Source organism: Oryx dammah, unplaced genomic scaffold (genome assembly GCF_014754425.2).
Source record: "Oryx dammah isolate SB20612 unplaced genomic scaffold, SCBI_Odam_1.1 HiC_scaffold_15, whole genome shotgun sequence".
Taxonomy (NCBI): Eukaryota; Metazoa; Chordata; class Mammalia; order Artiodactyla; family Bovidae; genus Oryx; species Oryx dammah.
This window is the reverse complement of record NW_024070199.1, coordinates 1,508,426-1,580,310: the sequence shown is the minus strand read 5'-3', so window position 1 is coordinate 1,580,310 and position 71,885 is coordinate 1,508,426. Positions and strand designations below refer to the sequence as shown.

The 71,885-nt window shown below is 45.7% G+C and overlaps 1 protein-coding gene across 1 annotated transcript; it reads left to right on the top strand.

The window, feature by feature from the left end:
- Positions 1-12,459: 12,459 nt before the first annotated feature.
- LOC120874836 (protocadherin Fat 3-like) lies at positions 12,460-60,271 on the top strand. Its single transcript, XM_040256533.1, has 7 exons — positions 12,460-12,681; positions 16,157-16,955; positions 30,283-30,417; positions 32,239-32,396; positions 42,768-43,236; positions 59,288-59,315; positions 59,578-60,271. The coding sequence occupies exons 1-7, from the start codon at positions 12,478-12,480 to the stop codon at positions 60,269-60,271; spliced, it is 2,487 nt and encodes an 828-aa protein (XP_040112467.1). The 5' UTR covers positions 12,460-12,477.
- The last annotated feature ends 11,614 nt before the right edge of the window (positions 60,272-71,885 follow it).

Sequence of the window (71,885 nt, the reverse complement as noted above, 5' to 3'; positions counted from 1 at the left end):
CGTATTCGAGAGGAGAGACTACCTGGTGTTGGTGCCTGAGGACACCTCCCCTGGCACCCAAGTCCTCGCTGTGTTTGCCACCAGCAAAGATATAGGCACAAATGCTGAGATTACCTATCTCATCCGGTCTGGAAATGAGCAGGGGAAATTTAGGATCAATCCAAAGACAGGTGGGTAAACAGCAACCTACTTAGAATGCAAGGCTTTGCCATACCCTGCTTCTCCTCCTAGCCCTCTGTAATCAATCGCCCTTCTTAGAGGACCAACAAATCTAGCACGACCTACACCCAGACTCCAGAGTGCCCTCGGATGCTCTGTTCTAAGGATGAAGTGAGGTTTCTCAGTCATGTCCAACTCTGCAACCCCATGAACCTGTCAGGCTCCTCTGTCCATGGGATTCTCCAGGCAAGAATACTGGAGTGGGTTGCCATTTCCCTCGCCAGGGGCTAGAATCAAACACAGTGGCCATTCCAGCCAGCTAGGTGCTGAGTTGAGAAGGTCTCAAGGTGACCACGCTGATCACTCTTTAACATCTGCCTTGAGAGGTGACCGGAGACCCACAGCCTGAGTGCAGACAGGCCAAGTGGAAGCAGATCTCCAGGAGCACCTCACACAGAGAGACATACAGCCCAGGTTAACACAACAAGCCAACAGGAAAGAGAATACCCAATCAAACCCTTAGGCTCCATCTGCAAATACTATCTCCCCATCTTGAACCACACTACTCCTCCTGAGCTTTCCTATCTGAAAAATCCTAGAGTAAATCTACGGGCCAAGGATTTGCCCCCGTGAGCCCACAACATGGAGCTGAAATTTGGCAGGGGGCATCCTTAGAAATTCCCTCGTAAGGAGCCTGCCTACAACGCAGGAGACCCGGGTTCGATTCCTGGGTACAACCCACTCCAGTGTTCTTGCCTGGAACATCCCATGAATGGAGGAAGCTGGTCCATGGGGTCGCAAAGAGTTGAGCATGACTGAGCCAATAACATGTTCACTTTCACTCCTCCTGGCCGGAGCACTTCCATTTCTCACCACACCCTTTACAAACTCGGGTGTGATACAGCATCCCCTGGGGAAAAAGATGTCTAGAGAGAAACCAAAAGAACAAAAATAGAACCCAGGGCTTTCTTTTCCTGAGGGAGTTAATATGCATTAAGGCTACTTTCAGTAAATGAAGATGGTAATTCAGAAAAAAATTTGGCTGATCTTTGAAAAGTAAACATGCTCATCCTTGTATTTTCATAGTGTTTATATCAGTGTTCTCCAAGCTCTTTCTTGACTACTCTCATTTGTTTACCTCTCCCCCATGAATGAGCAAGGCAGTCCCTTATTCACAGAGAAGAAAAGTGAGTCTCTGACATCTTCTGGCCATTGGACATAATCCCCTTGTCACTCAAGGAATATGCGCTTCTTGAGCCAGAGGGTAAAGAAGGTCCATTTTCTGTTGGATAATCCAGTAAATATGAACAAAAAACTATCATAATTAACACTGTCATCTAACATGGCAAATATGCCAGACTCCTGTTATTTACTGATTCCTGCTAGTTATCTCCCCCTTTTTCCATATGAGAAAATCAGCTTCAGAGAGGTTAAATAATTCCTCCAGTGAGAGTAAGTGGGGATGGGAGTGGGGAATCCAGGATTTGAATTCAGAGCTTCCTGACTCTGGGATACATTCTCTAACCTCTGTATAACACAGCTATGCCGTGAGAGTGAAAAATTGGAGGAGATATAGTCCTCACCCTTAGAATGGGAGGGTGGAAACTAATGAAAGGATTGCAGTAGCTGCTTCTCCCAGCAGTAACCCTGCTTATTAAGGTCATTACTTCAAATTAAAATGTATGGGAGTTTTCTTCATTTAAATATGTGTTAGCCTTAGCTTGTCTAGTTATGGCCATTGTATATGAATACCATGAGGAAGTGGTTAAGTACCGTTTAAATATGGCTCTGGAAAACGAGACTGGGATGTAAAATAAAGCACTAGAGGTGGTGATTGCTAAGAAAACTTAATTATGGCAAGAAAGAGGCCCTCGTTATGGGTATGACTTCTGCTTCTCATCTTACGTAGAGGCAGCCTGAGCTGCTAGAGACGCTGCCTGTCTGGAAAGAGAACGAACAAAATGTATTCACCTTGACCTCAGTGAATGTTTTCCAGGTGAGAGTGTTAGTTGTTCAGCCGTGTCCAGCTCTGTGACCTCATGGACTGTAGCCCACCAAGCTCCCCTGTCCATGGGATTCTCCAGGTGAGAATATCGGAGAGGGTAGCCGTTCCTTTCTCCAGGGGATCTTCCCTACCCAGGGGTTGAACCTGGGTCTCCCGCATTGCAGGCGCGTTCTTTACCATCTGACTCACCAGGGAAATGCCCTTGAGAACTTTCCTGCAAATGGCAGAGTGATCAACTACCAACTGCTGAACTCGGGACTAGGTTGCCCACCAGAAAGGACTAGGATGGGTGGGAAAGAGAACTCAGGGAGCCCGTTGTGGGGGTCCCACCCAGCTAGCTGCTTTCACCTTTTTTATCTGCTTAAATAACTCTATAGCATGAGTGTTGGGCTTCCCTGATAGCTCAGTTGGTAAAGAATCCACCTGCAGTGCAAGAGACCCCAGTTCGATTCCTGGGTTGGGAAGATCAACTGGAGAAGGGATAGGCTACCCACTCCAGTATTCTTGGGCTTCTCCTGTGGCTCTGCTGGTAAAGAATCTGCCTGCAATGCAGGAGACCTGGGTTGGGAAGATCCCCTGGAGAAGGGAAAAGCTACCCACTCCAGTATTCTTGGGATTCCCTTGTGGCTCAGCTGGGAAAGAATCCGCCTGCAAGGTGGGAGACCTGGGTTGGGAAGATCCCCTGGAGAAGGGAAAGGCTACACACTCCAGTATTCTGGCCTGGAGAATTCCATGGACTATATGGACCGTGGGATCACAGAGTCTGACACGACTAAGTGACTTTCACGTTCACTTTCATGAGTGTTAGCTCTTCTCTGTAGTTGTGGACACTAAACTCACACTTATTTTGGTTACTGATTCCCAGGTGTTTCCTTCTCCAGCATGTTATAGTATCCTCAACTTTCTTTGTCCTCTTTGTGACCTAAAAGTTTTAGATAAGCACTTTGTAAGTAGGTAAGCACCTTTCACAAGTTTTTACTAACTGGTCCTTCCCATGTGGTGCTACTGGTAAAGAACCTGCCTGTGAATGTAGGAGATAGAGAGACACAGGTTCAGTCCCTGGGTGGGGAAGATCCCCTGGAGGAGGAAATGGCAACCCACTCCAGGATTCTTTCCTGGGGAACCCCATGGACAGAGGAGCCTGCTGGGTTACAGTCCCTAGTGTCGTACAGAGTCGGACACGACAGAAGTGACTTAGCAGGCACACACGCACACTAACTGATGAGGGCTGAGGTCACAGAATCACACTGACGCTTCTTGGCTCAGTCTCAGTCTGCCTGGGTCTTCTGGAGGAATCCTGGGGAGACACTTCCGGGGTCCGCTTGCTCCCACCCCTCTTCCCGTAAGGGTGAATAATGCCAGAGATTTCCAGCTGCTTGAGGGGTTCTGACACTGTTGCAGAAATAAACAAAGACTCGATTTCTTCAGTGTTGTGTCTGGTGGGCAGCTGTGTTTTAACGGACAGCATTAATCAGACTCTGGGGTGCTTTCAGCAGGCATTAAGTAAACAAATTCCTGAATATCTCAGAGTCTTGGCTGGAGACGATATCACAGATATTACCATGATTGTGGAGCTGCTGACCAGAGTGTTTCTTTTTTTCCTAATTAAATCTAAAACTCCCCATTTTTCTTCGAAGGGGGTATTTCTGTATCCGAGGCCCTGGATTATGAATCGTGCAGAAAGTTTTACCTGGTGGTGGAAGCGAGAGATGGCGGGACGCCCACCCTGAGCGCTGTGACCACTGTCGGCATCAACCTCACGGACGTGAATGACAACCCACCCGAGTTCAGCCAGGACGTGTACAGTGCTGTCATAAGTGAAGACGCCTTGGTCGGGGACTCAGTCATTTTGGTAGGTGCCAGCGGGAGGGCTAGGTATTTCGGAGGAATGATCTTCAAGAGGGTGAAAAAGTGAGCAAAGCCCATCTCGGATTCTCTTCACACTTTCTCCTTTCAGGCTCCCTTTGGTCCCCAAGAACTCTACTCAGACACCAGTCTTTCAGCTGCTCTTCCCTCATTTTGTCTTGTTAGAGAGGGTCTGATAAGTTCATTTATAGCAAGGGGTAGGTGATCTTTAACCACTTTCCTCCCAGGAGTGGATGTTTTTCAAGGAAACAAAACAGACCATGGAATTAATTCCTAATAGCTGCTATTAGTTTGTAACTTAGATGACAGGTCTAAGGACAGAACAAAATTATTTCCACCTCCCCCACACCAAACACACACACATACATACACACACACACACACACAGTAAGGCAGCTACAAATAGGATCAAGCTTAAGATCAATTGGCCACTCTTAGAGGAGCTCTTTCTGGAAGGAACTTTTTCTAATAGCAGTAAAAACGTGTTAGGAGAACACAGGTTCTCTTAGATATGGAAGTTACATCGAGAAACAGGGAGCCCTGTCCTCAGCACCCTCACCATCCCTAGGCTGGAGGGGTGCCTTCCTGGCCCCTGCAGCACCAGGTTGGGGATGTTCCTTCTTTACAAATCCCGGGTAGACCCCGCAGGCCCTCTCTCCTGGGGCCTGGAACTATATGAGACTATTTCTGTACATACAAATGCCAGATCAGCAACGCAGAGCAGGAGATGGTGGGTCTGCATGTTAGCCGTGTGGAAAAGGAAATTCTCTTGGACTTCCTTAACATGGAAGTGCATAAGTTTACAAAACATCCAACTCAGTGGCAGAGATCATTGTTTTGCAGAATTGGGAAAGAATTACCAAAGTTTGGGGTCCGTCTTAACTGGCTCAAGGCCTGAAGGAAATCAGGCCTAAGGAGCATCAGACTGCATTCAGATGAAAATGAAGAGAAATTAAATAACAGTTCCAGGAATGATGCTTTCCTTCTTAGGCTAACCCAGAATCTCTCCCCCTGGGGCCTGATTGCTGGCACTGGTGCGCAATGCACCTAGGAAACCTGTCAGAGCAGTGCCCATTTGTATAGACCTGGACGCTAAGAATAAACCTTTTCTCAGTCTCCCCTGTCATATCTTGGTTTTGTTTGTGTCCTGTGAAGCTAATAGCAGAAGATGCAGACAGCCAGCCCAATGGACAGATTCGTTTTTCCATTGTGAATGGAGATCGGGATAATGAATTTGCTGTGGATCCTGTCTTGGGACTTGTGAAAGTTAAGAAGAAATTGGACCGGGAACGGGTAAGCTAATTCAGGCCTGCTCCCTTCACATCCACAACCCCCTCCCCCTTCACTGAAATCACGCATGGATTCTGTGAGTATCAGTAGGGAGGTTCTCCATTCTAAATGGGCTTCCCAGGTGGCTCAGTGGTAAAGAATCTACCTGTCAATGCAGGAGCTGTAGAGACACGATTTTGATACCTGGGTTGGGACGATCCCCTGGAGAAGGAAACGGCAGCCCACTCCAGTATTCTTGCCTGGGAAATCCCATGGACAGAGGAGCCTGGTGGGCTACACAGGACACAGGACTGCTACAGTCCATGGGGTGGCAAACAGTTGGACGGAGCTGAGCAACTGTGCATGTGAGCATTCTCCATTCTAAATAATGGGAGTAAATAGAAATGGGCTGAAATGCAGCAGGGAATATTTGCATTAAAACCTTTGAAAGAACTTGCTGCCAATAGACACTGATGGTTTCTTATTCAGGGAGGTTTTAAAGAAAAAGAAAAAGTGTATATTTCTGAATGGTTTGAATTTCTGTCCTTCCAAAGCAAGAAGGCAGAAAAGTACATTCAACATTGGGATCCTGTGGTCCTGATTTCATGAGCAGCATTGGCCCTAAGTGAACAGACACAAAAGGACTACCTGAAGGTATCTAGGTCAGAAAGAATGATCCAGAAGATTCCTCTGTCAAGGTGAAACCAAGTTTCTAAATGTTGTTTTTTTTGACCAAAAATGTGTCTTCAAAGTGAAGTTAAAATAAGGAAAAAGATGCCATAGACATGATGCTTAGAAATAGAAAGATCTCACTGTGTGATAGAGCCCCATAAGGTACTCCCGAAGTATCAAAACTGATACATGAGACAGATCAGTGGTGACAACCGTCGTGATTTAAACAAAGGCCAAGAGCCATGCTTCTAAACAGGGGCGATGTACCTCCAGGGGGCATCTGGCAATATTTGGAGACATTTTTGTTTCTGACAAATGGTCAGAGGCAATATTGACTTCTAGTGGGTAGACAACAGGGGTTCCGCTAAATGTTCTACAATGCACAGATCATCCCCTGGCAACAAAGAATGATCTGGCTCCAAACGCCAGCTGGTGCCCAGGTTGAGAAACCTGGTCCAAAGACTCAAAGCGAAGACAGCTCATCTTTAGCAGAGCAGAGCAAGCCCACAGCACCTCTGTGTGGGCCGAGAAGGAAGCAGGCACCGTGGTCTTTACTGTGGACCCTTTGTGCTTTGGTAGGTGTCTGGATACTCCCTGCTCATCCAGGCAGTAGACAGCGGCATGCCTCCGATGTCCTCAACTGCCACTGTCAACATTGATATCTCCGATGTGAATGACAACAGCCCAGTCTTTACACCTGCTAATGCTACTGCTGTGATTCAGGTAAGCAAATCTGGCCTGCCAGGCACCTGTGCTGTTGCACTCAGCCTCCATCCTCTGCTGTGGTTTCTTTGTCATGGCTTACTCTTATTTCTGCCTAATATCAACTCATCGCATCATTTGGTCCCTAAGTCGTGTCCAACTCTTTGTGACCCCATGGAGTGCAGTGTGCCAGGCTTTCCTGTCCTTCACCATCTCCCAGAGTTTGCTCAAATTCATATCCATTGAGTCAGTGACGCAATCCAACCATCTCATCCTCTGTCATCCTGTTCTCCTCCTGCCTTCAATCTTTTCCAGCATCAGAGTCTTTCCCAGAGTCGACTCTTCACACCTGGTGGCCAAAGTATTGGAGTTTCAGCTTCAGCATCAGTCCTTCCAATGAATATGCAGGGTTGATATCCGTTAGTATTGACTGGTTTGACCTCCTTTCTGTCCAAGGAACTCTCAAGAATTTCTTCAGAGCCACAGTTTGAAAGCATCAGTTCTCCAGCACTCAACCTTCTTTATAGCCCAACTCTCAGATCCACACATGACTACTGGAAAAACCATAGCTTTATGCAAACCTTTATCAGCAGAGTGATTTTAGAGCCCAAGAAAATCAAGTCTCTCACTGTTTCAATTATTTACCCGTCTATTTGCCGTGAAGTGATAGGACCAGATGCCATGATCTTAGGTTTCTTAATGTTGAGGGTTTTTTTTTAATTTATTTATTTTAATTGGAGGCTAATTACTTTACAATATTGTGGTGGTTTTTGCCATACATTGACATGAATCAGCCATGGGTGTACATGTGCCCCTATCCTGAACCCCTCCTCCCACTTCCCTCCCCATCCCGTCCCTCAGGGTCATCCCAGTGCACCAGCCCTGAGCTCCCTGTCTCATGCATAGAACCTGGACTGGCAATCTGTTTCACATTTGATATTATACATGTTTCAATGCTACTCTCTCAAAGGATCCCACCCTCGCCCTCTCCCACAGAGTCCAAAAGTCTGTCCTTTACATCTGTGTCTCTTTTGCTGTCTTGCATACAGGGTCATTGTTACCGTCTTTCTAAATTCCATATATATGCGTTAATATACTGTATTGATAGTTTTCTTTCTGATTTACTTTGCTCTGTATACTAGGCTCCAGTTTCTTCCACCTCATTAGAACTGATTCAAATGCATTCTTTTTAATAGCTGAGTAATATTCCATTGTGTACATGTACCACAGCTTTCTTATCCATTCATCTGCCAATGGACATCTAGGTTGCTTCCATAGCCTAGCTATTGTAAACAGTGCTGCGATGAACATTGGGATCCACGTGTCTCTTTCAGTTCTGGTTTCTTCAGTGTGTATGCCCAGAAGTGGGATTGCTCGGTTGTATGGGAGGTCTGTTTCCAGTTTTTTATGGAATCTCCACACTGTTCTCCATAGTGGCTGTACTAGTTTGCATTCCCACCAACAGTGTAAGAAGGTTCCCTTTTATTCACACCCTCACCAGCATTTATTGTTTGTAGACTTTTTGATAGCAGCCATTCTGACCAGCGTGAGATGGTACCTCATTGTGGTTTTGACTTGCATTTCTCTGATAATGAGTGATGTTGAGCATCTTTTCATGTGTTTGTTAGCCATCTGTATGTCTTCTTTGGAGAAATGTCTGTTTAGTTCTTTGCCCCATCTTTTGATTGGGTCATTTATTTTTCTGGAATTGAGCCGCAGGAACTGATATTATTTTCTCCCATTATGAAGGCTGTCTTTTCACCTTGCTTAGAGTTCCCTTCATTGTGCAAAAGCTTTTAAGTTTAATTAGGTCGCATTTGTTTATTTTTGCTTTTATTTCCATTACTCTGGGAGGTGGGGCATAGAGGATCTTTCTGTGATTTATGTCAGAGAGTGTTTTGCCTATGTTTTCCTCTAGGAGTTTTATAGTTTCTGGACTTATATTTAGGTCTTTAAACCATTTTGAGTTTATCTTTGTGTATGGTGTTAGAAAGTGTTCTAGTTTCATTCTTTTACATGCAGCTGTCCAGTTTTCCCAGCACCATTTATTGAATAGGCTGTCTTTGCCCTATTGCATATTCTTGCCTCCTTTATAAAAAATAAGGTACCTGTAGGTGCATGGCTTTATTTCTAGGCTTTCTATTTTGTTCCATTGGTTGGTGATTCTGTCTTTGTGCCAGTACCATACTGTCTTAACGATTGTAGCTCTGTAGTATAGTCTGAAGTCAGGTAGGTTGATTCCTCCAGTTCCATTCTTCTTTCTCAAGATTGCTTTGGCTATTCAATGTTTTTTTGTATTTCCATACAAATTATGGAATTATTTGTTCTAGTTCTATGAAAAATACCGTTGGTAGCTTGTTAGGGATTGTATTGAATCTATAGATTGCTTTGGGTAGTATACTCATTTTTACTATATTGATTCTTCCAATCCATGAACATGGTATATTTCTCCATCTATTTGTGTCATCTTTGATTTCTTTCATCAGTGTTTTATAGTTCTCTATATATAGGTCTTTTGTTTCTTTAGGTAGATTTGTTCCTAAGTATTTTATTCTTTTCATTGCAATGGTGAATGGAATTGTTTCCTTAATTTCTCTTTCTGTTTTCTCATTGTTACTTTATAGGAATGCAAGAGATTTCTGTGTGTTAATTTTATATCCTGCAACTTTACTATATTCATTGATTAGCTCAATGAATTTTCTGGCAGTGTCTTTAGGGTTTTCTATGTAAAGGATCATGTCATCTGCAAACAGTGAGAGTTTTATTTCTTCTTTTCCAATCTGGATTCCTTTGATTTCTTTTTCTTCTCTGATTGCTGTGGCTAAAACTTCCAAAACTATGTTGAATAGTAGTGATGAGAGTGGGCACCCTTGTCTTGTTCCTGACTTTAGGGGAAATGCTTTCAATTTTTCCCCATTGAGGATAATGTTTGCTGTGGGTTTATCATATATAGCTTTTATTATGTTGAGGTATGTTCCTTCTATGGCTGGGATGTTGAGTTTTAAGCCAGCTTTGTCACTGTCCTCTTTCACCTTCATCAAAAGGCTCTTTAGTTCCTCTTCAATTTCTGCCATTAGGGTAGTATCATCTGCATATCTGAGGTTGTTGGTATTTCTCCCAGCTGATATGAAAAAAACCTGATTCTTTCACTGCAACTGATTAATAAACATTGATAAGAAAAATTTCACCATTGAGGTTCTCTCAAGTGTCAAGTGCTTTCTGTACATCTGTCCCCATTGGGGCCCAGCCCCTGGTTTAGAGTGAAGGAGGTTAGGATCTGGGAGGTTCAGTAGCTCACCCAAGGTCAGGCAGCTGTAAAGTGCTGGAGTCAGCATTTGAATTCAGTTCTGTCTTCAGAAGAGAGTATTCTCTGCCCACAATGATGGGCTGCCTTTAAGCACTTTGTGCTGTTCTAGCAGGGAAGGGCGATTGATAGGAGCCATCTCGTTTGTCAAAGAGGGATTGGCCATCAGACTAGAACTGCTCCTCATTAAAATCAGTCTTCCATAAGCAGTTTGTTTAGCACTTTAAGCCCACCTGCTCTCTAAAATTAGACTGCAGGAGACAGTGACTTCCTTCTCGTATTCTGCTCTCAGAGAGAACAACTTTTCATCCTACCTTCTTATTTTTATTCAAAAGATATCTCATGAATACAAGTCCTAAGCACTGAGCTACTTCCATTTCCTAGCATTTCTAGAAGCTGGAAGCCCGACTTCAGGAGGATCAGGAAACCCAGTCCAGGAATACTGTCAGCATGGAGGATTTATAGGAGACAGGGATGGACAGATGTGTACTGGGATGGCTGCAGATATTCTAGGAAATCAGCCTCAGAATCACCCCCATGGGTTCCCAGGGCTTTGTGGGTAGAAGGGGAAATGAGAGTGAGTCAGGTCTCGAAAGACCCCCTTTGGAGCAACATTCAAGACTTTGAGTCTGGCCGTCCATAGCACCCCCCCACCCACTCCCCCGCCCTGCCCCACTGGGCCCCCCAGGATCAGGCTGAGCATCTCTGCTCCCTTGTCAGCGCTTCCTCAGGAGAACCAGACCCCTTCCCTGGGGGTGTTTGTTTTTCCTCTCCTCTCTGATGCCTTTTCCAGTAGCTGTGCGTGCCTGCCCCTCCGTGACTCCACAGAGCTCGCCCCGGCTGACACCCTCCCCTCACCCCAGTGCCCTGTCCCCTCGATGGTTTGGCTCCCCCCTCCACCTCCATCCCCTCGGAGTCGCTGTCTCCCCCTCCCCTGCTCCACGCTAGCCCCACGCAAAATGGGCTCTGCCACAGCAACCTGTGCTTTTATGACACGATCGATCAGCCTGATGGCCTGTCCTCACCTGCGCTCCAGGAAGTCAGCCAGGGAGGAAGAGAGACTCAGCTCTTGAGCAGTGACCATGGCTCCTGTCTGCAGCGTGGCCCTCTGTGCTGTATTTCACCCTCCTTCCTCACTTGCGACCCCTCGGGCACACATCCTCTCTCCCTCTCTCTTCTGCAGAGGAAATGGCTTTTAGAGAGAGAGCAAACAAATCCATAAATCTGTTTGGTGTGGTGCTGAAGCTGCTGTTGGTATGCACCGGTAAATCTGTGCATGGCTGGGCGTTTCCACGACTGATCCCAGAGAGAGCCGGTGTCTGGTTCCCGGTGACCCAAAGGCCACTTGAGAGGAGAAGCAAATGAGAGGTCTCTGAGGTTCTCCTTGCCTCATTCTCTTGCAAAAAAAATAATGCTCCTCCCATTGTTCACCCCAGAATAATTTTCTTTTTCTAACACATGGTTCTTATAAGACAAATTCAGCACCTAAAACATAAGTACACCCTCCCTGTGGGTGACTCCTATCATGCAGGGTGTCACTGTCTCCATCTCTGTGACCCAGATTCAGTTAATCCAAAGTCAATCTCATCAGAAGGCCTGAACTAATGAAGCTGACTCCAGGCCTGCTCTCTGGTAATGCTGAAGTCCAGACAGGGCGGAGCAAGGAAACCGGTGCCCAAGCCACTGAGGAATTTAATTTTGTGTTTTCAGAGGACAACCTTGGACCCAAGAAGGAGTGACTAAGAGTCTCTGTGTTTCCATGTGAGATAGAAGGCAGAGTTTCTGCAATATAACATTGGCATAAGGACATCTGGGCTTCCTAAACTTCTGATGAAGTTGTAGATGTCTTTTCTCTTCATTCTCTGATTGAGGAATATCCCATCCCCTTTCTCTTCCCTCGAGAAACAGAGGAACTATGTTCTGATGGGTGAGATTTAAAGCCCTATCTTCCACCCAACACATGCCTTTGTATTTCTACCAGGAAGTTGCCAGTATGTCTCCCTAAAAGTCCAGTATCGTGACACTGTGTCACTGTGTTGGACCTCAGCGTAATCATGTTGTGACAAGCGTGAGGAAGGATTTTCCATCCCAAAAGGTTGATGTTTTCTTGGCCCCAGAGGATTTCTGATGCCATCGTGAAGGCTGATGAGCACCATGGATTTCCAGAGCCATCTGGGTGAACTCAGGGCAATTCCGGCCTTTCAAGGACAGATGGAGCCAGGCAGCATCCTTGGAACCTACAAAGCAGTTCAAGGCCAAGTCTTCGTGTTCTCACCTGCAGCTCATTGTCTCACGGGGCAGTCTGGGGAGGCAGCCAATGATGGGATGATGCTTACAGACACCAGCATTTTTCAGAAGACGAGATAATATCACAGGGAATCCCTTCCATTAAAAGCTCTGTTTTCTAGCCCAGCACTCTCAGCCGGTAATGATGGGTTGTTGTTTTTTTTTTAATGTGCAAAGAGGTGTAATTTTATCTTCCCTTTTAATATACTGTCTTATGCAGGAAAATAAGCCAGTAGGCACCAGTGTTCTGCAGCTCATGGTGACAGACAAAGACTCCTTTCACAATGGGCCTCCCTTCTCCTTCTCTATTTTGTCGGGAAATGAAGAGGAGGCATTCGTGTTGGACTCGGATGGGATCCTGAGGTCAGCCGTGGTCTTCCAGCACACGGAGTCTCCAGAGTACGTGCTGTGTGTCCAGGTATGGCCTCATCCTCTATCTGTTGCAGGCCAGCTTTCTCTCCTACTACAGGCTCTGCCCCTTGGTTGTTGTTGTTGTTTTTTTTTTTTTTTCTGTTGAGCAAGTCAACATAATTCATTACCGTGTAGTAGTGTTCCCCTTTTAATCTCAAATTCAATTTCACACCAATAAAAATGGCCTCTGTGTGTGAAATTGAACAGGAAGGAAAGGAAGCATCATTGTTGAAAAGGGGCTTTCCTGTAGGGTGTGCTAGACTGATGGTCTCTGACTTAAATCTGTATTCTGAACACTCCATATGAGCCCCAAAGACAACTCACTGGTCAAGATTTACCACTTGGGGGTGGTTGTCATTTAGTTGCTAAGTCATGTCCCACTCATTGCAACCCTATGGACTATATAGCCTGCCAGGCTCCTCTGTCTATGGGATTTTCCAGGCAATCATACAGGAGTGGGTTGCCATTTCCTTCTCCATTACTTCTTGGTACTGAGAAGTATTTCCTGGATCACCCCAATTGGGAAATGACCAATCTTGGTCCTGGTGTGATGAAGCTATCAATTTTTCATATTAATATTTTCATAGTAATATTTCGTGGCCTTTGCTTTTTAAGAGACCTCAGCTTGAGCTTCCCAGTTGGCACTAGTGGTAAAGAACCTGCCTGCCAGAGCAGGGGACGTAAGAGACATGGGTTGATCCCTGGGTTGGGAAGATCCCCTGGAGGAGGGCATGGCAACCCACTCCAGTGTTCTTGCCTGGAGAATCCTATGGACAGAGGGGCCTGGAGGGCTACAGTCCATAGGATAACAGAGTTGGACACGACTGAAGAGACTTGGCACACCACACTTCTTGGTAAGTTTCCCCAGAGATGGGAAATAGGAACAGGGACTCGGGTGGCAGTGGCCTCCCAACATTTCACCTTCCTCAAGGTCATGATGTCGAATGAAGGGAGACCAAGAGGCAGAAGTGGCAGTTACAGGAAGGGCGTGAACAGAAGCAGGAAACGAGAGAGCGCCAAAAAGCCTCTGGTTGCAAATTTTGCCAATCCCAAGACATGGGTCCCATCAGTGAGACTGAGTGCCTGTTTTTTAAGCACAGTTGGCACAGAGAGCAACCTATTATTAATAGTGGCAATGATGAGAATAGTCTTTATATAGAGTTTAATTGTGTACCTTATCTCTTTGGATAAGTTATGGCTTACCCTACCCCATGAAACCTTTCAAATTAATGACTTTTGGCTCGAAGCACATTGATAAACTCTTCAATTGCTACCCACTCCTCCAACAATATTATGTGAATGACTTTATACCACAGTTAGAGGTCCTCAAGGGCAAGGAGAGAGTTTTAGTACCTTCTCAAAGAAGCTACTGGGGCTTCCCAGCTGGCACTAATGGTAAAGAACCTGCCTGCCAGTGCAGGAGATGTAAGAGACTTGTGTTCCATCCCCTCATAGGGCAGATCCCCTGGAGGAGGAAATGACAATCCACTCCAAGATTCTTACCTGGAAAATCCCATGGACCGAGGAGCCTAGAGAGCTACAGTCCATGGGGTCACAGAGTTGGATGTGACTGAGGGACTTGAGTGCCACACAGAAGCCAGTACAGTTCTTTGCCTACCTCCTCTGGCTGTTAGAGAGCATATTTCACATCTCAGACTTTGTAAACACCATGGAGACCAGAAGCAGGAGGAGAAAGCTCCTGGTCCCTTATATTAAACTTACCACCAAGGCCCACGTTCTGTCTCCAAAATGTCTCAGCGTGCATCAGGTATATACCCTTTGCAATCTCCCCCCTTTATTCTAAATTGTCCCATACTGAGACTATTGCAAAACCTCCTGGGTGTTCGATTCTTTCTGATCTATCTCTGTACCCTTTCCAGGCTAATTATTCCACTTTGATTATCTCATTCCACTAAACCAGAGGTCAACAGACTATAACCCCTGAACCACATCCTGTCTTCAACCTGTTTTTATAAATAAAGTTTTATGGGAACTCAGCCTCTCCAGTTCATTTACATATGCTCTGGGCTGCCTTCCTGTTGGAAGTTGAGTAGTTGATACAGATCATATAACCCCAAAACGTAAAGTATTTCTTGTCTCACCCTTTACAGAATATGGGTGCTAACTCCTAAACTAAAAACGTCTGAGCTCCCTATTGCCAGAAACCTTGTGAATTCTGGCTTGTTCAGATGCTGAATTTTAGGGTTTTTAGGCAGACATGACTGTCCAGTTCTTCTTAGCCCACAGGCCCATGGGTCTGTTACCTTACATCCAGTGGCTTCTTGCCTTTCTGGCCTCTGATCTTTGAGTGGGCAACCTCTGACCCATGGGGTCTGAACTCATTGTTGTCCTCCAAGGCTCTACACAGTTTGACTTCAAGTTCAGTCCCGTTTGCTAAACTGATCTCCCCCTAAGTGAATTTTCCATTCTAGCATCTCTGGCTCATATAGTCCATTTTAAAAAGCATGTGGTTATGGAAATGATAAAGATAACAACAATCACAGTAACTCTCATGCACCAAGTACTTCTGTGGGTCAGGTCTGTGCTGAGTATGTTGCAATCATGTGAGCCGTAATCCTCACAGTACAAGAATCCTGTGAGGTAGATAGGACTATTTCACTCCAGTAATATACAAAACCTGAAGCTCGAAGAAGTGACTTGTTCCAGGCCAGACACATAGCAAGAGGCAGAGCAAAGATTTGAACTCGGGTCCATGTGATGACCAAGCTCCTGCTTTCACGCTGCCTTCCACATACAAGGACATACCTCCTGAGGTATCACCTGGCCGCCCCCATCCTGAGATGCCCACCCTGGGGCCCCAGCCACTGAGAATCTGCCCTTCTCAGAAGTCTTCCAGCACTGACCACCTTCACATTGTATATGACAGGTCCTCAGTTACTATCTGTCAGGGTGGTGGTTCTGTCAGTCCTTACAGATAGAAGGAAGACAAAATGGCTTTTTTCAGGCTTTTCTCATTGTACCACCTTTTATTCTAAGCCTCGATATTGTGTCCTTCTCACTTGAAATAACATTGTTTCTTAAATGTACAGAAAAATGCTGTCTGGTCCCATGCAAAGCAAAGAAGCCAGAGACAACCAAGATCTCTCTTCTAAGTGGGAATGCCACTTTATGAGGCTCCCCTGTGGCTTCTGTCCAAAATTAAAACACAGCCAGCCTCTTGGGGGCACTGTGGATCTCACAGCACCCTGCGTCCTCCATCTCAGTTCACCCCCACTGGCTTTATTATGTTGACACATTTTATTCTCATAACAGAGTGCACTTACGGGCACCAAAAGTGATAAATCACTCCTCTTACTTATATGTACATGCTCCAGTTTTGTAAAATAATGACAAGGGATGGAAGGAGCAGCAATGTGGTTAAAGGAGCAGACACTTTCTATCTTTGTTTAGTTGCTTTTAAAAAAATTATCGTGGGCTTTTACCTTACTTCCTCATCTTCCCTCCCTGCTGGGTGATTTTAGGCGAAAGACTCTGGCAAGCCTCAGCAAGTGTCTCACTCCTACGTCCGAGTGCGGGTCATTGAGGAGAGTATCCACAAGCCCACAGCCATCCCCCTGGAGATTTTCATTGTCACCATGGAGGACGACTTTCCTGGTGGGGTCATCGGGAAGATCCACGCCACAGATCAGGACGTGTATGACGTCCTCACATTTGCGCTGAAATCGGAGCAGAAGAGCTTGTTCAAGGTGAACAGTCATGATGGGAAGATCATCGCCCTGGGGGGCTTGGACAGCGGCAAGTATGTCCTGAACGTGTCGGTGAGCGATGGCCGCTTCCAGGTGCCCATTGACGTGGTCGTGCACGTGGAGCAGCTAGTGCAGGAGATGCTGCAGAACACCGTCACCATCCGCTTCGAGAACGTGTCCCCCGAGGACTTTGTGGGGCTCCACATGCATGGGTTCCGGCGCACCCTGCGCAACGCGGTCCTGACCCAGAAGCAGGACAGCCTGCACATCATTAGCATCCAGCCCGTGGCAGGCACCGGTGAGCTGGACATGCTGTTCGCGGTGGAGACGCACAGCAGCGAGTTCTACAAGCCGGCCTACCTCATCCAGAAGCTGTCCAACGCCAGGAGACACCTGGAGAACGCCATGCGCATCTCGGCCATCCTGGAGAAGAACTGCTCTGGACTGGACTGTCAGGAGCAGCACTGCGAGCAGGGCTTGTCGCTGGACTCGCACGCGCTCATGACCTACAGCACGGCCCGCATCAGCTTCGTGTGCCCGCGTTTCTACCGGAACGTGCGCTGCACCTGCGATGGTGAGTGCGGTTTGGAGTGTCCCCTCCGCTGCCTAGGCTGTGTGAGGCGGCTTGGGTTACCATCCCCGCACACACCTCTTAGTTCATTCACTCACTGGACCACCCACGATGTGCCTTCTCACCATGAGAGATGCCGGGGCTGCAGGGTGATCAAGACAGGCTCAGCCCCGCTCCGGTAGAGCATGGAGTTTATGGGCATCCAGACATACAAGGGGGCGGGCATCGTCCCTGCATTGAGCATGCTTAGGGGACCCAATCAAGGGGAAAGTTTTCCTGAAGGGACTGTTCTCTAGGTTGAGATGAAAGGTAAGCACGAATTAGTCTTTCTCTGTCTGACTTACTTTGCTTAGTATGATGGTTTCTAGGTCTGTCTGTGTTCTGCAGATGGCATTATTTCAGTTTTTATGCCTGAGTAATTTTCCATTATATACACACACACCCCATATCTTCTTTATCCATTCATCTGTTAATCATAGATTGCTTCTATGTCTTACCTACTGTAAATAGTGCTGCTGTGAACACTGTATGTATTTTTTTTTCAAATTAGAGTTTTTACCTTTTCCAGATGTATGCCCAGAAGTGGAATTACTGGATCCTATGGTGGCTGTTTTTAGTTTTAGATTTTTAGATTCTTCAGATTCTGTTTTCAGATTCTTTGCAGAATCTCCATACTGTTCTCCATTGTGGCTGTATCATATGTCATATGATATCATTTGTATGTGGAATCTAAAAAAATGACAGAAGTGAACTTACAAAACAGAAATAGACTCACAGACATAGGAAACAAACTTATGGTTACAAAAGGGGAAAGGCAGCGGAGATAAATCAGGAGTTTGGGATGAACAGATACACACTGCTGCATATAAAACAGATAAACAACAAAAGATCTACTGTGTAGCACAGGGAATTGTATTCAATGTCTTATAATAGTCTACAATGGAAAGGAACCTGAAAAAGAATATATATTATGTATATAAAACTGAATCACTTTGCTGTATACCCGAAGCTAACACATCATTGTAAATCAACTATATTTCCATTTTTTAAAAAAGGAAAAGTAGAAAATAGATGTGTGAAAAAGGTAGCAGAGGGACAGCATTCCAGTGGAGATGGTGTTTGTATGAGGCTTAAGGGCAAGATAGTAGCCTACACCAAGGGGGTTGAAAGAGCTTTCTGGTGATGACAAAGGAGACTTATGAGCAGTGGTCACACAAGAGCTGTTAGGATGAAGTCCTAGAAATCAGCCCAAAGCAGTGGGAGCCATCAGCTGATTTGAGGTGGAGAAGTCACAGAATCAGGTCTGTCTTTCACAGAGAGCTTGCTAACTGCTAAGGGGATGGGTTAGACGGGCTGGGCCAGAGGCAGGGAAACAAGTTCAGAAGCTGGGTGCGTAAGGGCAGCTGGGTTTTCTTGAGTGAAACCCGAGGGCCAGATGTTCAGGAGTACAATTGGGGGTGGGTTAGGCTCTCAGGTGGCAGAGATGGAATGGTTCCTGTTTGTCGACGTAACTAGAGTCACTGAACTTTGACCTTCCCTGCTCAGAGGCCATAGCTGCACAGAGTCGACCATGGTGGTCAGCAAGAAGCATTGCTCGCTCCCTCTTTTTCTCTCTGACACGTGATGCTATAAATTCACTGCCCTCATCAAAGAAAATCACACCAGCGTTTTCCTAGCCAGTATGAACTTGGCCCAAAGGGACTGTGGCCGGAAGAGAAGCCATTCATAAAACACCCGTTTAGATCATTGAGGACAGACAGGGCCCTCACCCTCTCCCTTTGCAGAGAGTTTCGAGTTGCCCTTTGGAGAATGAGTTCATCGGAAAAAAGCCCCGGAAATCACAGCTCCCTCCGGGAGACCTTTCCGTGACCCCCACACAGCCTAGAAGCATGTGAGCTATTCCCTCTGTGGTCCCCAGTGAGTTCTGTTTGTGTTTCCATCAGGTAGAGATGCAGTGATGTCCAAACTGTTGAGTATGTAAGTTAGCTCCAAAGTAACTCCAAGCATGCATGCGTGCTAGGGGAAATGTGTTTCTGGCAGATGCCACCAACATGCAGGATTTATGAATGCCAGCTGTCCAGACCTCACCTAGGTTCCCTTTGTAGGCAAATTGATTTATGTACCAAAGGTCTGCTAGAGCCTTCCTGCAGGGATTCACAGCACAGTTCAAAAGAGGTTCAAGACAGGACAGGGCAGACCCTGCAGGAGAAGCTAAACCAGCTAATTAATCCTTGTTCTCTGAAAGCTTGTTTCATTCAGTAAAAATCTGCAGTGGCAGCAATGTTTTGTGTTAGTCACTCAGTCGTATCTGACTCTTTGCGACCCCCTGGACTGTAGCTCACCAGGCTCCTCTGTCCATGGAATTCTCCAGGTAAGAGTACTACACTGGGTAGCCATGCCCTCCTCCTGAGGATCTTCCCAACCCAGGGATCAAACCCAGGTCTCCCTCATTGCAGGCAGTTTCTTTATCATCTGAGCCACCAGGGAAGCCCATCAGCAACGTCTTAGGTGCTGCAAATTCAAAGTGAATAAAAGACACAGTCCCTTCTCTCAGGAGCTGGCTGCTGCGAGCTCAGCTTTTGCAAGTCCCCGTTTGCCTTACTTAATAGTGTTATAAGAAATGCTGGGGAGGAAAAAGGCACAGAGTGCCTGTCACAGCCAGAGGAAAGCTTTCAGTGACATTTAGATGCCAGAGACCACTTGTGTTCTGGGTTTTGAAGGATGACTATGAGTTCATCAAGCAGAGACAGGCAGAGGGCAGGCTTGGCAGATTTTCTTTACAGCAGGGATTTAGAGGGATGATTTTGTTGGAGAGAGGGATCTTCCTCTGCATTTTTCATGAGACACTGATGTTATATTTTATTTTTTTATTTTTATCTTTTGGCCACACCATGCACGGTATGTGGGCTCTTAGTTCCCCAACCAGGGATCGAACCTGTGAGCCCTGCAGTTGAAACAGTCTTAACCACTGGACCGCCAGGGAAGTCCCCAGAGACACTGATGGTTTATTTTACTTTATTTTTTGGTTTAAAGCAACAAGATCTTATTATCTCACAGTTCTGTAGGTCAGAAGTGCAGGTGGGTGCAGCTCGTCCTCTGGTTCCTCTGCTCAAGCATTCACAAAGATGAAGTCAAGCTGTCAGACATCTGAGGCTCTCCAGCCAGAGGCTCAGGGGAAGAATCTTTTTCCAAGCTCACTTCAGAGTTGGCAGAATTCAGTTCCTTCTGGTTGTAGGGTTAAGGATACTGTTAGTCTGCTATTAGTGGGGACCTCTCCCTGGTGGCTCAGCAGTAAAAGAATCTGCCTGTAATGCAGGAGATTCAGGTTTGATCCATGGGTCGGGAAGATCCCCTGGAGAAAGGAATGACAACCCCCTCCAGTATTCTTGGTGGGACCCATGGACAGAGGAGCCTGGTGGGCTACGGTCCATGGGATCACAAAGAGTCGGACATGACTGAGTGACTAAACCACCACCACTCTCAGCCTTAAGGCGCTCCTTAAAGAGACACTGATGTTTTAAATGCAGTGAGTTTCAAGGTGGTAGTCTTGCCCAGGACTCTTGTTCTCAAGTCCCCATAAACCCTTCTACTCCACAGGAAACCCAGAATTCTGGAAGTTCTTGTGATTCAGTCCCAGACATCCCAGGAGGAGGCTTTCTCAGTCTAGAAGGGAACATTTCCTGAGCGGTAACTCTGCAGACTCAGGCCCACCTCTCAGCCTCTTGCCACCTTTAAGTCACTCATGTAATCAAGCTGTAAAATAAAATACTGAATTTTAGTGGTAAAAGGACCTCAAAACACCATCTGGTCCAGTCCCCATGTTCAGCAGCTTTATATGATTATCTCCATTTTATAAATGCAATAGCTCTGTGCCTTGCCCAGGGCATACAGCTGGTGAGAATGGCATACTGATTCAATGTAGGTTCATGTTGGGTCCTTGTTTTATTCCTTTCATCTTAAGAATAAGAGCTCTTCCATAGTTTATTCTTGGGTCCTTGTTTTATTGCATCTTAAGAACAAGAGCTCTTCCATTTGGTATATGACTTATGTACACTATGAGAATATTCAGATAACCCCATTGTTCCTGACAGACTGATCACCAGTCTCACAGACCCATGGCAGGATGGCAGAGGGTCTCGGACTCCAGTAGGCCTGTGACTTACTACAAAGACCCACTACTGAGCCCTGCACTCAAATATAACGGGAGGCTTTGAGTGGAGCCCTGAGTCAATATGCATGTAGCCTGGTGACCCTAATTCTGGTGTTTAGGAAACCAAACTGTAATGAATCTCACAGCAAGATAAAATAGAAAAAATTTTCTGTGGGTTCAGGGGGTGAGCTCCTCATTATAATAGTAATAGTTCTCTCACTTTTCCAAAAGTACCATCTCAAATGAAATTACAGTGAACAATTGTTAAGGAAAGCATTAAGCATTTTAGGCATTTTCCCATATATTGGAAAGGAGAGATAACTGAAGTCAGTAAATGCTCCTAGCCCACTCTCCTACACACACACTTGTAGTGTCGGCTGCTTTTTAACCTGGAAGGTTGGCAGATACAGTAAATGGACTTTCCCACCACTTGGTGGAATAATTAGGAGATAAACAGAGGTAGCGATCCTTTCTGGGCTGTGTAGAAATATTCATACAAATTTGGCCTCAGTAACCCTCCTGGAGAAGGCAATGGCACCCCACTCCGTACTCTTGCCTGGAAAATCCCATGGACAGAGGAGCCTGGTAGGCTGCAGTCCATGGGGTCGCTAAAAGTCGAACACGACTGAGCAACTTCCCTTTCACTTTTCACTTTCCTGCATTGGAGAAGGAAATGGCAACCCACTCCAGTGTTCTTGCCTGGAGAATCCCAGGGATGGGGGAGCCTGGTGGGCTTCCGTCTATGGGGTTGCACAGAGTCAGACACGACTGAAGTGACTTAGCAGCAGCAGCAGCAGCAGTCTACCCTCCTCCCAACTTCCACGTCATCTTTCTCTCATGGAGACTTTTTTTGGGTTGAAGTAACATCATTAAGCATCTTGAACTAAAATGCTGGGTTGCTTTGACACAATGAAAGCAGGCTTGAAATTTAGTGCCGAAGAGGTTTATTACATTCCAGCCCCCATGGAGCGTCACGTCTGAGCAGAAGTTTAAGGGTTATGCTGTCCTGAGATGGCTCCTGGTAAACCTTAGATGTTCAGGGGATGTTGGCACTTGGGTAAGAAAGCCTGGGGAATGATAAACACCCTTGAGCTCCAATGAGGAAGTCAGAGAACAGAGTATTGGGGCAAGCCGTGGGGCAGTGGTGATGGTCCATTTGGGAAGATTTTCATTGATTTTTCAAAAATGTGATCTAGATACATATCAAAAAGGAGACACTTATCCAAGAGAATGGGCTTGCCCCGAGACCATTAGCATTTAAAATTGGTGTGTTTATGAGTGTCGGTGGAAGTGGGTGCCTGATTTGTCCAGTCTTGGTTCAGACATGGCCCCCCCGACTTGAAACTGAAGCTCCAGTCACAAGCATGGAGCATCTGTCACGGGCGAGCTCGGTGCTGTGGGGTGTGGTGTCAGCGCCGGGCCCTCAGCCGGGGGCAGCCCACTGTCGGAAGGCTGTGCAGGGTGGTAGGAGAAGGCCTGAGGCTGAGGCCACTGCCATCGGTCTGAAAGGATGCCTAGAATCAGACAGGGCACGGGGAGGAGCCAGTCCAGGCTGGGGAGCTTTAGAGCCGAGGGATGGAGGTGAGAAGCCCTGCGCAAGCAGTGCACAGGTGGAGGCAGGGACCAGCGGAGCGACTCACACTCACGGAGCTGTACTGTTACTGTTACTGTTACCGTACCTGTTGTCTTTCACACATGTGTGATTGTAGTTAACCCTCACAATCACCGTAAGGGATAGGGATCATTAACTTTCCTCAGAAGTTAAGGAAGCTACAACTCAGAACCATCAGTTGACTTGCTCAGGGTCCCACAGAACTAGTGCAGGTCAAGCCAGGATTCACACCTGGCCGTCCCAACCCCTGTACTCCTACCTCCGTACAGGTTTGAGAAAACTTGAAATTAACTGACTCCAACTTCCCGTGCACCTCTGCAGCCAAGGTCTGAGCCCAGTCCTAGCACTTGCTACCTCTCAAGATGGACCTGAGACAGCTGGCTTCCTGGGCACCGAGTCTCCCTCCTGTGAGGTCACCCGCTGCACCCTTTAAAGCCCCACAGAGCCTGACCTGTCTGACCCTCCTGTACGAACCGCCCTCCAGACAGCTAAGGATAATTACTAGGACCCCTTGAATCCTCTTTTTCGAGACAAACAGCAGAAGGTCCTCTGTTCCTTGCCCATCAAGAATAGGAGCTAGAAAGAGTCGTAGGTGGTGTAATTGGAATAGAGAGTAAGCGTAAAGGAAGGAGTTCTCTATCTTACTTGGAGGAGTCCATGAAAGGCACTGGAAGCTGTGAATTGTCCTGGGAAGGCATTTCTGAGCAGAGAAAGTAGTAAAGGAACGTTTCTTTACTACTTTTATTTTCTCATTCAGTCATCAGTGAAGCAAATACTTTTCCAAGCCCTGGATGGGCTGCTGGAGTTAGAGCGGTGAGTGAGGCTGACATGGTCCCATCCTCATGGCCCATGAAGCAGCATCGTGCACTGGGTGAATGACAGGGGGCTCAGCTGGACTGGCTGGTGGAAAGACGGTCACGAAAGGAACGTGCTGGGACAGGTCAACGGGCCTGCGATAGGCAGCCACGGTGACGCACTTCTCATACACACAGTAAAGTAAAACGATGAAGACTTCCACGAGGCAGGACGATACGTGAAACTCGGCCTTAACGAGTATTTAAAAAGCCCAGGGAAACCTGAGATCGGGTTTACACTTAGCCCAGGACTGCTCATTCCAATTCTCTTGAGGACAGAGCCCATAGTCCCACCCCTAGGAATTCTGAACAATTCAGTGTCTCTGAACCTTAACCGGATTTCCTTACAAACTGGGATGTTTCTATTTCTCATTCATGTTAGATGTCTGTCTGCAGATCCCTGATCTTTAGCATGCATGGAATCTTGAAGGGCCAGGCGAGGTCTGGACTGTGGAGGAGGTACCAACTTCTTACCATGTAGATAATCCCTTATGTTTTCCAACCACACACAGTGGCCCCAGAGAGGATGTCCTGAACGAAATGGCACTCAGCCTTTAGCAAGATCATCCCAGAAAATAGGGCTGAACAAAGCAAACACCAATCAAGATGATTCTGTGCTTTGGGGAGAACCACAGGAAACCATTTCAAAGCCAAGGGACCTTAGGAAACTATGTTTTAAAATTTCATGCAGGCCAGAAATTATGAAGGGAGCTTACTGATGTATGTGGCATTGACTGAGACATGGCACGTTGGCAAAGCATGTGAATTCAGGGTGTAGGATGTTTACCATTAGTTGTTAGATTCTCAGTATAATAAGGCAGAGATATAAATCAAGGGGTTGAATAAGCTCAAAATGGCAGCAGTAATAATCACAGCTGGATACTGATGCATTAGCCAAAGGTACAGACTTAATCCAGGGAGCCGAGGGAATTTGGGGAGATAAGGTGCGTAGCTCAGTAGGTAAAGAATCCACCTACAATGCAGGAGACCCTGGTTCGATTCCTGGGTTGGGAAGATCCCCTGGAGAAGGGAAAGGCTACCCACTCCAGTATTCTAGCCTGGAGAATTCCATGGACAGTCCATGGGGTCGAAGAGAGTCAGACATGACTGAGCGACCTTCACTAAGGCGAGGAGAGACATACGTGGGGCAGTGAGACCCTTCTAAAACCACGAGAGGACTGCCTCTCTCCTCCCTGCAGATTCCAAAGCCCTGAGCTCCTGCTCGAGGGAATTACGTTTTCAGCTCTGTAAAGAGTGACCGAAATGTCCACCTGAGCGAAGCTTTGGGAGGTGGGGAGCCTTGTGACGAGAAGCCACATTGTGTGCACACCCCTCCTGGTGGAGAGTCTCTGTGAAAAGAATCCCTCTGCCCGGGACAGTTATGAAGGGGCTGACCCTGCTGCACGTTGCCTGTGACACTGATTAACACAAAGTTCTCCCAGACACACGGTATTTCATATCATCTGTCAGTTTACAAGTCATGAATCTGACCCAAAAAGGACAGCAAAGAAGGCATTATACTGGAGCTCAGATCTCTGCCGTGTTTCCCAGTCAGGCGAGTGTCTCCAGTTTGGGGACCCTGTAGTAATTTGTTTTTACCCTCAATTTTTTTTCTTTACAAGTTGCTTTCACATACATTAAACCATCTAATGCTCACAAATTTCCAAGAGTAATTATCCTCATTTTTCATGAAAGGGAAGCAAGACCCAGAGAAGTGAAGTGACCCCTTAAAAACTCTAACTGAAGGACATATAGAAAATATATTAATGCATAATACATTTTAATAACATTAAAATTAATATTAATTTAAATATTAGATATATAATAATGTATACCTCTATTCCTTCCAGCAGCCGTTAACTTTGATAGGTCCCACACAGGAAGTGCTTGAATAACTAGTCAGGAACAACATTCAGGGCTGCCGCTGGTCAGCGCCACACCGCTCCCTATTACATTGCCCTGCCTTCCAGAGGGGACCTAGGGGTAGGGGGACAGACTTCTCTGCCTGCTCCCTGCTATGGCAGTTGCTAAAAGCACCTGATCCTTCTGTCCTGCCCTGACTCGCCACAAATGGCGTCAGCCGCTTTGATAAAGGGGATACTTCTCCCTTCCTGCTCACCCTGGCCCCAGACTGATGGATGCCTGAAGATACAGAGCATGTAAAGCTAGAGCCTGCACCCCCGGTGGACCTCTGTTCAGAGAGAAGGGGACGGCAGAGGACGAGATGGCGGGATGGCATCACCGACTCAATGGACATGAGTCTGGGTGGACTCCAGGAGTTGGTGATGGACAGGGAGGCCCGGCGTGCTGCAGTCCATGGGGTTGCAAAGAGTCGGACACGACTGAGCGACTGAACTGAACCGAACAACCATAAGCTTTGCAAAACAAGTTAATCCCTCCTCATCCATTGAAATCATGCTGCATTTTATGTTGCTAGAGATTTTAGGGCGTTGGCTGGGAAGAAGGTTGATGTCCCCAGGACCCAGACCTAGAGACACAGGTTCAATCCCTGGGTTGGGAAGCTCTGACATCCATCTGAGGTCAAAGGACATGTGGCATTGTTCAAGGTTGGTGTACGAAGGTCAAGTCCCTCTCACATAAATATTTCAGAAAGGATCTAACTTCTTATCATAGCTGATAGAGAGGAAAGAAATACAGTATTGTATATGGGGAGTAATTGGTTTGGGAAAAGCCGTTTCTCAGTAATCCGAACTCTTTCTCTGCTTGAGACTACGTTTTATACACTTGCTCACATGTGTCCCCAGCTAAGGAGGACGTTACGTTAACACTAACCTGCAGACTCCAATCTGCCTTCGTACCTCCTTGAGCCGCAAGAGAGCAGACTGCGAGCAGAGCGGACTGACAGCAGCAGCTGGGGAGCAAAGTCTGTGGCTCTTTCCGTCCCGGTCTGCGAGGCAGGGAGGAGGCCCCCTGGGATTTTAAAAGCATCAAGAAACTGACTGCTTGCCAGAACTGTCCCTTCTGCCTTAAGAAACGTATTAAAGAGAAAAAGAAGGAACACTAACCTATCAAAGTCAATGGCTGCTGGAATGAATAGAAATATGTATCATTATATGTCTAATATTTACATTTATATTAACCTTAGAATGCACTTATTATAATGTATTAATATAGTTTCTATCTGTCCGCCAGCTGGAGTGTTTATAAGGGGGACTGGCTCTAACCTAATTCATTAATTTGATTAATTTAATTATCTAGGTTCCATTGTTCCGACATGGGCTTCCCAGGTGGTGCAGTGGTAAAGAGTCTGCCTGCCAGTGCGGAAGAGGCAGGAGGCGTGCATTTGGTCCCTGGGTCGGGAAGATCCCCTGGAGGAGATGGCTGCCCACTCCAGGGCTCTTGCCCGGGAAATCCCATGCACAGAGGAGACTGGTGGGCTACTGTCCATGAGGTCACAAAGAGTCCGACCCTACTGAGCAGCTGAGCACACACATGGTTATGATATAAGGAAAGAAGAAAAGAACTGTGAATTTGAACTCCAGTTGCTGGTCTAAGTGACTCTCTTGTAACCTAATATAAGTGATATGGTTGATAAAGTGAGAAGCCCAGTGCTAATTACCAGGGCAGGACTTGTGGCAAAAGAAAAGTTCAAAATATGTGAATAAAAGGGAGAAGTATTCAAATACTGTGTTTATTCTGAAATATAGTGTCTAGCCTTTATTATCGGAGAGGGCAATGACACCCCACTCCAGTGCTCTTGCCTGAAAACTCCCATGGATGGAGGAGCCTGGTAGGCTGCAGTCCATGGGGTCACTAAGAGTAGGATATGACTGAGCGACTTCACTTTCACTTTTCACTCTCATGCATTGGAGAAGGAAATGGCAACCCACTCCAGTGTTCTTGCCTGGAGAATCCCAGGGACGGAGGAGCCTGGTAGGCTGCAGTCCATGGGGTCACACAGAGTGGGACACGACTGAAGTGACTTAGCAGCAGCAGCCTTTATTATATGTCCTTACAGTTTTTTTTTTTTTTAATGTTACATAACTCCTGGAAGAAGAAAATAGCTTTGCTATCATGGGTCTGGAAATTATCTAGTCCTCTTTTCCCCCTTTGAAACAGAGGTTTTTAAACTGCATTTTTGATAATGCAAGTTTTCTAAGCAGTGAAGCTATTGCATTAGTGTAGAAAAGACTATGAATGTAGTATATGTCGCTATGTCTCTGAAACACAGACTTTTATAGAAAGGATATATTTTGGCTGACTAAAATAGGACATAAAAAAAGACGCATCCATGGAACAGAGAGGAACAGATTTCTTAAATACATAAATTATTGTTTCTATGTCTAATTGGAAGTTACTGTCCAATGACTTCAGCGTTAGGTCTATTTGATGGAATGCACTCTGTGATTCAGTGATGCTCATTACCACCTACCTCCATGTTGCTGACATCGGCACTGGGCTCAGTTGGCACTTTTGAGCGTATGCTAACTAGCCAACAAGGGGGAGCTACCTAGAGGTGTGCAGGCCTCAGAAACGGAAGTGAAGCCACTCGTGGAGACAGCACAGAGTGGGCAGGGAGAGTTGTGAACATACCGTGAGTGAACATGCTTGCAGTTAAACCACTAACTACGGTTGACTGAGGGCTTCCTGGGTGGCCCAAATCTGAACACAAGCGACGCATAGTAGTAAAAATCCTGCTTGCCAATGCAGGAGACATAAGAGACGTGGGTTCAATCCCTGGGTCGGGAAGATCCCCTGGAGGAGGGCATGGCAGCCCACTCCAGTGTTCTTGCCTGGAGAACTCCATGGAGAGAGGAGCCTGGTGGGTTATAGTCCGTAGGGTCACAAAGAGCTGGACGCATCTAAAGCGAGTTAGCACACATGCACGCATAGGTGATTCATTCCCAAGAAGCACAGACCCTTACTACTCAAAAGATCTCATCCTTCAAACCTGAGTTTAAAATGCTTTCTTCCTTTGCAAAGTCTTTCGACATTCTCCCAGGAAGCACAATTGTTCCTTCTCTAGGGCTTCCCTTGTACTCACAAATCCCTAGCAAAGCAGTTACCTTACTGTATTCTAACCATGTGTTTGTGCGTTGTTTTCTAGAGGGAGGAAGAGATGGGCTAATTTTTGTTTTCATCTTTATATGCCCAGGTCTATCACCTCAGTGGCTTGAAAATTTTTTTCTTGTTGGATGAATGCATCAAAAATTCCAAAACTGCTTATCAAAAGCGCCTTGAAACAGATCATAAGGTGGTTGAACACCTGTCTTAAATTCCATAAATATTGATAAAAACGCAGCAGGAATAAAGATTTTCTTGAAACGAACAGAGGAAGATATATTTCAGGGCACTTAGGTCTTTCTGAACCATTTGTGAAGATCACTTCAAATTTTCAGTTAAAAATCCCTTCATCTTCTAAGACTTTGTAAGCTGGATCCTTGCCAGGAGTATCTTTTATGGCTGAGCTCTCAACTGGTGGAAAACAGGATTTATGAATTCTGAGTCTGCTGGTGCTTCTTACATCACTCCCCTCCAGGATTAAAGTTCCTAAAATGTTTATCTGTTATTGGCATTAAGTGTCCACTTTCTCCTGGACAAAGAAATGACGGGACAATGGAAGCCCCACAGAGAAGGGGGGCTTCTTTAGGCCACTGCCTAACCCAGCTGTAGGTTGCTTTCAATTTGTGTCTTCTTTTCTACAGTATTTTACCATTTAAACTCTCACCTAATTACATTTGAAATATCCAAGACCTTTGGGAAGTGCATTTCCTTCAGGGAAGCCGTGTTTGCCATCCTCACAGTTCTGAAAATCTCCCTTGGGTCCTGAATTCTACTTTAATTAGCTGATCTGCTTTCCAGAATTTCCTTTAAGAAGAATTAACCTTTCGTCTCACTGTGCTAGGAACATCAAACAGGTGAAAAGGAAGCCTTCCTTTGCCAAAGATAAGTCTACCATGTTTGATACATTTACAACCAATCAATACAATAGCAGGGAGCAGAAGGGATTCGGAAACAATGGGAGTTGTGCTCGCACGATTTAAAGTGAGTCACTTTTCTTTATTAAAGTCTTTTTTTCCTCTGAAAGCAACAGCTAACATCTCCTGGAGTTGCAGAAGAAATCTAAACACAAGCGACGCATTCAAGTGGCCCCCAGTATGCACAAGCCCCAGGTCTTCCCTAGTGGCTCAGTGGTAGAGAATTCATCTGCCAACACAGGAGCTGTGGGTTCAGTCCAAGGGTCTGAAAGGTCCCCTGGAGTAGGAAATGGCAACCCACTCCAGTATTCCTGCCTGAAACATCCCACAGACAGAGGCGCCTGGTGGGCTATAGTCCATGGGGTGGCAAAAGCATCAGACCCAACTTAGCAGCTAAACCACAGCAACAGGCAGGAGTCCCAGCCAATAAACGCTATCGGAGCCTGTGTCATGAGGCCTTTCTTAGCTGAAGTTACAGCAGTCACTTCACAGCCTTAGTACATCTGACATTTGATTTAACCTAAAAAGAGGAGCTCCACTGGCTCTTTGCCCTCATCCTCCCTCAGTCCGGCAGTGAGCTTTGGGAGATGCAGAGACCCCCGCTGGGCACCTGCAGCAGGTGAAGCCCACTCAGGCCATCCTGCTTCTGGGCAGCACTTTGTCTCTCAGCCCAGAGCCTGTTGAGCCCAGCTCTCTAACCATCCTGTGCTTCCTGGACTTCGCAGAGTGTAGAGTGATTGCCTTTCTACTGATCATGTGTATTCCCCTGTCACAGGAGGACTGTGTCCAGGGGCCGACGATCCCTGTGTGGAGAAGCCGTGTCCGGGAGACATGCAGTGCGTTGGTTACGAAGCCAGCAGGAGACCGTTCCTCTGCCAGTGTCCACCGGGAAAGCTCGGAGAGTGCTCAGGTACAGAGCGCGGTGGGATGATGAGGGTCCAGCTGCATATTCTGGAAGCCCTTGCCCTTGAGTAAATTACACTGCCCTCGCCCTTCCAGAAGACATTCTGTCTGCATGTGACATTTTCTTTCAGAGTGAACCCCAGCTAGCATCCCATCAGATACTTGGAATTTGTTGCAGCTGCAGCCTGTGCTCAGGGAACATGCAATGCCTGTGGGTTCCTTGCATAATGGGAGACCGTAGCCTGGGTTTCAATTGCGTCATGTACATGCTGAGACTGTGAAATTATAGAAAATAAATAAAAGGCTGTTGGTTAGGCAGAGGAGTTGGAGTATCTGTGGCATGGCCTTTCATGTTCTGAGCCTATACCTCTCAACAGAAAGTGAAGCTGAGCCAGTTCAGTTGACCTTTGTAGGGTAAGCCCAGCCTAGACCAGGTAAGACTCCCCACTGCAAATGTACAGCTAACTGCATGTTCCTGAAAGGCGAGGTGATCACCTCTGTGTCTTAAAGAAAAAAAAAATCAGTATTTGTGTTATTCTAATCCAGATGACCCTCCATTTCTGATCATCACTCAGTTTCAATACTTCTCTTGATTCTTATATGTTCTACCATTTCTTTCCTCTAAAAAGAGTAATGTTCACTTTTGTTACCAATAGAACCCTTTTAGTAGAGGATGTACTGCAGATATAAGCAGTATAGAATAGAATCCAAGATATAGAATCCAAGAAATATTTATTGAGTGATGATTATAATAGCAGTTACAATGGGAATAAAAAATTATTATATCTAATATGTGCAAGGCACTTGCGAAGCACTGGGTTCTAAAAACTCAGGCTTTGCAAAAACAAGCACTGTTCTTAAAAATGGAAGCCAAAGCTCTTTCAGAGTTGACTTCAAAAACAGAGCTGTCCCTGAATCCACATACTTGCTTTTGAAGTCTTCTAAGGCTCTAAGATACTTATGCTGCCCCACCCCCAGCACGCCTGCTGTATGCACTGCAGGTGGGTCTGCAGGGTGACGATAGGGTACTTTTCCTAACTTCAGATGTCCCTTTTTGCCCATCTCCCTTCTCCTTTCTATGTGGAAAATTCTTCATGGTCCATGATTATCATCCATTTTGGTGTATTTCCACACTTTCATCCCAGTGAGACAGCTTTTCAGCCATTACTTTGCTTCTTAAAACATAAAGTGGAAGGCAGTAAAGAAAAAAGAGAGAGAGAACGAACTCAGAATTGGGCGATACGGGTAGCTACTAAACATTCTAGGCAGGGGAGCCTGAAATTCATGGTTAAAGGTAAATCTGTGACTGCACAAAACTTGAACTTCCTTTGTGTCATTGCCTTTTTCAACATTTGTGCAAATGACCTAAGTTCGCTGTTCAGCATCAGGATACTTGGGAAATGTGGATATTCTTTGAAAATGGTTTATCTTTCCCTTATTTCATGGAGGTGAAAGTTTTCAAGTGTCTAAGTGGTGTGGGTGGGCATGAAGGAATATTTTTTTTAAATGCTAATTTTAGAAAACAGGAATTGGGAGTTTAGTGACTCTAGGAAAATTCAGGTTAGAGAACATACCAAGTTGCCCTTGACATGAGAAACTCAGATTTGGGGCATCTGACTAGTTAAATATTATTTTTTTTACTTTGAAATTGGAATGTGACCCAAAATGGAGAAACAGTTTTTAATCCAAAATCATTGGTCCTCAATGCCTTTGCCAACTTCCCACAGTCTTTAATCAACTTGATTGGTAGTTGTTTGGTGATCCCATGGGTCCCTTCTGGTGTCTGGATGTTCAAAGTATCTGTGTCTCCTCATCATGGCATTTTCAGGGCACACTTCTCTCAGCTTTGCTGGAAACAGTTACATCAAATACAGGCTTTCTGAAAACAGCAAAGAAGAAGACTTTAAACTGGCCCTGCGTCTGCGGACCCTGCAAAGCAATGGGATTATAATGTACACCAGAGCAAACCCCTGCATCATACTGAAGGTAATTAAAATGGGTTATCTTTTCCTGCAGTCAGTTCTCATGTTAGTATTTTGGCTCTTGAATTGGAGTCTGAAATCGTTTTGTCTTTTAAGTTCAGAAACCAGAAGCTGAGTTTAGGGCCAGGGGAACAGCAGCAAAACTGGGAAGTGTGCCAATACCCCATTTTCTTTTGTACGTTCAGCTTCAGAATTGCCTCTTTGGAGACTGGGGTACCTCTCTCTAGAGTGGGTTCAAGGGCTGGCCTCCTTTGAGCTGTAATCACTCAACAGTTCATTAGAGTGTTTCCTAATCAATTCCACGGCAGGGGTGGTCCTTTCAAAAGGCTGACTGTATCCTCTTATACCACATGGGTCTATCCCCAGTGACCCCTGAAGGTCACTTCTGTTCTTGCTCTGGAAGGACATTGGAGATCTGGGGTACAGAAGATTCCATATGCCCTCTTCTGGCCCAAGTAGCCTAATTTTTAAATCATTCCCAGCCTCAGAAACTCTCCAAAGGCACTAGATTTCCTTTAGAGCAAGTCTTGCATTTGTATTCACATGAGAGCCTCTGAAGCCTTCCTAAAAACAACAGCAGCAATAATACTAACAGCTTTACATGCCTCATTTGGTTTGTGTTATGAAGTTAATATAATAAAAGTGATTTATTTATATCTATATATACTCAGTCATGTACAATTCTTTGCAGCCCCATAGACTGTATGGCCCACCAGGCTCCTCTGTCCCTGGGATTCTCCAGGCCAGAACTCTGGGGTGGGTTGCCACTTACAGGGGCTCGTCCTGACCCAGGGATTGAACCCGAGTCTCTTGCGTCTCCTGCATGGGCAGGCAGGTTCTTCACCACTAGCGCCACCTGAGATCCCATATGGAGACACAAGAAACCCAAGTTCGGTCTTCGGGTAGGGAAGATCCCCTGGAGGAGGGCCTGGAAACCCACTCCAGCATTCTTGCCTGGGAAATCCCTGGACAGAGGAGCCTGGTGGGCTACAGTCCGTGGGGTCGCGAAGAGTCGGACATGAGAGGTTCAGAGAGGTTGTACGGCTACAGCATGCCGAACCTGGCCCCACCTCCAGTCTCGCTCACACCACGCTTTCCATCCCCTCGCTATCTCCAGCTTTCAGTGTTGTTGCTGCTGCTGCTGCTGCTGCTAAGTCGCTTCAGTCATGTCCGACTCTGTGCGACCCCATAGATGGCAACCCATCAGGCTCCCCCGTCCCTGGGATTCTCCAGGCAAGAACACTGGAGTGGGTTGCCATTTCCTTCTCCAGTGCATGAAAGTGAAAAGTGAAAGCAAAGTCGCTCAGTCGTGTCCAACTCTCAGCGACCCCATGGACTGCAGCCCACCAGGCTTCTCTGTCCATGGGATTTTCCAGGCGAGAGTACTGGAGTGGGGTGCCATTTCAGTGTTGTTACTACAACTCATTCCATCCAAAACCAAGTGGGCTTCTGTAAATAAGACTAAGCCTTCTGGATGGGAGGGGAAGGGGGCCTAGGAGGGAGCCATGTTTAATGGAACACTATTTTCCTCTGGACGTGCCTTCAGAGGTGGGTGGCATCTGTCCAACAGGACCCACTTATCCACGGGGAAATGGCGGGCGGTTTTCTCCTTCCTGCTGCTCTGTCACTCGGCTTAACGGGGATCGTGGTGGGCTGTGTTAGCTCCTGTGCTTTGGCTGTTTGTTAGGTTAGATGCTGCTGCTGGTTAGATGACTCAGGCTTTAATCCTGGAGGGAAGAGATGCGACGGGCCCTCCTGCCACATAGACGTCATACACCTGCCTCTGGAACTCCAGGCTCTGTGCGGAGGGAGTGAGCCACGAGCTGGAGTTTAAAGTTGGCCACTTTCATGAGGAATCTCCCGCTACCCTGACTCACTCAAATCAGAGAATCATTCAGCCCCATTAGGAAAACAGTGTTTTCAAAAGAAAACGAGGGACTTCTCTGGTGGTCCAGTGGTCAGGCTCCCACACCTACAGTGTAGTGTTAGGGTTCAGTCCTTGGTTGGGAACAAAGATCCTGTATGCCTCAAGGCCAAAAAATAAAACGAAAAAAAAGAAAGTATGCCACTTAGAAAAATTTTGGACAGATTTATTTAAAAAAGAGAGAGAGAGAGAAACACTCTGGATGCACAGTTTTAGAAAACAGTGAATTCAAATCAGATCTTCATGATGGAAGATGATAAATTCAAAAACCTAAGTCCTGTCTTTTTAACCTCCTGGCTACGGAAGCAAGCTTCCTAGCATCCTTAGCTCACTTTCTTTTTTTTTAATTTTATTTTTAAATTTTATTTATTCATTTTAATGGGAGGATAGTTAACTTTACAATATTGCGATGGTTTCCTCCGTACATCGATATGAGTCGGCCGTAGGTATACCTGTGTCCCCTCCATCCTAAACAACCCTGAGAGGCAGGGTTGTATGATTACTAGGAAGGCACTCTGCTCATGTAGAGGTTGCAGCTCCAGGGACCCTGCCCAGGTATCACTGACCTCCCCCTCCCTCCTTCCAGCTTTAACAGGACTGGCAGCTGCTGAACATCCTTAGGAAGCAAGTACTTTCTATTAGCAGTTCTTTTAAATAGCGTTAAATTTGAGAGAGAACAAAAATATGGGATATGAATGGCTTGATCCTAAAATGGAACGTGTCATTTGACACTTCACCAGCAAACATCTAAAATGTGCAGAACCCTAGGGATGGGAAAGAAGAATAAGTCAACTTTTATGCAGCTGTAGCTCCTAAGGTATATTGTATTTCATGAACCAAGTGTGTTTCTGAGAGTTGTGTAAATTGAATCTCTATAAATGGAATTCTAATAAACCAGGGATGCTTGCTATTTGAAGGAACCCTTCCATTAATCCCTTTGTGATGTGAACAATCACCCCTGCCCCAATCTGTCTGTTGGGTAAGTTTGCTTTTCATATGTTGGCTTTGCCCAAAGCAGGACACAGCTGTACTAAACTACTGCGGATACTCCCCTGCAGTCGCCAGGAATATCCACTTAGGGGATTTGAATCTGTTTGCTTAACATTTTCAGCCTCATGCAAGATTTAATTTCATTGGCTCTAGGTTCAGTGTGTGCCTTGTACTTTGGTTCAATGACTCCGCTGCAGTGCTTTGTTTAAACTGCACCTCTTGGTTGTTTATATTTTCCCAGCTAAAGCACATTCTCTAAAAAGTACTTAAGATGACCTGCAAGGTAGAGGGTACCCCTCGAAGACAGTTGAAGAATTGCATGGAGACCTCAGGAAATGAACATACTCATGGACAAGGAGGCGCTCATCCTTCTGTTTACGATTGATACTTTGTCACTTCCAAAAGAGATTCCAGGCTCACCGTAAAAATTCAAAAGTGATAAAATCAAAGCACCATTAAGATGAAAACAGGGATAGGTGAATTAGGGGAAGGGGATCAGGAGGGACAGACGTACAGTTATAAATAAGCCATGAGGAGGTAATATATGGCAGAGGGAATGTGGTCAGTAATACTGTAATAACTTTGTACTGCGACAGATAGTAGCTAGACTCAACAGTGACGATCATTTTGTAATGTATAAAAATATTGATTCAACATGTGGCACACCTGAAACTAATGGAATAAGTTAATTATACTTGAACTTTTGAAAAGATATAAAAGAAAAGGCTAACACTCAACTAGTAAAATAGGGATGAACAGACCATTAAAAAATCTAGACCAGGGATTCGCTGAACACAGACTACAGCTCTGAATTTCCTGGCAGCCAAAGTCATGATGAAAATGGTGGGGTGGGTTCCGTGGCTCTCCTCAAACCTATAAAAGAAACATGTTGGATCACTAGGAGAGATTCCCAAGACACAAGTAATATTTTTCCCTATGTTAGTCTTTCAGGTCCAATATTATAGCAAAAGTACAAGAAGTACTTGCTCGTTAGTGTGTGTGCTAAGTCTCTTCCATTGTGTCCAACTCTGTGACCCTGTGGACTGTAGCCCTCCAGGCTCCTCTGTCCATGGAATTCTCCAGGCAAAAATACTGGAGTGTGTTGCCATTTCCTTCTCCAAAGGATCTTCCTAACTCAGGATCCAACCTGAGTCTCTTTAAGTCTCCTGCATTGGCAGACAGGTTCTTTACCACTAGCACCTCCTGGGAAGACCAGTTTAATTGCTTTTCACTCAGTCACATCTGATTTTTTGCAATCCTGGGAACTGTAGCCCGCCAGGCTCCCCTGTCCATGGAATTTTCCAGGCAAGAATACTGGAGTGGGTTTCCATTTCCTTCTCCAGGGGATCTTCCCTACCCAGGGATCAAACCTGAATCTCCTACACTGCAGGAAGATTCTTTTTTTAATTATTTTAATATAAATTTATTTATTTTAATTGGAGGTTAATTACTTTACAATATTGTATTGGTTTTGCCATACATCAACATGAATCCACCACAGGTATACACGTGTTCCCCATCCTGAAGCCCCCTCCCTCCTCCCTTCCCGTAACATCCCTCTGGGTCGTCTCAGTGCACCAGCCCCAAGCATCCAGTATCATGCATTGAACCTGGAATGGTGATTCGTTTCATATATGATATTATACATGTTTCAATGCCATTCTCCCGAATCATCCCACCCTTGCCCTCTCCCACAGAGTTCAAAAGACTGTTCTATACATCTGTGTCTCTTTTGCTGTCTCGCATACAGGCTTGTCGTTGCCATCTTTCTAAATTCCACATGTATGCGTTAGTATGACCCTGTGTGTGAGGAAGCTCCTTCACCATCTGAGCCGCCAGGGGAGCTGTTGTGTTAGTTCTGCTGTACAACATGAATCGTGTGTGTATACCTGCATCCTCACTCTTGAACCTCCCTCCCATCCCGCCATCCCTCTAGGTCATTACAGAGCACCAGACTAAGCTCCCTGTGCTTTACAGCAGCTTCCATGAATTTTTATTCTCACTCTCTTGTGCACACGTGTGAGTGTCTACTTTTTCACCTCTAAGAAAACCGAGGTTCAGAGGGCATCAGTGACTTGCCTTAACTAATCAATAGTGGAGCTGGCCTCTGGCAGTGGCAGGCAGATCAGGAGTACTACACTGTTTATCAGAAGAAGAGATTCAGAGGACTGAGATTTATTCATTGTGTATTCATTGAAACTATATTTTTTGAGCATCTACTGTATGTTGTTGTTGTTTAGTCACTAAGTGATGTCCAACTTTTGCAACTCCATGGACTGCAGCACACCAGGCTTCCCTGTCCTTCACTGTCTCCTGGCATTTGCTCAAGTTCATGTCCATTGAGTCAGTGATGCCATCGAACCATCCCATCCTCTGTTGCTCTCTTCTTTTGTCTCCAGTCTTTCCCAGCACCACAGTCTTTTCCAGTGAGTTGGCTGTTTGCATCACGTGGCCAAAGATTGGCACTTCAGCTTCAGCATCAGTCCTTCCATTGCATATTCAGGGTTGATATCCTTTAGGGTTGACTGGTGTAATCTCCTTGCAGTCCAAGGGACTTTCAAGAATCTTCTCAGGCAAAACAATTTGAAAGCATCAATTTTTCAGCACTCAACCTTCTTTATGGTCCAACTCTCACATCCATACATGACTACTGGAAAAACCATAGCTTTGACTATATGGATGTTTGTCAGCAAAGTGATGTCTCTGCTTTTTAATACTCTGTCTAGTTTTTTATAGCTTTTCTTCCAGGGAGCAAATGTCTTTTAAGCTCATGGCTGAAGTCACTGTTCACAGTGATTTGGGAGCCTTGGAGCCCAAGAAAATAAAATCTGTCACCATTTCCACATTTTCCACTTCTATTTGCCATGAAGTGATGGGCCCAGATGCCATGATCTTAGTTGTTTGAATGTTGAGTTTTAAGCCAACTTTCTCACTCTCCTCTTTCACTTTCATCAAGAGGCTCTTTAGTTCCTCTTCACTTTCTGCCACTAAAGTAGTATCACCTGCATATCTGAGGTTGTTGATATTTCTCCCAGCAACCTTGATTCCAGCTGGTGCTTCATCCAGCCTGGCATTTCCCATGATGTACTCTGCGTATAACAGGGTGACAATTTTGAACCAGTCTGTTGTTCCACATACATAAGGTTCTAACAGTTGCTTCTTGACCTGCATACAAGCTTCTCAGGAGACAAGTAAGTTGGTCTGGTATTTCCTTCTCTTTAAGAATTTCCCACAGTTTGTTGTGATTCACAGAGTCAAAGGCTTTTGCATAGTCAATGAAGCAGATGTTTTTCGGGAACTCCCTTGCTTTCTTTGTGATCCAACGAATGTTGTCATTTTGATCTTTGATTCCTCTCCCTTTTCTAAACCCAGCTTGTACATCTGGAAATTCTCAGTTCACATAGCTTGAAGGATTTTGAGCATAACCAACTAACATGTGAAATGAGTGCAATTGTTCAGTACTTTGAACATTCTTTGGAACTGCCCTTCTTTGGGATTGGAATGAAAACTGACATTTTTCCAGTCCTCTGGGCACTTCTGAGTTTCCCAGATTTGTTGGCATATTGAATACAGCACTTGAACAGCATCTTCTCTTAGGATTTGAAATAGCTTAGCTGGAATTCCATCAGCTCCACTGGCTTTGTTCGTAGTGATGCTTCCTAAGGCCCACTTGACTTCGCATCCAGAATGTCTGGCTCTAGGTGAGTGATCACACCATTGTGGTTATCCATGTCATTAAGACCTTTTTGTGCAGTTCTGTGTATTCTTGCCACTTCTTCTTAATCCCTTCTGCCTCTACTAGGACCTTACCTTTATTGTGTCCATCCTGCTGTATGCCAGGTATCTATTAATGGCCGTCTTAAAAATAGGTTTTCGAAACATTCCCTTTCAAAGAGTATTTGTAACCTTCTTACAAGTTCATAATGATGTGCACTTCCAGAGCCACACACAGTCTGAAGCAGTCAGACTTTGCACTGATATTCATACTTTCTTACGCAAAATCCTGCTTTCTTACAAGGTGACTTATAGCTCTGATAATTTGTCTCCCTAACCCCAAGCCACTGAAGATCCAGGTTAAAGCACATCACTGATTTCAGACAACCCTGAATACCTGCACCTTTTGTAATATTATGCTTTAATTGAACACGTTGCCTGCCTGTCTCCACTTCTCCACCCCGACAAACACACCATTTCAGATCCTTGCTGTAGACTTTTCTTATAGTTTCACGTACACTTCAGTTTCTATTAAACTAACTTGCCCTCTTTTTTGAAGAAGCTTTGTCCTCTTAAAAGAGAGATTCTTTAAAACTGGATAAACCCCATTCTCAAGACAGAAAAACTAAATATGATCAGAGTATAATTTTCCAAGTTGAGAGGACTCAGATGTGAAAGCATTCTCTCTTCCTCTTGGCGTAATATACTTGTAAAATAGCCAGATATTGACTTTTTACAAGGTAGCTTTTGGTATCAGCATTCTAGTTTGTCATCTAGACAAGGCTTAAAATTCCAAACTCCTAGAATTTAGAAGGTACGAGTCACTTTTGTTTTCAAAAGCTGGGGGTCGTTTAGGTATATGGCTTTCTATTCACTCAGCTGTGTTGTTGCTGTTATTTTTTTCAACAGGAAAAACAAAACAGCAAGCTTAACCATACACTGTATTACCATGGGATAATTTTGTCTTCCTTAGTGATAGAACATCTATGTATGTGACTACATCAGAGCCATATAAGTTCTGGCTGAATTTATAACTTGATTATTATCCCAAGAGATGGGGGTTAGGGTTAGGGAGGGGAATGTACCAAGTAATATATTAATTAAATACATCCTTTTACAAAACCTTAGATGACGTGCACCCTCACTCCAAGATTTTCCTTGATAGACTGGGGACCCCTATAGACTCTACAGCCACTGAACACTACAGCAGATGGACTGTGCCAGAGGCAGGTAGTCCCCAAAGTCACATTTGATCGTTTTATTACTGACATTGAAATAAAAATATGGATATTATCCAGGAGTTGTCACGGAGAAAGTATTCTGGGATGATTTACAATATTCATTCAGTACATTTTGTTGAACAACAACCAAAAAAATGACAAAAACAACAGCATAGATCACACATGAATGATCTCTGAAAATAAAAATTTGTCTCCAGTCTTTTTGCCTGCATACATTTGTATTACCAAGCACAGGATGTATGTACCATGTACAAGGTGGCTGACAATTCTGTAGTGGACTCATTCTCCTGGTAAAATAAGCCACGGCAGTTCTCTTTGCTTTCTCTATAAGGGGTCTTAAACCCAGAGCTTCCCTGGGGGTTCAGACGGTAAAGAATCTGCCTACAATGTGGGAGACCTGGGTTTAATCCCTGGGTTGGGAAGACCCCGGTGAGGGGAATGCCGACTCACTCCAGTATTCTGGCCTGGAGAATCCCATGGGCAGAGGAGCCTGGCGGGCCACAATGCATGGGGTTGCAAAGAGTCAGACAGGACTGGAAAACTAACACTTTCACTTTTCAAACCTAGACGCCAACCAGTTCTCTCTAGGGAACCTGTGTGATACATGGCAAAGCTGCAATTTGATTTCTCGTTCCTAAATCCCAAGGCTCTGCCTGGTTCACAGAGCCTCCTGCCTTTCATATACACATATTATGTGGCATAAACTTTATATGTAGGAAGAGAGGGTGCCAATGAGTTCATGGAGTCTCGGTGGCAGAAGTGAGAGTCCCTAGGAATTAGTTGCCTGCAAAAAATGCTGACGCATAGAAAAGCATCCCGTTTGTGAGGGTGAGTGGTGGTGTACCCATCCCTAACAGGTCTGTCAGGAGCCAGATGCATCTTGGAAGGATGGATTCAGGCTATTTCTGTGACACTGCCACTTCCCTGGCCCCAGTGCCCTGAGCGCCCCCGTGCCTTCCCCTCTGCCCGTTTCCCTTTCTCTCTCTACAAGCTACTGCTCTCTCCCCAGGTCCTGGCACAAGACTGCACACGTCGGCAGATCCTAGGTGAAGGCTGGCTGCCCTGGTGTGACTCAGAGGCTGGCCTCCACCGGGTTCTTCTGCTGGTTCACAAAGGACAGAACTATAGCTTCTGTTTCATGCTTTCTGGCCGTGAAACCCTTCATGGCCCAATACTGACTTGCTGACGAGACAGTGCTCTGGCCTTCATTCCCCAGATCCTCATACCATCTCGCATTTCTGAGAAATGCACATGAGGCTGGGCAACAGAGGAAAGGCCAGCCTGTCTCCTCCACAGCAGCTGATCCTGGCTCTCCCTGGAGGACCAGGACTGGCCCAGCAGCATTCGGCCTGCTGGCATCCTCTGGTGGCACATGTCCCTGAGTTTGCTGTCCTTTTGGAGTTAGCCTGCTCGGGGCAGGGGAGACCTGGGTGCCTTCCCTCACCAGGGCAACAGAAACAGCAGGCTGTTCTCTGTAGCTGACCCCAGACCAGGGGCTGGGAGTATCTGCAAGGTGTGCACAGTTAGCCAGATCCTTCTGGAGCTCCTGAGGTCATGAAATACACATCCATTCTTTTTTTCTTAAATTTTTTATTTTGTATTGAGATATAGCTGATTAAGTGTTGTTATAGTCTCAGGTGAACAGCGAAGAGACTCAGCCTCCCCCAAAGCCCCTCCCATCCAGGCTGCCACATAACACTGAGCAGAGTTCCCTGTGCTGTACAGTAGGTCCTTGTTGGTTATCCCTTTTTAATATAGCAGTGAATATACATATATTCCCTAGCAACTGGCCAAGCCCTGAGGACTTTATAAGATAATCTTAACCTAAATGATGAATAGCTGAAGAACTGTTGTAAGGAGATGGCTAGCACTTAATAAGAGAGTTTATAAACTTTACACAGGCATGAAGCTGGAAAATAAGACATCTACGTGGCTTCCTTCACCCCCTACAGCACAGTCACACAGACTTTCTTGGGGCATATACATGTGTTTCTGTGCTTATTTGACTCATGGCCCTGTCCCCGCTCAAACAGAAGCCCCAGGAGGACAGGGGTGACAACTCTGCTCAGTGGTCCTCACAGGCACTGCCACTCTGCTTGGCACACAGTAGATGTTCAATAAATATTTGTAAATGAATATTAATGAGTTTACAGAACTCACTCTGTGCTGGTCATAGTTTGGAAGGGCACACAGAATAAATGACCCCCCTAAACAGAAAACTGCAGTGAATTTTTAAAGGATGAAGATGGACACAATAGGAATATTCTGAAATATTAGTGTGGATTTCTGAGCCTGCACTCCTGTTGCTAATTACAAGACAATTTGTGAAATCTCAGGTATGCATTTGCATGGCATGTGAGGAGAAAGCATAATTATTAAAAGCCAAACCGTAGCAGATTTGTACGTGGATCAAAAGCCCAGTTGGGAACGGGGGTTGGGAACGGGGTGCCCAAGAGCACATGGCCAGATGCACATTGAAAAGCACCCCGGTGTTGGTTCCGCGCAGATCGTGGACGGCAGGCTGTGGTTTCAGCTGGACTGCGGCAGCGGCCCCGGCATCCTGGGCATCTCGGGCCGTGCAGTCAATGACGGGAGCTGGCACTCAGTCTTCCTGGAGCTCAACCGCAACTTCACCAGCCTGGCCCTGGATGACAGCTACGTGGAGCGCCGCCGGGCACCCCTCTACTTCCAGAAGCTGGGCACTGAGAGCGCCATCTACTTCGGGGCCCTGGTGCAGGCGGACAGCATCCGCAGCCTGACCGACGCACGGGTCACGCAGGTGCTGAGTGGCTTCCAGGGCTGCCTGGACTCTGTGGTGCTGAATAACAACGAGCTGCCGCTGCAGAACAAGCGCAGCAGCTTCGCCGAGGTGGTGGGCCTGACGGAGCTGAAGCTGGGCTGCGTGCTCTACCCCGATGCCTGCGAGCGCGGGCCCTGCCAGCATGGAGGCAGCTGTGCCGGCCTGGCCTCTGGAGGTGAGCACCCTGGGCTCCCGCCACCGGGGGTGGGGTGGGGGGGTTGGGGGGGGATAGGGGGTGGGATGGTGGGGGGAGGCAGACCTGCCAGACCACTCTCTCAAGCATCACCAACCCAAGCGCTCTCCCAGAGAGGTGGATTCCATCCGTGCTGGGTCAGCCTCTTAACCCCCTGATGGAAGTTAGCAATTACAGGAGCCAGTCGCTTTGCAGAATCCCAAGGGCTCAGCAGGCCAGCTGCAGGAGCCTGCAAGGTGCTGTGTGGAGCCCTCTCCCTATCCTCTCCACACCTTCCCAGGTCTCAGCAGCCCGAAGGAACAGGATGCCCTTTGAAGTATCTGCCCCCTTTGGACCACTTGCATGTCACTGCAGAAAGACTGGTAACAATCTGAGTCGTAATGACCATGCACTACCCTTTCACAGGCAGACATGGGAAGCTAAAGGGCACCTGAGGGTGAATACACCACCCTAGAAACAGAAGTAAAGAGGAGATGTTTTGGAGGAAGCTTTTAAAATGTGTGTATTACAAACAAGTCTAGTGCAACTCCAAAAGAACAAGGAGAAGGCAATTTACATGAACTATCAAGACAGTCAATGAGAGCAATGATGCTTTACCCCAGTAAAACTTTCCGCAGAGATCATGAAGAGGAGAGAATGGAGTAGGCAAAAAAAGGGGGAGAGAGGCAGGGATAGTGTGGATTTATAGAGGGTTTCTGTTGTATGAGGGGAAAGCTAAGACTCTTTCAGTCCGAGTCTGAAGATGAAAGAATCCCTGACTTGACTCAGATGCAGGATCTGAGTTAATGTAAACTAGGTCAGGCTCTCCTGGCTGAAGGCTTTGCCATCTGATTCCACTTCAGGCCCTCTGTGGAATCTCTCAGAGGGAGTGTGATTAGCAAATTTAAACCTTCCTCACAAATCACATAGAGATTCCACTGTGTACATTACCATCTACTGTTGGTGAAGCCCAACTCCAAATTTAGACTCCATTTTATTATTAGAATGTTGCAAACTGCCCATGACGTGATGCGCTGCTGAAACACAGACACCAAACACTGAAGTTATTTAGGCTTGCCGGTGTTACTGCCGCACCAAGGGCCACATGCCCTGGGGGGAGATTTCTGCTGTCTCAACTTAAGAAATCTATTTGCTTTTTTTACTGTCTCAGCAGTATATGTAAATAAAGGGTTGTTGTTATGGTGCCTTAATTCTCGAATGATGGGCAGTAGCTATACTTCAGTGGTTCTATAAACCAGCCTATTATGACAAGTCATGGCCAGTTTTTCACCAGCCAAAACAATTCTGCTAGTGTGAGCTATCCACGATATATAAAGGGAGCATATAATTAAATTGGGTGGAAATAGAACACCACTCCATGTCAAATACTGGGTCCACAGCCACAAATTGTAACATACTTTTAACGGTGGCAGGATGTTGTTTTGCTGGCAAAGCTATGGGTTTCCACAATGGGTTAGCATGAAAATAATAATAATCACTGTGTTAAGGAAAAAGAGTAAGGGAGCTTGTTTTTTATTCAGTGTATATTTTAATTTTGTTGTTGTTCAGTTGCTAAGTCATGTCGGACTCTTTGCCAGCCCATGGACTGCAGTATGCCAGGCTTCCCTGTCCTTCACTATCTCCCAGAGTTTGCTCAAACTCATGTCCATTGAGTTGGTGATGCCATCCAGCCATCTCATCCTCTGCCACCCCCTTCTCCTCCCACCTTCAATCTTTCCCAGCATCAGGGTCTTTTCAAATGAGTCAGTTTTTCACATCAGGTGCCCAAAGTATTGGAGCTTCAGCTTCAGCATCAGTCCTTCCAATGAATATTCAGGACTGATTTCCTTTAGAATTGACTGCTTGGATCTCCTTGCAGTCCAAGGGACTCTCAAGACTTTTCTCCAGCACCACAGTTCGAAAGCATCAATTCTTCAGCGCTCATCCTTCTCTAATTACCATAAAAATCCCTGAGCTAAGTCTTCAGTGCAGGTATGTTCATTAAATATCTATGACCCCATCAGAAACAGCAGTTTTCCTTTGTTTTTAAAAGCTCATTTGGCTTAACCAAAGTTCAGGACTGAGGACCCACCTGCCATATATTGATACTTTTTCACATGGTCTAAAGAACGTGTTTTCCCTTCCCCAGGGACCCAGCTTTGCCCATGGGTTGCATCCGCTGTCAAACACCTCATTGTCCCTTGCTCTCCAGCTTCCCCCTATACTTGGACTTGGGATTGGGATTCTGTGGCAGGCATTCTTTCTTCCAAGAGAATAAAGTCTTTCTTTTATCAGCTCAAGTCTTTCCTTTCTACTGGGAGCTCATGTTTTCCTAAAACAAAGTATCTTTCCTCATCTCCATCTCCCTTCTCCCAAACCTGCTACCTCTTATGAGAGAGGTAGTTGAGAGAACCCGGTGGTCCTTATCTCAGGACCTGCCCCACCGCGCATGGTCCAGAAAGGGCAGTACCATGCACAGCAGTGCTGAACCTGGGCCAGCAGACTCCTGGCAACTCACCAGGAAATCCAAGAGGACTTGCTTCAGTGGGGACCACAGAGCCCTCTTCTGAAGAGGTACCTATTTGCTGCCTGGCTGTCGGGATTGGGGTCTTGGCTTCTAGAAAAGAGGAGAGAGAATCTGTTTTCTTGCCCCACTGTCTGTTCACATGCGAGGACTTTTTGCTGGGTCCCCCTATCCCATCTGCAAATTCCCTTAATGAGGTGCACCCAACCTCCAGGGTCTATTGCCTGATGATCTGAGCTGAAGCTGATGTAATAGTAATAGAAATAAAGGGCACAATTAATGTAATGTGCTTGAATCATCCCCAAACCACCCCTGGTCCATGTAAAACTTGTTTTCCACCAAACCTGTCCCTGAGTTCCAAAAAGGTTTGGGGACTGCTACCCTAAATTGAGGAGAAGTAGATGGCAACCCACTCCAGTATTCTTGCCTGGAGAATCCCGTGGACAGAGGAGCCCAGTGGGCTGCTGTCCACAGGGTCGCACAGAGTTGGACATGACTGAAGCAACTTAGCATGCATGCATGCAAGCCCTAAATTGGTGCTAAATAGTAGGGAGGTGTGGGGGGAGCAAGAAAAGGCAGAACCAACAGTTTGGCTTTAACTCATATCTGTGAACTATTTAGCTAATTATAAGGTTATTTAAAATAAGGGAGAAATCATCTCAGTTGTGAGTGACGATTTAAAAAGAACAAGAAAGAAAAAGAGAAGAAAGGAGACTGTCATTAGTGAAAGAATATTCATGCCTGGAAGAATTCCCTCTGGCTACCAGGGTATCTAATCACAGGCAAAGAGTCTTACTTCCCCTGATCAAAGGCTAGAATACAGGGAGCAGTCGAAGAGGAAATTTGAGCTGGAGAAAGTAGAGCAAGGTGCTTAATGACTCCTTGCACATGAGAATGTTGATAACACAGTTATCTGAGCATCTTGCTATTGTTGCAACCCTGAGTTATGTGTCACTCTAAAATTCCATGACACCTGTGTTTCTACAGTCATTCTCTTGGACCTTAGAGGATGCTGGAGGATATTGGTCATTGGCTGTCCTAGTAATCCTCTACTCTCAAATCGTGACAGTCTTAGCACCAGGCTCTTGTTCAGAGCATTCAGAGTTTTAAAAGTGGGCAACTCAGACCATGAAGCAGATTTCTTTCAGAGAAGCAAGATTCTGCTCGAGCCACTTCCAAACCCGCTCAAACCCTTGACAAGGCTGCCAAGTCTGCTAGCTCGGAATGGCATGGTCAGCAGATTTGACCAGTGTTATACCTCTGGCTGTCCCACGAGCCGGCCATGAGAACCCAGGGGAGTCAGAGCCCAGAACACTGACTTGTAATAAGAGGGTAATTATGACTCTGAAAATCAACCACAGAGGGAAGGCTCTCTCTTGGTAAAGCCTTAAAATTATATGTATTTCGTAAACATGAGCTGGAAATAGCAACCACTGTGGAAAAGAACTAGCCTAGTCCCACTGTGACCCTGTGCTTCCAGACCCAGTGGGTCTGCAGCAGCCCAGGGAGCACCCACGGTCTGAATATGTGGGTCTCAGGCCTCGGAGTATCATCCTGCTCAGCCGAAGCCCGTGACCAGAAAACACAGTTGCAGCTAAACTTGTATATAATTTGGCAAAGCAGTGCGGCAACCAAGACTGCCAGGCAGAAACACTCATTCAGGTGGCTTTCATGAGACTGAAAACTTAACTTAAAAAAAAAATTTATCTATTTTTAATTGATTGATGATTGCTTTACAATATTGATTTGATTTCTGTCATACATCAACATGAATTAACCATAGGTGTACATATGTCCCCTCATTCTCGAATCTCTCTCCTACCTCCCACCTTTTCCCACCCCTCTAGGTTATTACAGCTTAATCTTAAAATGAGAAGTTGATAACTTTCCATGATAGAGTCCCATTTGTTAGCATGTCAATTTGTTACTATGTCCTTGAGCTGTGGTAAGCACCTTGTAAGTGCTTCTGCGCTGAGATGCAGTTCTCACCCAAATACTCTTGTTGTTGTTCAGTCGCTAAGTGTGTCTGACTCTGAGACCCCATAGACTGAAGCACACCAGGCTTCCCTGTCCTTCACCATCTCCCAGAGTTTGCTCGAACTCATGCCCATTGAGTAGGTGATGCCATCCAACCATCTCATTCTCTGTCCTCCCCTTCTCCTCCCGCCTTCAATCTTTCCCAGCATCAGTCAATGAGTCAGCTCTTTCCATCAAGTGGCCAAAGTATTGGAGCTTCAGCATCAGTCCTTCCAATGAATATCCAGGGTTGATTTCCTTTAGGATGGACTGGTTTGATCTCCTTACTGTCCAGGGGACTCTCAAAAGTCTTCTCCAGCACCAGTTTGAAAGTATCAATTCTTTGGTGCTCAGCCTTCTTTATGGTCCAGCTCTCACACCTGTACATGGATCAGTGCTATTCTTTGCTCCCCTCAACTCCCATTTTTCTGATAAAGAAGTAACCAGCCCGCTGTCACACAGCTAGTAAGGTCGGGAAACCAGGACTTGATGTCGGTTTGTGGAACTCCTGCTCCCTGCCTCCAGCCTTCACTCTTAACCTTTGTTACTCAAAATGTGTTCCAAGCAACAGTAGCAGCAGCATCACTGGAAATGTTAAAAATGTGGCATCTGAGCATAAGTCAGAATCTGTGTTTTTAACAAGATCCCTCAGTGATATGCTGCTTTATCTCTCTCTCTGAACTGCCCTGAACCTCCCCCCTGAAAAAAAAAACAAGCTCTATTCTGTTTTTGTGTGTTGAATATAGTATTTATCAAACTCCAAGGTGCCTCTGCATCACCTGAGAACCTGATTAAAATGAGACCTTGTTCTAGAAGACTCTCTTGCTTGTTAAGGAGAAAGGAAAATCTGTTGACTTGCCTTGGTCATTCTCTGTCCACGTCAGAGGAAACTTCTGCTAGGTCACTGAGTTGTATTTTGCAAATTCCTGAACTTACTACCAAAAAAAAAAAAAATCAGTGAAAAGTTTGGAGAAAGGAAAAGCTCCACACCTACAAATCAGAATCTCAGAATCTGCAAGAGTAGAATTCAGGCATCTCTGTTTATAACAAGCCCCTCAAAGCCTATGCAGTTCTGAACTTGTGAACATTGACATTTGAGAATCCCAGTAAATTCTATATTTGCTAGAATGTGAATCAGTGAATTCCAAGAGACATAGAACATTCAGAAATTGAATATCAGGTGCACAGCCTGCATTTTGTAATAATTGCTTTAGTGTGAAGATTGAACTTTGTTCCTCAGAAGCTTGGGGTCACCCTGAGCTCCCTTTCAAAGGCAAAAGTAATAGTGTGTACCTTCCCCTCTAAGTAATGTGCATGAGGCAGCAAGTACCCAGATGTTGTAAATAGCTGGGCACAGAAACATCTTCAGTTACAGGGTGACCTGTGCTACTTTGGGTGCTGTTTTGGGCCCCTAACTTGTAAGTGTCTAGATTAAATCAATCTATCAAGCTCTAATCAATTGCCTGACTTGTGCGAGGCTCTGTGTTAGGTTCTAGGGTCGTGTTGATGTTTCTGTGACCAGTGGACCCACTTATGTGGCCTCCCTCCCTTTATGGCTGGCTTAAAGGAATTGGGCAGGTTTCTTGTGTGTGCTCAGTCCACTGGCCCACTTAGCACCAGGGGACAAAAAAGCCAGGCTCCCAGATAATATACTGTGGACAAATTTGACTAAGATTTGACGCTTTTGAGGGGGAAAAGTTGTTTTTTTTTTTTCCTAGGTGTCTTTCTTCTAAATACGGAATTAACTTTCTGGGGATTACTTTAGAAAAACCTCATGGTAATAGCATTAATAATATTTTATTGATCCTAATAGAAAAACTGAAAACCCTAAAGCAGTCAAATTTTGTGCAGACACAAAAGAACATGCTAGAAAGTGAAATGTTACAGTGTGCTTAACTTTGTTAACACAGGAAGTGTTTCTGGATCTTCAAGGAAAGTATTAGAGGCTCAGCCCAAAGTACAGTGTGGGAATTGTGAGCCAGCTTTCCTTGGGAAAGTTAGAGAGCTGCCTTTCAAAAGTTTTCATCTCATGAAGTCTGAAGGTATTGCATGGGCCCTGCTTGGTGAAAGAGGAAAGTCTGAGTGACTTCAAGTGGAGGGGGCGAAGTAGTGATGGAGGCCATAAGCCACAGCGAAGCTCACTCCACTTTTGGGTGGCATCCCACGTAATAATGTGGTCAGCCATTTTCTCAAGCTCACTGAGACTCACATGGACAGAAGTTTCAGTATTTCCCAATAAATAGCCTACGTGCATGTTAAGTCACTTCAGTTGTGTCTGACTCTTTGTGACCCCATGGACTATAGCCCACCAGGCTCCTCTGTCCATGGGATCCTCCAGGCAAGAATACTGGAGTGGGTAGCCATTCCCTTCTCCAGATACTGCCTACAAGTCAGAGTTAAAAAAAAAAAAAAAAACTCATGGCTTTCCATTGTTTGATTATGAGCAAGAGAAACGAAGCTGATTTCTGAATCCATTCTAATTACAGTAATTACAACAATAAAGCACCTAATGTTTGTGGGCTGCATTGTGGTTGATGAATCCAGAAACCTCATTATCCTCTATGAGTGGGTATGAGTGAGGCTTAATTATCAGATAAAAACGGAGGTTCCTAGAGGTCAGGCAGCTCAGCTGATGGGAAACAGCCAGAACTTAGATGTGTACCCACCACATCACAGCCCTCTCCCCAAATGATAATGTTCCTGAAGTGTCTAAATGCAGTCCATAACTGAGCAAGCATAGTGGTTGATGCTAACTTCAGGTCCCAAGTGCTAGTTGCACATTTGCCGTTATTTCCCTCTTTGTGCAGAAGGCAGCTATTTCCTTATCAGGGACGCAAAACTGAATCAGGATGATGTTCCCCTCCACCAAGCAAGTGGGGCAGAAGGTGGAAGTCATCACTTGGGTGAATCAGGTCAGAAAACAACTACTAAGTCAAAGGAGTAAGGTAGAAATGATCTTGATTATTTGCCTACACGGTCCAAATTCACTCTATAATCACTCAAACCATTTCTGTTTATTGCATGTAATAGGTTTTGCCATGTTCTTATTTGAGCAAGGAAAGGAGAGGGCATTTTAAGTTTTTCTGGGTACAGATTTCAAAATCATCTGCGTCAGCTGTAACTAGTATCGCAAGCAAGAGCATAGCTTTGAGCCAAGGCTTTAAATACACTTCTCCCTTCATAAGGATTTGCCAAGTGATAATTGTGTGTTCTTTTTTTTTTTTTTAACACGTGTATCTCAGTGCTAGCAGGACAATTATCTTATTTTTTTTAACTTTTTATTTTGTACTGACGTGTAGCCAATTAACAAACAATGCGATAGTTTCAGGTGAACAGCAGAGGGACTCAGCCATACATATACATGTACCCATTCTCCCCCAAACTCCCCTACCATTCAGGCTGCCACAGAACATTGAGCAGAGTTCCACGTGCTCTACAGTAGTAGGTCTTTGCTGGTTCTTGTTGTTGCTATTTAGTTGCTCAGTCGTGTTCAACTCTGTGCGACCCCATGGACCGTCACCTGTCAGGATCCTCTGTCCATGGGATTTCCCAGGCAAGAATACTGGAGTGGGTTGCTGTTTCCTTCTCCAGGGGATCCTCCTGATCCAGAGATCGTACCATTTCTTAAGTCTCCTGCATTGGGTGGTGGGTTCTTTACCACTAGCACCACCTGGGAAGCCCCTTGTTGTTTATCTATTTTAAAACAGCAGAGTACATGCCCCTCCTAAACTCCCTGCCTATCCCTTCCTCCCATCCCTCCCCCTTACAACCAGAAGCTCATTCTTTTATATGTGGAATCTAAAAACGAAATGATACAATGAATTTACTTACAAAACAGAAACAGACTCAATTATCTTTTGTTAGTCTGGAAAATGGTATAAATTGGCATCTCCCACTTGTTGACTGTAACTTTGGGCAAATAATCCTATGTAAGATTCAGTTCTCATTTTTTAAGGTAATAGTACTTTCAGCATAGGGTTCTTATCAAGTATTAAGTGAGATAATGTATGGAAAGCTCTTAGCATTTTTCCTAGCAGGTAAAAAGCTGTTGTTTTTGCTAATAGTTTCCTTATTTGATATTTTCCAACCCAAGAAAAAAGAATCCACTCTTTTGAATAAAACTTTGAGATTATCCTCTGAATTTTTTCTTTCATCTACACAAAAGTGTTAAAATATTATTTGTGATCAAATAATGTCTAGCCATCTTTTGAATTCTCTTCCCTCTGTTTGTACTTTTATATGGTAATGCTTTGGAAAAACAGAAGCTTTAATATGCTGTTATCTTTATTATGATTATTTGGCTCCCTGAAGGGTGCCTGATGCTGTCCATCTCCCTGCATCTCATTGGCTTCCTGGAGAGTTGTGGGGAGCCTAGTAAGTGGCAAGTTCTAGCTTAGTGACACGTTCCAATGCCAATACAGTCTTGCAGAAATATTTGAGAATCTGAAAGTCTGGATTCAAGTTCAAATTCATCACTTACTAGCTGTACATACTTGAACAAGCCACTCATCTCTCCAACACTCCCAGGGAGTTAGGGTATTAATAGAGCCTCTTATTTTCTTTCATGGAATTATTGTGATCCTTTATAGAATGACAAAGTGATTTTAAGCCACTAAAACATTACATCACTTAATATCATTATGGCAAACTTGCTGATATTATAAAAATTATTAATAGTAATAAATGATAATGAGATCATAAATAATACTTTGTTAGAATGAGTTAATTTTATTAACAAGCCACTTTCTCAAAGGCTTAATAGCAAATATAACTTTTCTTTCATTAAAAAAAAACTGACTACTTTTTAAAATCCAATTGCTTTTCCCTTTCAGCATGTTAATGTAAAAATCTCTCCAAATTTAAAGTTCTGAAATCTTCCCTGGTGGCTCAGATGGTAAAGAATCTGCCTGCAAGGCAGGAGACCCAGGTTCCATCCCTGGGTCAATCAGATGGCCTGGAGAAGGGACTGACTACCCACTCCAGTATTCTTGCTGGGAAAGTCTCGTGGACAGAGGAGCCTAGTGGGCTACAGTCCACAGGGTCGCAAAAGAGTCTGGTATGACTCAGTGACTAACACTCACAAAAGCAAGATGTCTTGCAAGGGGCTCTGCCTCTCTTGTCCCATGGGTTTAAGATCAGGAGAGCAGATCCTGGAGAGTTTGCTTCTGTCTTTAATAAACAGAGAAATTCAGATAGAGAGTGTGATGAAGTGTGACTGTTAAACATACAATTCAGGAGAAAACTGAACAACTCAGGGCTCTGGAGCCAGACTGCTGGGGTTCAAGTCCGCTCTAGTTTCATGACTACATAATCTACTCTGTACCCATCTATAAAATTGGAATAATAATAATAGTCCTTTATTGTAGACTTGTTTTGAGACCTAAATGAGTTAATACAAGTAAAGTGCTTAGAACTGTCCTTTGTTGTTGTTGTTCAGTCGCTCAGTCACGTCTGACTCTTTGCAACCCCATGGACTGCAGCAGGCCAGGCTTCCCTGTCCTTCACTATCTCCCAAGGTTTGCTCAAACTCATGTCCATTGAGCTTCTGATGCCATCCAACCATCTCATCCTCTGCCCCCTTCTTCTCCTTCTGCCTTCAATCTCTCCCAGCATCAGGATCTTTCTCAATGAGTTGGCCAAAGTATCTGAGCTTCAACTTCAGCACCAGTCATTCAGGGTTGATTTCCTTTAGGATTAACTGGTTTGATCTCCTTACTGTCCAAGGATGCTCAAGAGTCTTCTCCAGCACCACAGTTCGAAAGCAACTGTCCTTGGTCCATAATAAATGTCACTAAGGGTTAGCTACCATCATCATCATCCCCTTCAAAACAGACATCTAATTTTCTCAGGTATAGAACAGGGCTTCTCCTTGTGCAGGATTTGTAGTGATCTATGTGCTCGTAGGTGGTGTTTTTCTGTCCTTGTATCCCTATCCCCAGCTGTGCTGGTAAACCAGTTCTCTAAAAATAAAAGCCCTGATCTGAGTGTTTGCTGATTTCCATGGTATAACTATTCCCAGCCTGGCTGGCATCAGGCTACCAGTGATTTAATAACTGTCTGCCAACTTCCTGAACACTTAAAGTCAGTACCCCCAACCTTAGATGAGCCAGCTCCAGCGCACCACTGCTGATGGTTTAGACACGCAGTGGCAGTGAGAAGGTTAACCAGTCAGGCTGGCGGCCGCATCAAGTAGCGCTAAATGAGGAGAAGCAGGAGGAAATTTGTGGGAGTACAGCGGTGCCTGGAGGGTGGGCCTCACTTTAAATTCTGATTGCCCAAGGTCAGAGACACCAAATCAAAGAAATTAAACCCGTGACCCTCCACAGAATCCAGTTTCCATGATAATCAAATGCCCCTTATTTTCAGACAGTCCCTCCTTGCCCCTCCCTGACCGCCACTTACTTCTGCTATAGTTTGAGAAACAGCCAGAAGCTTGTTAAATAGGAGCTGGAGAGGAGGAGTCTTACCTGGGCTGACTGCCCTCCCCATCCTCATCATCGCTGTGCTTTGCAGATCCCTGGTTCTCCTGCCCCTCCCCTTAGTCTAAAAAGGAACTGAGTTCCTTCTCATAAGTCACTCTCCCTCTAAACAGCATGCCACCCTCACCGAAGACTAGCCAGGTGACATAAAGAAGCAGTTTTTCCCAGTTACAACTGCTTTCAGCAATCCCCACTTCCCTTTAGGTGAACAATTTCCCAAACTGGAGAAAAAATTGCCCCAAGTCAGCAGCATAATTTGAAGCGAGGATCCTGCCCACAGACTTCAGGCCGGCTGTGTCTGGACACAGCTTGCATCAACAGTGATCTTTCTTTATAAATTAGTTCTCTGATGTTTCACTGCATACAGTCATGATGTCCTCCTGTACGTGAGAGTTCTCTGGAGTGTGGCGTCATTACGGAGAGCATACACTATTTCAATCTACAGATTATTAATTATCTTACACCTGCAGAGATCAATCTACAATATTCCAATATCAATCACTGACCACTGGGGGAAGCAGAGATTAACCCAAGAGCCCTTCTAATTACAGTGAGGATGGTTATTTGTGGACTACAGTAAATATGATGTGCTCATTGCATGCTGAGACCCACACACTTCTACTACTGCCCAGTCCCCCATGTGTTAGAAACCTGGTATTCACCCTCCCTCTGAACAGGGGATAAGGGTCATTACTGTGGAAACTGACCCACCCAAGGATACTGACACAGTATCACAGTTGACAAGCCCCACTGATGTTCTCAGAGCTTCCTATCAGATTTCTACTTTTCTTCCACCCCATTCTTCAGTATGAACTGATAAGCCAGGATTATCAGACAAGGAATGAAATCCTCTCATTTGGAAGATAAGGACTGTCTTAAGTTTCCCCAGAAAAACAGAAACTATAGGATAGATGAATAAATAGAAAGATGATTGATGGATAGATATAGAGATTATAGATAGGTATGGAGGGAGAGAAACAGAGAAAGAGAGAGAGACTGATTGATTTTTAAGAAATTTGCTCATAGGATTGTGGGACTGGCAAGTCTGAAATTTATAGGGCAGGACAGCCGGCTAGAAATTCATGAAGAGTTGATTTTTCAGTCTTTGATTTGAAATCCTCAGAGCTGGAAATTCAGCCAAGATTTCTGTGTTGCAATCATGAGGTAGAATTCCTTCTTCTTAAGAATAGCCTTAAGGCTTTCTTTGGATAGGTAAGATCTACCCACATTATTTTTCCAATAGTCATGTATGGATGTGAAAGTTGGACTATAAAGAAAGCTGAGCACTGAAGAATTGATGCTTTTAAACTGTGGTGTTGGAGAAGACTCTTGAGAGCCCCTTGGACTGCAAGGAGATCCAACCAGTCCATCCTAAAGGAGATCAGTCCTGAATATTCATTGCAAGGACTGATGTTGAAGCTGAAACTCCAATACTTTGGCCACCTGATGTGAAGAGCTGACTCACTGGAAAAGACCCCGATGCTGGGAAAGATTGAAGGTGGCAGGAGAAGCAGACAACAGAGGATGAGATGGTTGGATGGCATCACCGACTCAATGGATATAAGTTTGAATAAACTCTGGGAATTGGTGATGGACAGGGAGGCCTGGTGTGCTGCAGTCCATGGGGTCACAAAGAGTCATGACTTAGCACCTGAACTGAACTGAGCTGAACCCACATTATATAAGATAATCTGCTTTATGCAGGCATGCTAAGTTGGTTCAGTCATGTCTGACTTTTTGTGACCCTATAGACTGCAGCCCACCTGGCTCCTCTGTCCATGGGATTGTCCAGGCAAGAATACTGGAGTGGGTTGCTATGCCCTCCTCCAGGGGATCTTCATGATCCAGGGATCAAACCCACGTCTCATTATGTTTCCTGGATCGGCAGGTAGTTCTTTACCACTAGCGCCACCTGGGAAGCCCAATCTGTTCTACTTAAAGCCAACTCATTGTAAATATTAATCACATCCACAGATACCTTCAAAGCAACGTCTAGACTAGTGTTTGACCAGTAACTGGGCACTAGAGCTTAGTCAACTGGACATAGGAAGTCTGCCTTCACAGAGACCAAACCTCAGAAATAGATAAAAGCAACTAGGAAGAAACTATACAGAGAGAGTGCTTCATTAATATGTTAATATCTTTAGAGAAAAAAGAGGAGATATTATAACCACAAAACAGGAGCCAGATAATATGTGTTTTAAGAAAGTAAAAGCTCAACAAACAAAGTAAGAGCCTTTGGAAAAATTCAGCATATATGAAAATGTCAATAAATGTTTCAAAAGATGATAAACTCAGAAAGTAAGGCAAAACCCCACAGAGGTGTAATATAAGGGAGAAAAATAAAATTAAAGAAAATCCAAATGATCTGACATCCAAACCATAAAACTTCCATAAAGATAGAACAGAGAAAATAAAGGAAAGGAAATCATCAATGAAATAAAGAAAATTTCCCAAAGTTGTTACGATTTACAGCTTGTGAGATCCCACTGAGTACCCAGGACTGGTTGAAGTAAACCCACACGAAAGTGTACATCATTGTGAAAGCTCAGAAAACTGGGTGCAAGAGAAGGCCTTCCAAATTGTTAAGAGAGGAAAAGAAACCAGGTCACATACAGGAACCAAAGTGACTTTGGATTTCTCAAAAGTAACACAGAGGGAATTGCTTAGAATTCCATACATAACTTAATTATTTTAAAAAGGAGTAATAATGGAGTAAAAATACGTTCAATGTGACGTCTCACTTGACCTCATGCACACCCCTTCTCAGGAAGCTGTTGTGGAAGAGATCTAATGACATGAGCACAGTACCTAGATAAAGTCCTACGTAGAGACATGCTGTCTTTACAGTAGCAGTGTGGTGGGGAAAGCACCTTCACATCCTGATCTCTGTTCTTGGGATTTGTTCCCTGGGTGTCTTTTTACCATTCTTACTATCATTCACGTATGTGGTTAATTAGATGAATTTTTGTGGACTAGCATGAGCTACAAACCATTACATGGCATTTGTGTGGCAAGATGTGTTCCAAGTTCAAAATAACCAATTTGCTAATCATCTTTGGAGTTTGGACCCTGTTCAGAGGAATTAGGAGGCCACGTTACGGCAGAGTCTGTGCACGCTGAGCAGCAGCAGCATCCGTGGCTCACGAGCTCCTCTGTTTCTCCAGGTTATCAGTGTACTTGTCTCTCCCAATTCACCGGGAGAAACTGTGAATCTGAGATCACAGCCTGCTTCCCAAACCCCTGCCGGAATGGAGGCTCCTGCGACCCCATAGGAAACACTTTCATCTGCAATTGCAAAGCTGGGCTCACTGGAGTCACGTAAGTGCGATTGTGCAGTTAGTCTTTTTCTACACTGCCTCTTCGTGCTGAGAAAACAAAACTAACTGGGGCAAAATATCCACTACTGATAGGATGGGCCAAGGGTTAATACCTGTACATGAAGAGTGCTTACCAATGACTGAAATGGTATCAGGGATTATCTCTGGGGAGTGGGATTATGGGTAAATTACATTTTTACTTTATTCTTCTCTATATTTTCAAAAAGTCATATAAGTACTATGTGTTATATAATCTGTAAACAATTCTTTTAAAGAAAGTCATCTATGACCCTAATGTTTCCAGTATAATTCTGAGACAGATATGCTATGCACTTCCCCAGAACTCATCAACCGGACTTTACTGCCTAGGGTTTTATGATCATCCTGAGAAACTAAAGACTTACCTTTCCTTTGAAAATCTTTTATTCACCCAAGAATGAGGAAAATTAAAGTGTTAGCCAAATGGAAAGGGAATGTTTTCAGTTCTGAGTAAAACACCACTTTAACCATCCTTGATGGTTTTAGAATTATATATATATATATAAATATAAAATCTCAAGCAAAGTGATATTCTAATTACAGATCAGTCTTATGTATTCATTAAAGCAAATCTCCTGAGGACTTTACCAGGAAATACTTAGCTGACTTTGAATCGTTGGATATAATTTAAAGTAATAAAGCTGCATTTATTTTTAACTACTCTGTGATTCTGACTAATTTCCAGCTGACCTGGCCTCAATCTGTTCACATTAGGGACGTTTGACTACATTTTAAAAGGTGGATTGCCAAAGATATACGTGATCGGACCTTTTAAAATGAACATGTCAGAACAACTGCAGAAGTACAGGACAAGGAAGGGGAAAGACTATATTCTTAAATAACGTTAAACTCAGAGGAAGACTGACATGTTTGCCTATTTTAACTATACTCAAAGCAAGTCATGGATTGGTTTAAAGAGAATAAAGTTGATTTATTTTTCATTAGAATGCTTTAATCATTTTTCCCCCTGGTAATCTGAGTTAGCATTAGCCTTTAACAGAAACACAGGGACTTCCCTGGTGGTCCAGTGACTGAGAGACCACACTCCCCATGCAGGGGCCCCAGGTTCCGTCTCTGGTGAGTTAACTAGATCCCACATAAAGTAAATGAAAATAAATTTTAAAAACCTAAGCATAGAATCTGGAAGATAAACATTGCTATGTAGCCCTCCACCCACTGCCTACATATGCCACATTACCCTAGCTTCCCAGAGAGACCAAAAATTACTGTGTTCATTAGAGGGAAATGTCAGAATCAAAAACTTTCTCCTCCTGGGAAACTCTGTATAGGGTGTCTAGGTTCATAGCTCTTTATCTGCAATTCTACAATCCCCAAAGCTCTAAGAAGTAAAAAGATTGAGAATATAATCGTGGCAAACATTTGCTGGCAAAACCAAGCAAACCATTCCGAGGCTATTCTAGTCTTTATTTCCCTCATTTAGTGTGACTCTCCATATGTTTCACTGTAGAAACACTGGTATATTTGGTGATAGGTCCTATGCCAGTTTCTGGGATGGGGTGGGTATTTTACATAATATGAAAGACACGTAGTGTATGTCATTTCTAAAATTGCAAAATTTTGCATTCTGAGATCCATCTGGCCCCGAGCATTTGAAGACCAGTATGTCTTCAACAGCATTTCTGTTTTCTTTTTCAACGCCGTCTCTTCTCTCCCAGGACAGCCCTTTCCTCCCCACCCAGCCGGGTAGGTTCAGAGTACGGGAGAGATGGCATTGGCTGGTTGGTAGGAAGCCCTTCACGTGATGAGGACGTCCTGGGTGGGCATAGAAAGCCCACGCATCTCCCGTGTACCCCGCATGACGTCATTTCTTGACGAGTACCCCGCATGACGTGTTGCTGCAGGGGCCCCTACAGGGGCTTTTTACCGTTCTGAAAGATGTCAGTGTAAGAGCGGATGCCCGCCGACCCTGCTGTTTAAGAGGGGGCTTCTGTGTTCTGTCGCAAAGGTGTGAGGAGGACGTCAACGAGTGCGAGCGGGAGGAGTGTGAGAACGGCGGCGCCTGCGTCAACGTGTTCGGCTCCTTCGTGTGCAACTGCACGCCAGGCTACGTGGGCCAGTACTGCGGGCTGCGGCCGGTGGTGGTGCCCAACATCCAGGCCGGGCACGCCTACGTGGGCAGGGAGGAGCTGATCGGCATCGCCGCGGTGCTTCTGGTCATCGTCGCCCTCATCGTCCTCTTCGTCGTCTTCCGCAAGAAGGTCTTCCGCAAGAGCTACTCCCGCAACAACATCACGCTGGTGCAGGACCCCGCCACGGCCGCCTTGCTCCGCAAGAGCAACGGCGTGCCCTTCCGGAGCCTGCGCACCGGGGACGGCCGCCACGCATACCAGGAGGCCGGGCCCCCGCAGGTGCCCGTGCGCCCCATGGCCTACACCCCGTGCTTCCAGGGCGACTCCAGGAGCAACCTGGACAAGATTGGGGACGGGCTGGGCGGCGAGCCCCAGGAGATGACCACCTTCCACCCCGAGTCCCCGCGCATCCTGACGGCCCGGCGGGGCGTGGTGGTGTGCAGCGTGGCCCCCAACCTGCCCGCCATGTCCCCCTGCCGCTCCGACTGCGACTCCATCCGCAAGAACGGCTGGGACGCGGGCACTGAGAGTGAGTCCGCAGGAGGAATTCGGCAGCATTGCTTCTACTAGTGTTTAGTGGAACTTTGGGAAGGGAGAGCGACCCCAGAGGCACAGAGCTCTCCTTAGGACAGGCCCTGACACCGGAGGTTCACACCAGCTCTGAAATCTTGCTATGGTTCCTCTCCCCATTTACAGATGGGGAAAATGAGGCTTAGAGAACATACATAAGGTGCCCACCGTCTCGGAGTTCGTTAGAGGCTGTTGGTATTCCAACCCGGGGCTGCCAGCCTCTAAAACCCATGCTCTTCTCATAACAGCATACTCGTGGCAGTAAACCAAGCAGGGTAGCCACATATGCAATGTACAGGAAGTGTGCTCTGGAAGGTCAGAGGGGACTATTTCCAGTCTTAGGGAGAAGACTTGAGGGGAGCAGAGGGACACTGGAGCTGGACCACGGTGGATTAAAAGTCCAGTAAAAGAAGACTGCTCCACATAGAAGCACCCCCAAATTCAGAAGAAGAGCAGGTCCTTCTGTTTGGCTGGAACGCAGGGTCCAGGAGACACGCAAGAAATGTGGTCCAGGCCAGATGCTAGTGTTTCCCTCTCCTCTTGGCCTCCTGGAGCAGAATTGTAGGCAAAAGGAAGACCCACAAGTGCAAAGGCCCTGGGGTGGGAAAGACTTTAGTATATTGAAGAACATAGACAAGGTCAGTGTAGTTGGAGCTTGGTGAGCAACACTAATGCAGAATTTTAAGCGAGAAAGTAGTGCAATATAAATTCCATTTTTAAAAGATGGTTCAGACCAATCCGTGGAAAAGAGACTAAGCAGAAAGTAAATGAGAAGGAAGCAGTTAGTTGGCCTCTACGAACATCTAGGCGAGAGGTGGTGATTGTTTTCCCTGCTCTAGTATCAGTCAGGCAAGCTCTGTTGTATCCTATGACTTTTCATCAGGCCTAGTGGCTTTATATTCAAGCAGCAATAACACCCTGGGTGGCTGGAGTTTCCAAAGGCTGGGGATACAGTACTCTGATACATGTTGGAGCGGAAGCAGGGGGAGACTGGTTTTAAATGAAGCTAGAATGCACCTGTAGTCAAGGAGATAAAGGGTTCCTCCATGGAGGAAGGGAGCATGCCTCCTGGTGTCTTTAAGCTTTGGCCACCTCATGCAAAGAGTTGACTCATTGGAAAAGACCCTGATGCTGGGAGGGATTGGGGGCAAGAGGAGAAGGGGACGACAGAGGATGAGATGGCTGGATGGCATCACCGACTCGATGGATGTGAGTTTGAGTGAACTCCGGGAGTTGGTGATGGACAGGGAGGCCTGGCGTGCTGCGATTCATGGGGTCGCAAAGAGTTGGACACGACTGAGTGAATGAACTGAAGATTTGAGAGGAAACTGTCTGAGAGGGCCTTTTAGAAACAGGAAGCAGCTCAGTTACTGTAGGAGACACAGAAGGGGTCTCCTGAGGGGTGTCTGGCTCTGTTGTTTAGGAGGAAGGCAAGGCTAGAAGTAAAGGTTTGGATGCCAACCACACTCAAGATGATTGAATCTCTGAGAGCGTGAGTTCACCAAGGGAGCGGGAACAAGAATATGCTCAGTCTGGGCCGCTTGCAAATGCCTGCGTGTGCGAGGTAGGCAGGGGCTAGGGCCAGGAAGGGAGACACAGCGGCCCAAAGAGACAGCTGCAAAAGCAGAAAGGGCAGCGAGCAGAAGCTAAGGGTATCAGTAAGGTCAGCAGGGTTGTCTCATAAAACCATCCAGGAGGATACAGTCTTACACAGAAAAAAAGAGATAGACTATGCTTACCACCTGCACGTTTCTTAGTGACCTCAAGAATGTTTCATTGAGTTTCAAGACAGAGTCCAGTGTGCAAGGGTTAAGGATGAAGAGATTTGGTGAGAAAACAGAGGCAGCAAAGCCACCACTGCTGTACACTGAATCGTTTCCTTAAATCCCATGCTGACCCACATGGGCACCAGTTGAAGGAAGGATGAGTGAAATAACTTGCCTACATTTGATTCCTGGGTTGGGAAGATCCCCTAGAGAAGGGATAGGTACCCACTCCAGGATTCTTGGGCTTCCCTGGTGGCTCAGCTGGTAGAGAATCCACCTGCAATGCGGGAGACGTAGGTTCGATTCCTGGGTTGGGAAGATCCCCTGGAGAAGGGAAAGGCTACCCACTGCAGTATTCTGGCCTGGAGAATTCCATGGACTGTATAGTCCATGGGGTTGCAAAGAGTCAGACACGACTGAGCGACTTTCACTTCACTTCATGAGCAGTAACTAGGAAAGGGAGGGATAGGATTCGAACCTGGTGCATCAGGTTCTTTTACCAAGACTACTCCCGGAACTTTTACAGGGAGGAGGAAGAGGCACAGGAGAGGGAGGGTCTGCTGATGATGGCAGAGAGCCTCTACACATGCCGTTCTAGTGCGCCCCCACTGCTGCGTCCACCGTTAAGGAGACACACTTATACTTCAAGTAGCCACCCTTGGGAGAAGGCAATGGCACCCTACTCCAGTACTCTTGCCTGGAGAATCCCATGGACGGAGGAGTCTGGTAGGCTGCAGTCCATGGGGTCGCTAAGAGTCAGACACAACTGAGCAACTTCACTTTAAATGGCAACCCACTCCAGTGTTCTTGCCTGGAGAATCCCAGGGACGGGGGAGCCTGGTGGGCTGCCGTCTATGGGGTCGCACAGAGTCGGACACGACTGACGTGACTTAGCAGTAGCAGCAGCAGCAGCAGTCACCCTTGGATTTTACCCATAAATATATTCTCTCTCAAATTATCTGTAGAGTTAGACTTCACTGCGGCCTTGCTAAATCCTCTGGTTAACTGAAAGCCTCTCTTTTACTTAGCAGTGAAAAGTGGGGGGCTTAAATAAATGGAGGAGTACAGAGAGGAGTTTCTGCCCAGCACTGTGCTCTCCAGGGTGGGTCACCTGGCATCTCCTCCCTCCCATCAGCTGTGTTCATGGCTGAGCCTGGGCCCACTTTGTGCTTTTCCAAGGCCCATCTTGTTGTCTGTGGTGTGGCTGCTGACAGGTGAATTTCTCCCTGGCATCTCTCTCCACTTAGATCAGCTGTTTATCACGCTGCAGTGTCCACTCCCACCACCACCCCGTGTGGAAGAAACAGTGATCCCTCTAGTCACAGAGAACAACCGTTCCTGAAGCACGAGGCCCCTCTCTTGGTGCCATCACACTCTGTAATGATTGGAAGTTTTCCTGCTGATCAGTTCCTTCCCCCTACTTTGAAATGTGACAGCTTTATTTCCAGACTCCACCTCAGGCCAAAACTCATGCGGCCCCCTAACGTATTGTTGAGTTTTTATGGAATACATTTCATCCTTTGTTAAGCAAGGCAGCGCTAGCTGGTGAGACAGGCTCTGGGCGACTAATTCATTTTTCACTTGACAACTTGGAGATACGGGTTGTTTTCCATTGCTTCCTTAGTCCATCAAATAAGACAGTAGCCCTGTAGTGTGTGTGTGTGGCCGTGTGGGTGTCTGTTGGTATGTGTGTGTGCAGGCTGTCTTTGTGCAGCAAAGAAAAGGGAAGTGTGTGGCTAACAGCACGTCCACACCCCCGACTGCCCTCCTGCCAGAGTGCCACGTGCTATCATTCCCAAAAAGTGGTGTGACGCTGCCCTCTAGAAGGCAATGCAGAAAACTTCACCCACGCCCCAGAGATGAAGTTGGGAGACCTGTAATGATATTCTTGCCTATAAAATATTTATACCCCTATTTTAAAAATAATCTCACTTAACCTGGTGTTGACACCACGTCGGTCCATGCAAATGATTTAAATTAACTCTGAGTGGCAAAACCCAGCCCACTCCATCCTCCCTTCACTCCTCACTCAGTCGCTCCCCTTTGAAGACAGAACAGTGACTTTCGGCTGTCAGCTATTTGGAAGCTCATTTGCCACGGGTTAAGGGTTTCAAATCCATAATGTAAATCTCTTGATGGACAGACCTTTGCCCCCGATGGCACAATCAATTTTCCACTGTGTGGCTAAATTCTTTTCTCTAAGCAGATGAAAGCGCCCCAAGAAGTGAACTCTGGCAGGGACAGGGCTGGAAATACACACAAGGTAACTGGTGCCATTTCTGCTTTCTCTCTGGCTGTCTGCGAAGACAAAGGGGCTGATGACCCGGGAGAAGTGACCTGCTTTGCAGGCAGTAATAAAGGCAGCAACTCTGAAGTTCAGTCCCTGAGTTCCTTCCAGTCGGATTCGGGCGACGACAATGGTAAGAAGTCCTGGGATTTGTTTCCCCTGGAGGACCGTGTTTCCTGTGCTGGCAGCCACTGGTTGAGGGGTGGGTGATGGGACCTGTTTCGTCTCCTGACCTGATCTTGGACTTCTGCCCATGCTCACAGCTTTTTGGTGAACTCCACTGTTGGGTGTTTTCACAGAAAAAGCAAAGCTCTCATTGAGCTTCCCCAGCTGTGAGCAGGCGCAGAAGGAGACGAGGTTCCCCCAGACCTCCAGTAATGCGTCCTCTTTGATTTGGGTCATGATGGAACTACCTGATACCAAAGAATACTCTCTAGCAAACTGTGACTTATTTCCTGTTTTAACTCGTGATGATGTCTTCACTGTTCACTCTACATCCAACCTCCACATCATTAGAAATTCGTTCAGGGGCAAGACCTCCTTCCAGTAGAACCTACTTCCCAGAGAGGCGGTGCCTTCATTCAGTTGAGAACCCTTATGATCGTGTGGGGTCATGAGCTTCTGGACACTCTAGTAGACATGATACATCCGCTCCTTTGAAACTTGCAGATGGACCCAAAATGGTGCGTCCAGTCCCACGTGGCTCACGAGCCCCACTGACTCCATAGCCGCCGCCTCCCCCGCTTACGAGCCCCTGCTTACGGAGAGGGCGTTAATTCTGGACTTGGTCTTCTGACCTGAGGAACCAGGCTTGGAGACTGGGTTGATACCCCCAGGAAGGGGAGGGGAGTAAAAATGGTCAGGAAACAGTGAGAATTTACCACATGGTGGTAAACCAAGAATAATTTCCAGTAGTCATCAACAGACAGGCAACCTTATCTTAGTTGATACCTTATGCCATTTTCCCATTTGTCAACAACTGGTAAAAATGGAAAATGTATTAATGTATGTCATCATTCAACCCTAAACCCTTGCAGAGTCTCTCTTGAGCACTGACTCCAACACTGGGCATTCTATACCATAAAGTACAAAATGAAAACAACACAGTCTTTGCTGTCCCCCACTCCCACCCCACAGGTAAAGATAGAAACAGAGGAGCCCCGAGACCATAACATCAATCATGGAAGTAAAACAGTCTGCTTTCCCCATCACTACCGCTAGTCTCTCCCACTTCCTTCCCAAATCCCTGGCCCTCCTGAGAGGTGCAGAACCCGTTGGGCAACAAGCCATGCTGACAGCAGACTTCTTCCAGGCTATCTCAGAAGGTCAGAGGCAGGTCTCCAGATCTGTTTGCCTTGGTGTTTACCCCCTTCTTCAGCCCTGCCAGAAGAAGAGCTGTCTCTGGTTTGTGTTTCATCTAGAGGCACCCAGGAACATAGCGTTTCCATCTCCGGACAGCAACTCCAGGGATGATGTCTAGTTGACTACTTGCACAGTCTCTGCTTCACGACACACTTGGGTTTTCATGCTTAGCGTTCTAGGCTGGTCCATTCTAGCAGCCTTCCTAAAGTGTTAGGAATTTTCTTCCAATTAGTATTGTTTTTTCCTCATTCTTGTTTTTTAAATGATGAAAGTATGATAACACATTTATAAGAGACTTGGAAAAGACAGAACAAAATTACAGATAATTTCACTATATATTACATTTCTTTTAAGTAAATTACGATTTTTAGTTGGAGTTTCAATATCAAACTCTCAAAAATTAATAGAATGAATATACTGAAAAGTAGAAGGATACAGTGGACCTGAAGGCTTCCTTAGTAGCTTGGATGGTAAAGAATCTGCCTGCAGTGAAGGAGACCTGGGTTGGATCCCTGGGTTGGGAAGAACCCCTGGAGTAGGTGATGGCAACCCACTCCAGTATTCTTGCCTGGAGCATTCCATGAACAGAGGAGCCTGGCGGGCCGCAGTCCACAGGGTCTCAAAGAGTCAGACACCACTGAGCGACTAACACACACATACAAAGTAGGCCTGAAAAGCACCAGGAACCAATTCAACATAATTAAGATTTATACAATTTTCACACAATAGTAGGGTACAAATTCTATCCAAGTTCCCATGGGCTATAAACTAGGAGACGCTGGAATATATGCAGGGACATAAAACAAGGTGCAAAAATTTGATGGTCTAAACGTATTGAAATGATACAGAGTCTGTTCTCTTAATCACTGTGGAATTATGTTAGAAATCAGTATCAAAAGATATTTGAAGATAACCCATATGTTTTCAAGAGTAATATGACATTTACGAAAAGAGATCTTGACTTAGCCTTCTACCGATTGGTTTAAGCCTGATCACCTCTCCAAAGGTTTCTGGTATCAGATGCTAAGGCGACCCAGGTGGGCACAGAAATCTCCTCCCCATTTTCTGACTATTTCAGAGGCCAAGCTCCCATCTACACTTTGCGGGTGGGAGCTGGGCCTCAGGTCGTCCCAGGCTGCCGGTGGCGCCATCTGAGGGCGAAACCATCAGTCCTGCAAAGGTCATCGTCCATCACTGGCATTTGGCTCGGAGTAGCATGGCTGACCAGCAAGAAATTATCCCTGGGAATAGTGCGATCTTCCTTGGAGCCTTTGGGAGTTACTAATGAGAAATTAGCATGAGCTTATGAGCCTCTGCCTTCCTAGATTGATTTCCCTGGGCCACGAGGTGTGACTTTATGGCATGGCAATTCCTGCCAACCATGCCTTTCAGGAGGACTGGCCCTGGATTTCCTGCTGTTTTCCTTCCTCCGAGAATCCCAGGGGATAAGAGTGTCCACTGTAGCCCAGTAGATGGACTGTGGGAAACTCTGGGTATTTGCGTGCTGTACCTTTGTTGTTGCTGTGCTGCTGTTGAGAGTGTATGTTCAGAAGACATGACTAACCTGAGACTGTCCTTCTCCTCCCTCCTGTCGTCTCTCCTGGCCACAAGCATCCATAGTGACTGTCATTCAACTTGTCAACAATGTGGTTGACACTATAGAGAATGAAGGTATTTACTGTTTTCTTCCGTAGCAACTACCATTTTAGGAAATACTGCTGCCTTGTTACTTTGAAAAAGGGATGATTTTATTTTATTTTTTTCAAGTATAGTTGTACAGCATTATATATGTTTCAGATGTACAACATAGTGATTAATACTTTTTGAAAGTTATACTCCATTTATAGTTATTATAAAATATTGGCTATATTCCCTGGGCTGTATAACACATCCTTGTAGCTTCTTTATTTTATGAACTAAGGGTGATTTTAATCAGCTGGCAACAGTAAAAAGGTAGTTTCAAATGAGACACTGAATGTCTCTCTCCAAATTAGAGTGGATTTTACAGTTTTGAAAAAAAAATCCCAGTTCATAATTTTTTCAATATGTGAGATACTCTTTTTACAAAATCCCTTCCCAGAGAATAGCCACTTAGTTGAAGTCCAGATTAATACTAAAGTTCATTCTTAAATTCAACATGATTGAGCACCGACCATGAGCTAGGGATATTTAAGAAATCATTCAAAGCTACAATATTATGGGGATTGATGTCAATCAAGTAACTTTCATTAGTGATTTAAAACTATTAGGGCCTGCTATAGATGGGTTTTTTTGTTTGTTTTGTGAATAACAACGGGGAGAAATAGGAGCATTGTTAAGAGTCATCTAAAATGTCCTGTTGTACCCTCTTCACATGCCTTGGACTGTCAGTTTCACTTCTCCCTTTGTATTTAAACAGTGTCTGTCATGGATCAAGGACAGAACTTCAACCGAGGTGACACTGCCACGCCCCCAGCACCAGCTGTTCCTTATGCATTCGAAATTTCTGAGTTTGCGCTGACCCTGTCCGTCTCCCTCCATCGTTTCTGAGTGTCTTTGCCCTGACTTTTGCATGTTCCAGGTGTCTCGTGTGCCCTGACTTTTGCACGTTCCAGGTGTCTTGTGTGCCCTGACTTTTGCACGTTCCAGGTGTCTTGTGTGCTCGGCACTAGGGGTGAAAGCCCCGCCCACGTCTCCCTCCCCAAGCCTCTCCCTTGCCCCAGTCATTCATTCATTTGCACCGGTATCTCCCGCCCTCTGCGGTCCACAGGAAGGCTGGTGCATCTTGCCTCTTAGAGCATGTTGCCAGCCTGGCTCTGCACTTAGCCTGCAGCTAGAAAGGGGGAGTGGAGGAGAGAGCCTTCTAGAACTGTGTTTCCACAGCGTGCCCTTGCTCACCAAGGCTTATGCCATGGCTGAGTGGGAGACGCGGCAGCAATCAGGCGTCCTCCTCAGAGCTGCCGCTGCCTGTACCCCCAGGGCAAGAGCACGGCTGGGCCTGAGAAGGGCCTTGTAAAAAGCATGGGGCTGCGCCTGGCTTCTTAGCTGTCTCCTGGGCATTGAGAGTTGCATGCCAGGTCCCCTGCCCGCGGCTTTCTGCGCCCTGTGCCCAGCGCTGCCCTGGAGGAAACTAACTGCCCCGGCTTCCCTCTCACAGCCTACCACTGGGACACGTCCGACTGGATGCCTGGGGCCCGCCTGTCTGACATAGAAGAGGTGCCCACCTACGAGAACCAGGAGGGCGCGGCGCCGCCGGGCAGCGCGCGGGGGCTGGAGAGCGACTACTACCTTGGGGGGTACGACGTGGACAGCGAGTACCCGCCGCCGCACGACGACGACTTCCTGGGGCAGGACCCGCTGCCGCCGCCGCTGCCCGAGGACTTCGCGGACCAGTACGACAGCCTGCCGCCTGCGCGGCCCGGCTCGCTGGCCGGCACGCTGAGCCCGGGCTGCCGGAGGCGGCCGCAGTTCCACCCCAGCCAGTACCTCCCTCCCCACGCCTTCCCCCACGAGACGGACGTGGGGGGCCCGCCGGCCGCCGGCGAGTTCAGTACTTTCGCCGTGAGCGTGAACCCGGGCGCGGAGGCCGCGGCGGGCCCCGCCGATGGCGTGGCCCTCTCCTTGCACAACTCCCGGGGCCCCTCGTCCTCCGACGTGTCGGCCAGCTGCGGCTTTGACGACTCCGAGGCGGCCGTGAGTGACTATGAGAGCGTCGGGGAGCTCAGCCTCGCCAGCCTCCACATTCCCTTTCTGGAGACCCAGCAGCAGACCCAGGTGTAGAGGCGGTGCGGAGCCCGCGGGCTGGCACAGTGCGCAGAGACCCGCGCGGCTCGCCGCTCCGCGCAGCAGGCAACGTGGTATTTTCAGCTGGAAACTCCTTCCCAGTACTGTCACGAGCAAGCTGGACTCCGCTTGGGTGAAAAGGAAAGGCTCACAAATTGTTTCTAAGAGGTGACCCATCGCCCGGGCAGCGCGTGCCTGCCTACATGACCCAGAAGGTGCACCGAGTTTTTCAAGGGGGAGTCAAGCTCCGCTGTGACGTTAGACGGCCCGCCTCTCTGCTTTGTGCAGTCTTGTGCCCTGGGAAGTGTTACAGTGTCGGTCCAGTCCTTGCAGTATTAATAACTGGCAGCAAGCCAAGAGGCCTTTGTTGCATATAATTTTGAGCCAATGGGGGGAAGTGAAAATAGTAGTTATGACTGTTGGAAAAGTTAGTCTCTTAGGCAAAAGAAAAGAAGAACGACCATTATTAAATAAGAAAATGCGCTGAAGCCTTTCAAATCAACTTTTTATTTTTTTTTAAATAAGCTACCCAATTTTCAGCTATAAAGTTAGGTTTGGGTAACATGTTTAGTATGCTCAGTTAATTTTGTTTGTTTGTTTAAGCATCCAAAATAATATAGTTATATTTTATGATCATTGAGAAAGATATCAATGAAGAGGAATACTTGAGATATCTGGGTCCCATTTTGTAGGTTGAGGGGAAAGTTAACATTGTGGAAACATTGGAAAGAATGTGATTATCTGTCTTCATGTTTTCCAGTAAATATTCTTGACTGTAACTACAGTTTTAACATTGAGGCAGAAATTGGCATTTGTTCTGAGAATCAGGAAATAAAGAGACAAAAAAAGGAATATTTTAGTACATTGTTCCCTAAAATGAGAGATATTGAGAGGTTTAAGCAGAATTCACAAATTCAAGGAAAAAAAGAAAATTTAATACTTCCAAAGTTTTCAGCTAGATAATCACAGTTCTTGATAATGCAGATGAAAGGTGTGTGTTTTAAATTGGTAGCATCATCACTATAGATGCAATTTTGTTTTTTTAAAAAAGGAGAAGAAAGATTAGTTATTGTGTATAAATTATAATAGTGTGTGTGTCTGGGCCTATGTACAGATATGTGCTTGCACTCAGTAAGGCTGCTCTTGAGGAAAAGTGACAGGAAGGTTCTAGGATACAACCTGTGTTAAAAATCCTGCCAGCAAGGCCAACCTTCCAAGTTCTCTGATCTTGATGATATTAGAGAAACACCAAATGCCATATTTTTTTCCGATTCAGTTAACTTTATTTTGGTATTGCCGTTTATATTAACTTGAAGCAAAACTGAGCTTTTTTAAGGAAGAAGACAAAACAGTATTTTGTTATAATTTTTCAGAACTAAACTCTTATTTGAAAAAAAGTATAAAGTGTCATCACACCCTGCCTTTTGGTTCTCCTCTCTTCCGACATGCGGGCTTTGACCTTGAGTTTCCAAAATTGCCAGGAGAATCATCTAACAGGAAATACAGTAACTCGAAGCTTAAAGGTGATGAGCTGAGTAACTTTACTCTTTTGCTTCAGTCAGCTCATGGGCACGTACACAGAGGCCATGGTTAAATGAATGCGTATTTGCACTCTCTGCATATGAGCAAGTCTGTGTTCAGTTTCTGGTGACGTATGGTGTTGCTGTGTCCACTATACTGTCCTGAGTCTGTGTATCACCCATTCAGACGTATTTTTCAGTTGTTTCGGTCATGTTCAACCCACTTCTTTATAGGAGTCAGTGTTTCCAAAAGTTTGTGGTTAAAAGAAACAAACAAAAATTCCTTTTCATTCTCAAGCTTCCTGAGTAAACTGTACACTCATACACTTCACAAAATTTTCAGCTTTTCTCTTCTTATCTCTTAGTCAGACCTACTCATGGAAACACTATCTGCACCGTGGTCTTGAAATAAATGAATTTCACTAAGGCTGCTTGGGAGAATGAAATCTTTGGTATTTTTCTTATGTAAGAAACCCATTTGCAAGAATCACAGAGAAAATGACAAACTAATGGTCTAGAATAGAATCGCTGCTACACTTTCTATAATGCAGTGGCGTAAAAAACAATCAAAGTAAAACCAACAATTCATTTCTTGCCCCAGGAAATATTAGAAGGAGATTAATGCTGATGAGCCACTCCAGCTTGCACAGCATACCCTCCAGGCAGAGTGCCTGTGGAGCCCAGTAGTGAAGTAATACATAGATCCCAGTGCTGCTGTGAAGTCACCCAAGAAAATTGTGCCCACTCTTGGCTCTGACCTGGATAAAATACCTCTTTCTTCAGGATATCTTCCCCTGGTTTTCTGCAGAGTAGCTCTGCAGCTAAATGTATCCCAGACAAGTGTGTGTTGTGTTTTGATCAATTACCTTTAAACACATGATATCTTTTCACTTTCTGGATAATTAGCTTTTCCTGTA

What these genes read in the sequence shown, in the direction of transcription:
- LOC120874836 (XM_040256533.1), top strand. Translation starts at nt 12,478, where the DNA reads ATGCAGGAAAATAAGCCAGTAGGCACCAGTGTTCTGCAGCTCATGGTG. An exon ending in AAAGCTCGGAGAGTGCTCAG is followed by an intron (nt 30,418 to 32,238) that starts GTACAGAGCGCG and finishes TGGCATTTTCAG; the next exon opens with GGCACACTTCTCTCAGCTTT. An exon ending in TGCCGGCCTGGCCTCTGGAG is followed by an intron (nt 43,237 to 59,287) that starts GTGAGCACCCTG and finishes CTTCTCTCCCAG; the next exon opens with GACAGCCCTTTCCTCCCCAC.